The 72,089-nt window shown below is 38.9% G+C and overlaps 1 long non-coding RNA gene across 1 annotated transcript; it reads left to right on the top strand.

Annotated features, from left to right (window-relative positions):
* Positions 1 to 14,593: 14,593 nt before the first annotated feature.
* On the top strand, positions 14,594 to 30,305 carry LOC117674598 (uncharacterized). The gene is made up of 3 exons (XR_004593900.3): positions 14,594 to 14,916; positions 28,948 to 29,134; positions 29,858 to 30,305. It is a non-coding gene; the product is annotated as an uncharacterized LOC117674598 (long non-coding RNA).
* The last annotated feature ends 41,784 nt before the right edge of the window (positions 30,306 to 72,089 follow it).

Below are 72,089 nucleotides of genomic sequence, written 5' to 3'. Positions count from 1 at the left end.
TGCACATGCAACAATTAGCTGGCCTTTGTGCATGCTGCAGTGTTGGAAACCAGAAGAGCTGGTCTTCCATTTTACGGTGTAAGCATGCACGCCAGCTAGCTGATCAGTGTGTGTGCATTCGTGGCAGTAACTGGAAGACTTGCTGGCCAGCGGTACCTTATCTGGTGTGGTGTGTGCATGCCCCCTGAGCAGCTCCTCTTTCTTGTCACGGCTCTATGAGTGCGAGCATGCAAAATGCTCCCTCTTTGGCACTCAGTGCTGAAAAGGTTTGCCATCACTGGTGTAGGAGAACCTTTTCAGAACTGATTTAATCAAATATGGACAAACTACTAGAAGTTTTTGTGTTATCTTCTCTTCATCTCTGCTCGCTTTCCTTTAAAACAGAAGGGAAATATATATATTTCAAAAGTATTTAAAGTACTTAAAACTTAACAGAAAACTTCAGATATCTTCTAAAAGGTTTTCCATCTCTCCTTTTTCCTTTCATTGTTCTTTCATTATTAATAATATTAAGCAGTTGCAGGCATTTTGATATTTAACTGTTGATTGCATAGACTTTTTAAAATGACTCTCAAAACAGCTCAGATAAAATCAGTGTTTTCTCAAATCTCTAAGCCTTGGGAACATATCAACGATATGCCATGTAACTCTATGCATAGTAAATAATAGTGTGGGTAAATCCACACTATTATTACCCATCATTGGGTAAATCCACATCACTGTGGATTTACCCAGTGATGTTCCTGGCTTGAATTTGAGCTCCCTAAATTTCATCAGAGTTCCAGGGAACATAGACCTAAAGTAAAACAGCTAGCTCTTTATGGCAGGAAACTTTCAGGATTAGATCAATGTTATGTACTTCAGAAGATGTGATAGAAAACAAACTAAGGAATTCTTTTATACCCGTACAATTTTAGGAGATGAAAAGCACCAACAGGACAAAGAGACTGCTTGTACTACCTATAGCCAATCCCTCTCTGGCTGCTAAAATAAAAAAGCAAAACGTATGAAGTTTGGGAATTTTAATCTTTCTGAATTCAGAAATAATTGCAACTTGTTAGATAGGCCAATGTGCAGACTGCAATGAAGGATGTTCCAATGGATTTGTTAGCACAAAATGTATTCTCAAAGTACATTTAAGGATACTTATTTTGGAAGCAAGCATGTTCACAAGTACATAGTTTTGAAAGAAGATATATGCAAATTTTCCAAGTGATTATATTTTTTCAGCAGATCAACACAAGCAACAATGACACAGACTGGAAACAGACTGATTCACCCATCCCTTGAGTGATTTTCCTTATGTAATAGATCCCTAATACGCCCAACTTCTAGTAAGGTCCACGTGAGATGGTTTTGGGACCAATTTGGGTTTTTTTTGTTGGGGGCGGGGAGGGAAAGGGAAGAAAAGAAATTTAAATCTGCTTGGATGTTACAGTATTTTGACTCTGAAATCTGTCCTTGTAATTCCAGATGTATGGGGTGTAGTTAAGTTTAACGGAAATCCATGGGAGTTACTTCTAAGTAAATCTGTGCATTGTGAGTTGCCAGTTACCACAAAGGCTAAATATCTTGGCTTAAAAGAATTGTAAGCTAATACCATTGTATACCAAGATTGACACTCTTACCCGATTCCTCATTTGCTCCCTCTTGAAAGCTGATCAGTTTCACAAAATTCTCAACTTCAGTCTCTGTGAGAACATTTCCCACTGGTTCCATTTGACATTCCTATGGTTTTAACAACAGAGAACTTGTTTGATGCTGCTACCAGCAAATTAAAAAAAAAAAAAGGGGGGGGGGGTTAATCAAACTTCCCTTCCCTTGGACTAAATAGCACACCCTGCATTCCTTTTGCCAGTTCTCTCCCCCCAGAGATAACTATAGCTGGACTAAGCCCATTAGTATCATAAGATTGAAACAAACATTGGAGCATTTAGAGAAGCAAGCTCTGGTTTGGCATACCTTCTGTTTATAGGCAACGTGGTTCGTGGAGTTATTTTTCCTTTCCGATGGCATTCAGCGAAGATTTCCATCAGCTTCCCCAAATATCCTTGTGAATATAACGAGGTGGGCACCTCCATCTTAAATATTTTCAGCAAGTTTTTCCCCACTGCACAATTGAAGAACAATTCTGTAAATGTGTATATGAGAAGTGACTTTTCTGCATAGGCGTATTCTAGGGATGGCAAATTGCAGTTTCAAATCTCCCTTTGCCTAATATTAAAAATTCCTATGTAAAAGATTAGTTCAGACTTCTAGTGGGAGCTGTTCCCTCCGGGCAATTTGCTTCTTGGAGGAGACAGAAGAGAAGGACAGAACATAAGGACAGACGGGGTGGGGGGGAGATATCAATCAAGTAAGGGGTGACTCTATCCTGCTTCCTTCAGCTCTACCGACATGTATGCATCACTTTACAAAAAGAAACCTTGTTCCTGTTTTATTTATATGCCAAATGGCTTTTGGAAGAAAAAAAAAGTTTTGATAAATTGGTCAAATGAACAGAGGGTGAATGTCCCTGTGGTTGGTACCATCATTGGGCTAAAGTCTTCTCCTTCAATCTCACCCATCCATGAAGGCAGGGCGGGCAGAAATGATGGGAATAAAACCAAAACAAAATTTAAAAAATGTTGCAATGGGCGGAATATGCACATGGATAGGAGAAATCCCTGTATCTCTCTGGCTTTATGTTCTTAAATTTTTAACTTCTTTAAGAATTCCCCCATCTAGAACTATTCAGAGCAGCACGTGGGCTCTCCTCTGTCTTGCAGCTTCCTTCCAGAATGACTGTCTGAACCCACAACAGTGATCAGATAAATGAGCCTGTCAGCCCTGGAAGCCATCTTTTCTTTGGCTCTTCAGGGCTGCCACACTTAGTGCTATGGGAAACTGGGAGAGGGGATTGTATGGAGCTGAGGAGATATCTAGCCATAATAACGTTCTTTTCTCTGAGAGTCAAGGACATTCTTCCCTGCACCTAGACTGGCGTGACTGGGAGGCATCTCCAGTTGGGACGGTGCATTGGTTGGACCATGGGATAGACATGTGGATGCAGGGGAAGGGACTTGAACTTTCTTTTGGGTATGGAAAACCTGGAAGCTTTCAGATTCGGGTTTTCCGAGATGTGTCAATATGATAATAAAATGGAACTTTGAGGAACTTCTAGCCTCAGAATCTTCTTTCGATGGGGGTGTTACTTGGAAACCTGACAGGCTTCAAGAGGCACAAGGAGTTTTTAAATTCTGAGAAAACATCAGATCCTATGCCCTCTCATAAAGGATAAAGAATTGCATGACGGGAGCAGAATTCAGCCGAACATCAAAATGGAAGTCCTGTTTACAGAGGCAATATAGCTTTTCTTTCCCAAATGCATGGAACATAAAATAAGGGAGGCTTTGGTGCTTCCTACCTCAATTAATGGCATGTTTCGGAAAGAGGATGCTGACTAGACAACTATCTTGAATGAACAGAGATGCTGTTCTCATATCCTTATGTTATATTTTTATTTTAAGTCAACGCTAGTCCACTCCAGCTGATCTAGGAGATGATCCTGCTTAGCACTAGCAAGGGCCAACCCTGCTCAGCTTCTGAGACCAGTAAGATCAGTTCGATGCTGCCACCTGGTGAGGTGGGGATGAATATAAATCAACATCTAAGGCAGTTATTCAATCTGGTTAAAATTGGGCCTCTGCGACATTTCTCAGGGATGCTTTGCTTTGCTGAAGCAAATCTTCTCTTCAAAGCTGTTTGGTGATGTAACATAGCTCTCTTATTTCTGAAAGGGAGGAGGGAGGCTGGTTGATGCCAGGCTGCCCTGAAGTTTCTTCCATAGTCTTAAGTGGCAGTTCCAACAGCTGGAAGAGTACAGCGACTGAAAGTGCCGAAATAGCCTTCTGCGCATGTGCAGAAGCCTCTTCCAACTGTTGGAGCAAACACCTCACTGAGGCAAGATGAGAGCACCTCAGGCACCACCCCCACCCCCATTTAAGCCCAGACAGTCTGAATTCCACCCCTTCCCCTCACTGTGGGCCATTAATGGAAAAGTTGGCAAATGTTTGATTTTCCCAAGCGCTAGTGAATGTGGCTAATTAAAACTAACTTCATGACCTTGTACATTTGAGAACAAAGCCATACACACTCCAATTATTTTTTCCGTTTCCCATGCAGAGAAACAAGGGCACTTTATTATTCTTCAGAGGTAGGCTCTTCTGAATGGTGCCTTTGAAAAGACAGCCTTTGTTTTTCAGGCCCTGCCATGATTGCATAATAACCCCACCCAGTTCCAAAGTTCAGAAAGTTACATTTGAATAAAGAACAAGGTGCCTTACAATTTTTTATTTTTTTTTTGGACACACTACAACTGTCTGCACAGCACAGGGCAGTCTGTTGTTTAGAGAAAAGGAACAACTGCTTTGGCTGCAAGGGTTTGGAAAGCAGACCCCAGCTGCTACCTGGCCACTGGGAGTGTCTTCCCTGCATTCATGGCCAGAGGTCCTGAGGTGAAATTTGGCCCCAGTGTATGTGTCAGTTTTGCAAGCTAGTCCAGTTAAGCACACCCAGAATTATTACCTTTACTGTAAAGTTACCTTAACAGAATCTTGCAAGCCTGAAAGTACATCTCTCTCCCCTTCACTTTTACAATTCAAGAAATTAGGGAGATGTTCTTCTGAGATATTTGCCACACCCTTCTGTGACATTCCTTCTTTAGGCTCAGCTGGCTCTTATCTGACCATCGTCTAGTCTGCATTTCTTCCCTATTTCCCCATATACCATTACAGTACGTAATCCGTCAGGAACTCTACAATTAAATTAATTTTAACAATAGCATTAATAATGGTTCAATTTTCTCAGATTTGCACGAATGATAATATTTAAGCTCTGGAGAAATCTGCAAGGTAGGGAGGAATAAGAATGCTGTGATATGCAAAGGTTTTTTCGGGGTATGGTTAAAAAAATGTTAAGACGGCGGTTGTGATAGTGTAACTAAAGCTATGTCTGTCTTTTTTAAAAAATAGGATGTGCATAAAAAAATAGTGAAGCTTTAGTTCCACTATCACAGTTGCCATCGTGACACTTTTTACCACAATCTGGGATATGAAGGATTGAAGAAATATCAGCAATTATTTGTATTCCAAAATTTATGTCTGTTAGATCCATCCATCCATCCATCCATCCATCCATCCATCCATCCATCCATCATAACTTGTGATTTAGAAGACTAAGGCTGTGCTTTAGATTTGAAGGCAGAAAGGTGCTTTGGGGTGCAAAGAAAATAGTCAATTTTTGTTTCCTTTCATTATTTCAGTTCACTAATATTCACAGAAAAAAAAAATAACAAAATGTACATAAATATATTTTTTTGTTTCTCTATTAAAACAATCATTAAGTCCTGGCTTAGCTAATAATCCAATAATCTTTGTGAATTTTCAAAGGTTGTATGAAAAGTCCTTCTACAGAGCAATCTGAGTTGTGACATGGAAGGCAGCAAAAAGACAAAGTGTCCGTCCTTGAAGTTCTTCACTCCAATAGTTCTTTAAAACAACAATACAAACCAAAACCCTGAATGCATATTAATCTGCAGTTAGTTTGCCCTTCAAACTGTAATCATGAGCACATTATGTTGGAATAGAAATGCCAGAGGTTACAAATAAAGGAGGAATCTAAGTGGTTGATATTTTCTAGAGGCTTCAAATGTATAGTAGTTGAGGTGCAGACTTAATTTTATAGCAGGGCATTTTGTTGCCTAACAGGTGAATGGTAACAAGGAAGGGTCTTTCTATGCTTAGTGTCAGAGGTGGTATTCAGCAGGTTCTGACCAGTTCTGGAGAACCGGTAGCAGAAATTTGAGTAGTTCGGAGAACTGGTAAATACCACCTCTGACTAACCCCGCCCCATCTATTCTCTCCCAAGTCCCAGCTGATCGGGAGGAAATGGGAATTTTGCAGTAACCTTCCCCTGGAGTGGGGAGGGAATGGAGATTTTACAGTATCCTTCCCCTGCCATGCCCACCAAGCCATGCCACACCCACCAAGCCACGCCCACAGAACCAGTAGTAAAAAAATTTGAATCCCACCACTGATTAGTGTGCATATCTCTCAAATGTGTCCTGGTATCTGCTAAGGAATTGGAAAACTATGATTCTTTTCAGCATGTTTTATTTAATATCAGGCTTTTCAACTTTGTTATTTATATGTTCCTTTATTGGAATAAGGCTTTAACAATGCATATAGAATCAAGTAGATGATCACATTTTTTCCATATGGAAAATTACCGTAGAGATACCCAAAGAGTTCATCACGATGGCCACCAACTTTTCATTCCTAACTGTCATGATCATTTTGTCCTGACACAAAGAGTTCACAAAACATCTCCATCTTCTTCTTGCACCAGCCAGTATTTTACCAGCTAGTCAATGGAAGTAACTTCAAAACCATGAGGTCACCAGAGCCTCTTTCTGTTATTTCTTTTCATGTTACTAAATTAGCTTTTCTTGTTGAGGGGAGAAAAAGAAAACCAAGTGATTCCATTCAGTGGGGAAAGATTGATGAAGGAGAAGCCAAGGGGCTATAATTCCTTAGTTTCTGGAGGAAAGGGACTTTTGGAAGCAGGACAAAATGGAGGGGGAGGGTTTCCACCAAATGGAAGTTGCCACAGCTCTAAAGGAAGTGCTATTGAACTAACATCACTCTTTCCTGATTAGCATGCAGTATATTTAATTGCTTTCCAAGATATATGCAAGCTCTATAATATCAGGCATGTGCAAAGGCAGAGAACAGAATCTGTCTTTCATGTGGAAGGGATATGAGAACAGGTTTTGCTCCATACACACAAATCATCATAGTCGGAGAGAGAAAAGAGAGAGAAAATCAGAGGCCGGGGACAATAGCCAAAGAGTTCTCTTCTAGTACATGGAAATGCTCTTCCATAAAGCTGAAGCCAAATTGTGTCTCTCAGGCAGGAAGTTTGAGGAAGAGGGAAATGAACATGCCTTGAGGAATTTTTGGCTTTTCACTGGTTTCTCTTTTCTCTACAGCAACTTTTCACCTATGCCATATTTCAATTTCTTCTTGGTTTTTCCACCATTAATTCCCTAGTTGGTCAGCTTCTTCCAGTTCCAGACATAAGAACATCCTGGAAAATATTTTTGTAATGGAATTGCTTGCCTTTAATGCATATAAGAGCAGACTTGGTATCTAATTTAGAAATTAACCTTAAATTTAGCTGGGATTACTGTTGACATTTAGTTCAATTTTGTTGTTATTCAGTGGAAGATGGTTTATGATGCTCTCTAAGGTTGTTTGTTTGCTTGCAGATATTTCATAACCCAACTAGGTAGCATCATCAGTGCCAGAGACGGTTTATCCTAATACACAGTAAATATCTACTAAAGAAAAACAATTCTGACATTTATTTTTATTTTTAAATGAAAGCCTGAACTACATATTTCATATATGTAGCCCTAAATTAAAAGCAGATCTTATTTTTTGAATTCAGGAACCACACTTTTAAATTATTTTTGCAGCCTCCAACTGCTACAAAAGTTATGATAATAAAATACTGGGCCTTTTCTCAGAGAATTCAAAGCAGTATATTTGAGTTTATCCTCACCATAGCAACCTTTTGAGATAGGTTTTCCTATCTTAAGTCCCTTGTATTAAGCAGTTCAGAAGCGCCCTATTCACATATATTTATTCATTAAATGTATAAGTTATTTTATACATACATAAAATATTATAAATATTATTATAAATAATTATAAAATATTATAAATATTTTATACGTATAAAAAATAGTATAAACACACACACAATATATATATATATATATATATATATATATATATATATATATATATATATATATATATATATATATACATACATACATACATACATACATACATACATACATATATATATATATATATATATATATATTGTGTGTGTGTGTATATACACATACACATATACATACATACTGTATATTTGTTGTTAGTTGCAAAGTCGTGTCCAATCCATCACAACCCCATGGACAACGTTCCTCCAGGCCTTCCTGTCTACCATCCTCTGGAGTCCATTTAAGCTCATGCCTACTGCTTCAGTGACTCCATCCAGCCACCTCGTTCTCTGTCGCCCCCTTCTTCTTTTGCCCTCCATCTTCCTTTTCATTAGGAAAGGTGGTCAAAATACATATATATGGAATATGTTTTCCATACACACCCACACACACATATGTCAAAATATCAACTCTGGGACTAAGAGTGTTTGAACTTGATTCTTCTTAGCTTCAGACCAATACCTTAACTATTCTGTGATGTTGAAAGGTGCCACATTGCATAAAAGATAAGGAATTCAAAGCCCCGACAGAGCTGACCACAATGCTGCTGTTTTCTCTTGCTTTCCGCTCTTGATTTTTGTCAAGGGTTAAAAGTGGATGAGCCCTTTTTTTAGAGGAAGGAAGAACTCAAATCTAGTATCAACATTGTTATGAGGCAATGATGCAGAGGAAAATGGCTAAATGGTTCCTGGAATGAAATCCATCCAGAAATTCATACTGCTTCCACAACATTCACCTTCCATTTCTCCCAGAGCTTGGGATAGGATGGGGTTCAAGTCCCTTTGGTCTTCTAGTTGTATGTGCTCCTGAGTTTGGGGTTGTTTTTTTTTAAATATAAACTGCCCATAGTTGCTGAGAAGTTGGGTGTTCTTGAAATATAATCGATTAAATAAAATAAAATAAATATTTTTCTTCCTGCCCTGCTTAAGACCTTTTGGCTACATTTTTAAAATAGTAAGAGAAAGTTAATAATATTATTAATATATGTCCTGTTGTATTATTCTCCCATTCATTAAAGGAATGGAGAAAAGAGGCATCGTGTGCATCTTTCCCATTGCCTTCATCTCTATTGAGGTAGAAAGTCTGATATGGGATTATTTCCATATTTATCTCCATGTAGTTGGATTCTGCACTGTAGCTGTGCATTACAGTACCTGAATGCATGAAAGAAAATTCCTGCTTGGGGCTACAGTTCATCCTAATACATGTTTCTTTGATCAAGCAGATGTCTAGCTAGCCTAGCCAGTTCCTTAGAACAATTTAAACTCAGAAGAATTTGAGGAAAATAATTAGGCTGGGGAAAAAGTCAAGTAGTCAAGATAGAGCTGTAGTAGTGGGGAGAAGGAGAGCATGGGATGGAAGATTCCTGAAAATTGTGGGGACTTGAGCTCTAAGTGGATCATGGATTAAGGCTGTGGTAATGAGGATGGGAGAAGTACAGATGAAAATGAGAGAGAAACCAACTTGTGAATCTGTGGCAACATTTTTGAAGAAAGAAAAAGTGAAGATCCATGTCTTCAGGTTATCTGAGACTTGCTAACTGAATCTCTGTTATGTGCTTCATAAAAATATTCTAAAGAAAACCATTCCCTTTTGTAGAGAAAGAATGCTAGATTATAAAGCCTGGAAGACCAAGCAGAGACCATGTGGATCTTCAAGTCTATGTGAACCAAAGAGGGAACACCAGTCAATAAATAGGGCTCAGCAACTGTGAATCTGAACATCTGCAGAGTATGCTCTGCCCTCTTTATATGGAGCCCGGAGGCTCCAACAGGTCCAGAATGCGGCCGCGCGGGTGGTTATGGGCGCAACTCGTTGTGCCCACGTGACACCCCTCCTGCGCGAACTGCATCTTCTGGGTGCGATTCAAGGTGTTGGTTACCACCTTTAAAGCGCTCCATGGCATTGGACCTGGATACCTTCGAGACCGTCTTCTGCCACCAGTAGCCTCCCACCGGCCAGTTCGCTCCCACAGAGAGGGTCTCCTCAGGGTGCCATCAGCCAAATTATGTCAGCTGGAGACACCCAGGGGGAGGGCCTTCTCTGTGGGAGCCCCTGCCCTTTGGAATGAACTGCCCCCAGAAATTCGTAAAATCTCTGATCTCTGTGTATTTCACTGTGCCCTCAAAACCTTGTTGTTCCGCCAGGCTGGGCTATCAATGTAAAGATTTTAATTGGTTTTTAAATATGGGATTTTAAATTTGGGGTTTTATAATTGGGCCTATCATTTAATAATTTTAATTATTTTTAAATTTTGTCTGTCTTTGTGCTTTTAATCAGGTTGTACACCGCCCTGAGTCCTTCAGGAGAAGGGGGGTATAGAATAAAATTAATAAATAAATAATAAATAATATAAATATTGGAGACAATCTTGGGTTAAAGAAAGAAAGGATCTTGCCTGCCTACCCTTACTTTGATTCTGTTTTTGCCTTGTGAGCATTCTTTGAATTAGTTGCAAGTCATTCTTCAGAGTTCAACTCTTTCCTCAGGATATCTGTAAGTTATACACTTCTGACAGGAACACAGATCCATCTGGCTTCTGGTGCACACTAACAAACAGCACTGGGCAGTGGTGCACAATGTGCTGTTCTCGTGCTGGGGAGTTTTGTTATGACTGTTGGCAATAGCACCATGTTTTTATCTCTATTTTTAACTCCCAACTCTCCCCAGGCTTCTCCTACATTTTATTTGCATTTAGAGCAAGCCAGGATGACAGTTGGTTGCAGAATAAATGGTTGTGGCTACAAAGTAGAAACTTGGAGAAGACGGGCAGGTGGCATGGGAAGGGAAAAAGAGGAGTTGCAGGCTGACTTTGTGAGTGTATTTGAGGGGATGGTTGGCAGGGTGATTTTTACACCCTCAGGGTTGGTCTTATGAAGTAGTGGCATTAACAGTGGTATCCCAAGGAGGTGAGGCACAAAACAGCCACTGTCCATATTATGAAAATGCTTTGAAATTGTGCTGCTGCTAAAATGATGACCATCTGCAGACACCCATGGAATGTGTGTGCAATAACAACAACAACAACAACAACAACAACAACAACAATATGCCAAGAAGAATAGGGGGTAGAGGGCTCTTGCAAATCCATCAAACTGTAGAAGAATAAAAACTAAATTTGAATGATTATGTGAACCAAAGCACAGAAAGATTGCTGCAGGCTGTGAAAACGGAGAACATTATAAAAACAACAAAAACAAAGGGAGAATATAAAGAAAAACAGTTGGATGAAGATTAAATGTTGGAAAACCAAAGCTCTGCATGAACAACACTTGAAAAGCCTTGGTGGCGCAGCAGACTAAAGTGCTGTTAAGTAGCACCAGCTGTCTGCAATTACTGCAAGTTCAAATCTCACCAGGCTCAAGGTTGACTCAGCCTTCCATCCTTCTGAGGTAGGTAAAATGAGGACCCGGATTGTGGGGGCAATAAGCTGACTTTGTATAAAAAAGAACATCGCTTAGGGGGTCCGAAAGCCCTACTAAGCAGGTATATACAAAAGTATGAAGGCTATTGCTTAATGCATTGTAAGCCGCCCTGAGTCTCCGGAGCAGGGCGGCATATAAATCGAACCAATAAATAAATAAATAAATAAAAACATTGAAGGAAAATGTGATAACAACTTGACATGGGCATGGCTTAAGAGAGGAACCATCAAGAAAGAAACAGAAGGTTTAATACTTGCTTCTCAAGAACAAGCACTACAAACTAATGCCATGAAAGCGAAGATACAAAAATCCACTGACAATCCAAACTGCCGACTTTGCAATGACAAAGTTGAAATTGTTTCACACTTAATATGTGAGTGCAGCAAAATCACGCAAACGGATTACAAAGCTAGACATGATTGAGTTGCTAAATTAATCCATTGGTCATTATGTAAAAAATATGACATACCTTTATCCGAAAAATCATGGGAGCACAAAATGGAAAAAGTTACTGAAAATGAGATGGTGAAGATCATGTGGGACTTTCAAATACAGACGGATTGTCATTTGGAACACAACATGCCAGATATCTTGGTTGTCAAGGGCTGAAGCGTACAGTTTATTGATACCTCTGTACCAGGAGATGCCAGAGTTGAAGAAAAAGAACTGGAAAAAATTATGAAATATTGCAATCTGGCCATCGAAACTACATGGATATGGATGAAACATATAACAGTGATACCCATTGTCATCAGGGCACTTGGTACCATGTCCAAAAATTTTACAAAATGTATCAAGAAATTGCAGCTTCCTGCAATAACACCAGTGGAACTGCAAAAAAGTGCGCTACTCGGAACATCGTACATCTTAAGAAGATACTTGGTTGATACCTAAGATGCTGGCAGCAACCCGTATCAACCATTAGCACCAATCAGTGGTATTTGTGACACATTTGAAATGTTCAGTTGACTGAGTTTCATGTTTAATGAATAAAAGATAATAATAATAATATAATTACATAATTTAATTTTTAAATATGATTTTCATAATTTATATTATTTAATAATTTAAATAGGCACATTGCTATGAGTGTGTCCAAACTAGTGTGTAACAACCCTACCTAATTAACCACTTTTTAAGTGGGAAAACGTTTTTCCCTTATAATTTTTTGGTATTTTCCATTTTTCCTATCTTTTCCTATATTCTCACCTCTAAATTTACTAAGGAGGGAAGTTCCATAGGGCCTTTTAATCAGTAGAGCTAGATATGTTAAGGGGACTGTAAGAGGGTAAGTATAATCCATGGCTTTAGGATGCAACGTATTATTATTATTGTATTTATTATTATTGGTTCGATTTATATGCCGCCCTTTTCCGGAGACTCAGGGAGGCTTACAATGCGTTAAGCAATAGCCTTCATACTTTTGTATATACCTGCTTAGTAGGGCTTTGCCCCCCCCCCCCCCCCCCTTAGCAGTGTTCTTTTTTATACAAAGTCAGCTTATTGCCCCCACAAACCGGGTCCTCCTTTTACCTTCCTCGAAAGGATGGAAGGCTGAATCAATCTTGAGCCTGGTGAGATTTGAACTTGCAGTAATTGCAGGCAGCTGGTGTTACTTAACAGTGCTTTAGTCTGCTGCACCACCAAGGCTCTTGAAGTTTAGAAAGAAATATTAAAAATATACTTTTGTTTTCATTTCCAAAATATTGGAAGTATATATTTCTCTAGTGAGTTAAAATGGGATCCACCCTCTCTGTTTTCCAGAAATCTTTAAGGCCCTGCAAGAAGCTTAATCTGATTAAGCTTAATCTTAAAATTAATCAGACTACTTTTACAAGTGAGTAAGTGAAGAAGCTAATGGTAAGTCCATATAATGGAAACAATCAAAGAATGGCTGAACTATGAGATATTAGGGCTGTACGATGCAAACTGGACATACTGTTCAAAAGTGGTTTGAATTGATGCATTGAGTCATCTCAATCCTCTGAATCAATTAGCATTGTCCAGTTGGTTTGTTTTGGTGGTTTGGATTGATACCAGTCCGCACACCTCTAGCAGACACATCTTTTTAGGAATACTGATAGAGCTCTAATGGGAACTAAACAGCTTTTAATCAGTTTAGCTGAAACCATCTTCTTGCATTAGTTTCCTAGGAAGGAGTAGAGTGCAGTTGAGAGAAGCCTAAACCTTGACAGGTTCACTGCATGGAGGAAGAGCTCAGTGCAAAACAATAAGAAACAGATTGAAAAGATCTGGAAGCCATTACCCATAATGATTATATTAGGAGGGGGAGCTGGCACAAAGTCCTTTTCCTCTTTTCCCTTGCTCCCTAATGCTTTCAAGTAACAAAGAATCATTGGACCTCATTTTGACTTCTGTTCTGACTTCTGAGCTGTCAGAAAACGAGAAAGGAAAAAAATAATAATCCTTTTTTTCCCCCAGCTGTTCCTTGTCCATTTGTTATGGAAACATATGCCTGGATTTGAAATATCAACATAGTCTAGGAAGTTTACAATGCAACAGTTGGGGATTGAAAGACCCAGTTTTTTTAAAAAAAAACTGGGATAACCAAACCTCTGTCCCTTTTTTTATCCAAACCAAGGGAGTATGTTGGAAAGTCACTTACTTAGAAAGTAAACCTGTTTAGATAAAAGGAATCTCAGCGCTAGGCCCTCATATAAACCTCTGAGAAATGGTGGATGCCATTTTACAATGCAGAAAGAGGAAGATTCTCCCTCCCCCCCAAAAAAGTATAATGAGGAATGATCAGCAGAAAATGGCAGAGGGAAGTCAAATTTATGAGATCTTGAATCTGTGAATTAATGCCTAGACTCCAGTAATGCTTTGAAACACAGCTGGCACTTACATTCTGGTTATTATTGTCCTTTGAGTTTCTTGTTTTCCTGAAGTAATCTAGAAGGTGAAAACCTGTGCTCCAGTCACCACACTCCCATACTGAATTTGTCTTCAATGCTGAAACAATAAATTGTTTCTTTTCCACCCAATAAAATGGGGAAGATAAAATGTCTCCTGAATTGAACACAACTCCAAGAAGTCCATGTTGGGTCTTTGGCAGTAGTGCAGAAGTTGTTTGTCACTTTGAGCTTCCAAGTTGTTGTTGTTACTATTGTTGTTGTTGTTGTTGTTGTTTTACAATCTTTGAGACTGCATTGTAGTCCCCTACCTAAGTATACACTAGCTCAATCCTGCTCATCTTTTATTTTTACACCAACAAAGGAACCCATTTATTTGGAAACTCTGCAGTCTAATCTACTCTTTGTTACCAGATTATGATTGCAGCAGAACAGAGAATTCAGCAGTACTCTGAAGACTATGGAGTTTGACTGAGTCTGATTAAGCCAATGTGAAAGAAAGTCCATTTTAGGTTGATTCAATTGATAAAAGAAAGAAACAATTGAATTTTGGCCTTGGGACTAGTAAGACTTGTCTAAATTAAAGGAGAGGGGAGCAAGATTAATGCTTTACTAGGTTTCTCTCTCTCTCTCTTTTTCTTTTTCCAGCAGGCTGCAAACATTTGGCCAACTTGAGACATCAATGATTAATTTTTCTAGTTGCAGGGGGTAATCGAGTTAGCAGATGGAACTGAAGTATTACAAGGCATGCTCTCAGTTACAAGAACAGCTGCTTATACTGCCAGGTATGTGAAAAGTTTTGAACGGTATACGTAGTTAACAAAATACTGAAAATGGAAATGGCTGCAGGGGAATATTTGATGGTATTTTCATCAAACTATGTTGGAGCTTTTTGAGAAACCTAAACCTAACCTAAAAACACAAATTTTAAATAATTCACAGGTCTTGCCCCTAAGGAGTTAGGCTTGCTCTTTTGAATGTTGGAGAATTAGCAGGAAACGTGGAAGGACAAGCCAATTACTTACACCCGTGTGCAAATGTTGGACACCATAATCAATCTATTTAAAATTAAAGTGTGAGGACACTGTTTTTCAAAGGTTAGGCCAGAGCTAGGGATAACTCTCTTTCTAGAAAATAGAACAACCTCTTGGGCATTAATTTCATGACAAGCTGAACTTGTCCTAGGAATTCTCTCTTTATTGATTGATTGATTGATTGATTGATTGATTGATTCGATTTATATGCTGCCCTTTTCCGGAAACTCAGGGCAGCTTACAATGCATTAAGCAATAGCCTTCATACTTTTGTATATACCTGCTTAGTAGGGCTTTCGCCACCCCCCCCCGAAGCGGTGTTCTTTTCTATACAAAGTCAGTTTATTGCCCCCACAATCCGGGTCCTCATTTTACCTACCTCGAAAGGATGGAAGGTTGAGTCAACCTTGAGCCTGGTGAGATTTGAACTTGCAGTAATTGCAGGCAGCTCGTGTTACTTAACAGCACTTTAGTCTGCCACACCACCAAGGCACTTTTTACTTCCTGTCTCTTGGTTCTATCATTACTATGGAGTCACATAGTAGATATGCCATTTGTGATATGTTCATAAATTAATCCTCCACATATAGAAGGTGCTTAGAGTATACACAATATAGACTACCACCAAAATCTACAAGTAGGCTTCCTTTTTTTGCACACGTCCATGTAGAAGATACAAAAATATGCATTCTCCAAGTGTAAGGGTGAGCATAGAGACCATAAAACAGCAGGCTTTTTTTTCAAACTTGGAAACTTAAAATGTGTAGAATGCAACTCCCAGTATTCCCCAGCAAATGTATTGACTAGGGAATTTTTTGAGCTGAGGCCCACATATTTTAAAGTTGCCAAGTTTGAAAAACACTGTTGTGATACATGGCAGTAAGCTTTATTAACCAAATTGAATCAGCTAGCAATACGACCTTGCTGCTAGCACACTGCATGAATACATACAATACATTTTTTTGTATATTGCTATCTATACTTAGTCAGAAATGGTCTTGTCTAATTTATAAGGGGTGGGTGTTTTATATATGGGGTTTTATTTCTCTAAGCCACCCCGACTCACCATGAATGAGTTGGGTCACCATATAAATTTTCTAAATGCATACATACACACACACACACACACAGAGAGATGCATACATACATGACTTACATATGTACATATCAGTGGAGGGTTGCCCCCGGTTCGCATCGGTTCTATAGAACCGGTAGTAAAACTGGCGGGAGGCTCCACTCACTGACCCTGACATCATCAAAACGCTTCTGTGCTTGCGCAGAAGAGTGCGCGCACATGCAAGTGAAGCGAGGGCGCGCCCGTGGCCCTGTTGCAAACTGGTAGTAAAAGTAAGTAGAACCCACCCCTGGTATATATGCTCAAAGTGAAGCATCTTGTTATGGTCCGCTGATGGCCTGCGGAGCTGGCAGCAGAGTCGGACAGTGAGGAGGCTGGGGAAAACATGGGCCAATCCTGGAGTCTGGGGAAGGCTCATAAGAGGGCTCTGCATCAGAGGCAGAGATGTGGCCAGGGCCATCTGGGAGTTATGTGTGGACTCCAGAGCCTCCAGTCGGACATCAGCGAGGCAGAGGGACAGGGGGAGCCTGTTCCCAGTGCACGCATATGCAGAATTGCCAGAAGGCAAGAACAGTTAAAACAAAAGGGACAACTTGGGAGTAGGGCTTGGAGATGATTGGCTCCTCCCATAAGACATAAAGGAGGAGCAAAGGCATGTGGGCCTTTGCAGGAAGCAACTGTTGTTTGTCCTGGCCGGTTTGAAGACTGCAGCTCTGTGTTGACTCTGTATTCCGTGTGGCCTTGCAAAGTTAATTGCCAATTAGGTCTTGGCAGCAGGCCAATGGAGATAAAGGTAAGTGTTTATCAGCCTTATCCCGAAGAACTGTGGCAGACTTCTGTCAGACTCTTTACAATTATTTGGGACTCATCTGTGAATGAACAGATTGAGAATAGAATAGAATAGAATAGAATAGAATAGAATAGAATAGAATAGAATAGAATAGAATAGAATAGAATAGAATAGAATTCTTTATTGGCCAAGTGTGATTGGACACACAAGGAATTTGTCTTGGTGCATACGCTCTCAGTGCATATGCTCTCAGAACAGGCTCTGAACGAGCAGAATTCACAGCCGTTGAAAATAAAGAGGGTTTGGGGACTCATTGTGTGTTTTTACTGTATCAGGAAGCCTAGGTCAGAACATACCTTACCTTTTCATGTGGCCATACCTTATATTTCCATTTCCAGTGATACTGTCACTTCCCTAATTAGTAAGATAAAAGGAGGAATGAGCAGGTCTGAAATTATCCAGGAGTTTTCTGCCTGCCTGGCAACAGAATAACTTTCCCAAAACTAAACAGAATGGAACAACTTTTGGTATGGGCAGAAAAGCTGAAAAAGAAAGATCAAGCTTGAAAATGGGCTGTATTTTCAAAAATGCAACATTTTGTCTATGGGGAAGGTCAGTAGGTAGCAACTTAGAATGTTGATGACTGGTCCATTCTAAACCCCTTCCCTCCCAATCACATAATCCAGAGTGTGTGTGTGTGTGTGCGCGCACGCCCATACACACAAATACAACCCAAGGTAAAAGGTGCAAAGGCGCCGATACATAACACAAAAGGAAGATGCTGAAAAGAATTCCAGCAGAAACCATGCTCTGCAACTCGTTCATACATTCCTTCCAACCCAACAAACTGTAGGAAAGAAATTAGGGAAAGTGTGTGTCTGTTAACATTATAATATTCTAAAAATTGAATAGAATGGATCACATATGGTGGGTGGGGAAGAACAGCTGGCAAAAGAAAGGGTTTTAAAATGTGCCAGATTCCACTGTGGGGTACAGAGAATGTATCCTGGTGGGAGGGCCAGTGGGAAGCCACTCAAAATATTGCCGACTCCTCAGTGGTGGAATTCAGCCGGTTCGCACCACTTCGGGAGAACTGGTTGTTAACTTTCTGAACAGTTTGGTGAACTTGTTGTTGGAAGAAATCATTAGGGCAGAGAACCGGTTGTTAAATTATTTGAATCCCACCACTGCGACGCCTCCATTTTAAGACCACCTCCCTCCTGGTCACATGATATACAAAGGAGATAATAAGGTGTTGAAAAGAATTCCAGGAATTAGGCTCTACAGGGTTTTCCTCCTTTGTTGATTATGAAGATTTGTAAATATCCATCAAATTTCACCTCCTGCCCCCAAGTTTGGGTGCATTTCAAATTTCCATCTGAAACTCTCTTAATTGTCTTACATCCTCTGATTACCTTAATGAATATGACAAAATGTATAATAGAGGCTTGTTGATCTGGAGGCTCCTTAGTCCCATAGATTATACTGCTCCTTGACCAAAGACTCAGGTACAAAAGGACATAGTTATACTATTTTGGGAAGAGTATACTGCCTTCATTCATGACCAGATGAACTACCTTACAGAATCTTTCTCACCTACTGGATTTTAATATGTCCAGGTATCACAGGTGAATGAAGACACAAAATCTAGATGTTCAGTTCTCTGAAATCAGCTAAGTCACAGGGCAATGTGTCATTTCCAGTAAGAGGAAAAAAATAATTTCTGCTTGTTCTGACTTGAAACTAAACCAAGTGTAGTTTCCAAACATTTTCTAAACCAAAGAAAACGTTTTAAATACAAGGAAATGATTTTCCAAAATTTGCTACGATCAAAAGCATTTACCTGGTGGCATTATATTACATTTAATTAAACGATCACTCAGGCAATGATGGATGGAGCAGTTTCTATTATTCTACCCCATCAACATCATAGACATACAAGTCTAAGAAAAGACAGTATGCCAGTTTTCATTTCCTTCAATAAAGTGCACATGGAATGGCCAAGATATATCCCATACTACAATGACATGGGTCATGGGCAGGAATATTATTTGACCAATGCAAATATGTTTGTAGATGTCTCTAAGCCATGCAAATGTGTCTGTACATTTCAGCAGTCGTTTGAATGCAAACAGTTGTGACAAAGGAGTCTTTGGCCAAGGGTGTCTTCTGTTGCAGTTGCATCTAGACCAGGAAATGTGTCGCTGTGCTCATAAGAGAGGCAAAGTGATTCCTTCCATGCAACACAGTCCTATTGGCCATAATTTTTTTCAGTATGAGACCTGGAAGACTTGATGGTGGATTGTTTTGGTGCCAAGCTGGAAGTTTGATTTATTTTTACTCTAACATAACAGTGGAGGTGGTGGACTGTAAATTGAACCAGCAGTACTGGAAGAGATATTTAACTGTTGTGACTGTTTTCCTGAGATAAGTTGTGCAATTGATTGCAGGAATAGAAAGGGACGTGGGATTCATAGCTAATGCTATTTTTATATAAAAACCCAGATTAAATTCAGATGGAGTGGGAGTTTGTGACTCAACATGTTGTATGAACTCATCCATTGACTTACCATATTGTGTGAACCAGGTCATCAAGTCAAGCTGTTTGTGGTTTGTTTTGGCACAGCATGTTGTTTTTGTTCAAGTCTTAGCATGCTTTATACATTATAGATAGATAAGATTCAGTTCAAACTCTGGTTCCATGGCAGAGGTCACTTAGCTTCATTTCAAAATATTGGCTGTGTTCACCCAACACATTTAGCCTTTTGATTGAAAAGGTTAGATTTATTCTAGATTGGCAGAATACATTGAAACATAAACTAATGAAATTAACTGAATTCATACAACATATGAACACTACAAGGAAACAAAGTTAAAACTTACCAAATGTCATATAATGAACACAGAGACATTAAGGATTTAACTAACCCACTTGAGCACATTGTATGAACCCAGACTCTGAAGAATTAGAGAAGGAAAATGAATGAAGATACAAGTACAAACAGAGGATGCTTAATCTAGCTTGATAAATGGTATAGAAGCAAAGTTTCCAAGCTTTTAATATGGGCGTGGTATGGCCTACCCTTCTTCAGGGCTTCCAATTTAAATTGCCAGCTGTGTAACATCTACAAATTTAACTCTAAAATGTTTTAATCCATTTACACCCAGATTACACAACCTTTTCTTTTTAGTCAAGAGCAGGGGTGAAATCCAGCAGGTTCTGACAGGTTCTGGAGAACCGGTAGCGAAAATTTTGAGTAGTTCGGAGAACCGACAAATACCACCTCTGGCTGGCCCGAGAGTGGGGTGGGAATGGAGATTTTGCAGTATCCTTCCCCTGCCATGCCCACCAAGCCACTAAGCCACACCCACAGAACCAGTAGAAAAAAAATTGGATTTCACCACTGGTCAAGAGCTACATTAGGAGTTTTGAGTAACATTCCTATGTCCACAGGCTGAACTGTGAAAAAGTTGGTGAGGCCAGTGCAATAATTTAATTAAAAATGGCAGTTAACTTAAATACAGCTAGTATGGCTTTGAGAGCGTATCCACTGATCTAAATTCAAAGGGGAATAAGCAAGTTGGTGTATGCATGAGCACACATACCAACCTTTTAATCAAACGTGTCTTTTCTGGAGTTGCAGGAGAGCCCAGGAATAGACACTGCTTCTTTGAGGAGTTTCTAACAGGTGCAGTATGCATGCTAAACTGGCTCCATATCACCTTTTCCTATTCAAAACTTGATCTCTGCACAATTCTAACAGTTTATATCTCATGGATGGTTAACATTTTCCTTTTATCATTGTAAACATTACAATGCAGCTGTAACTTTTGGAGGGGATTTGGGATTCCAACTACCGTAGATGTTTCTAAAATAATAATTTTATTAAACATTACAATTTAAAAGATAGAAACTATATGGACCACAAAAAATAAAAATAGTGCAGAAACAAAAGAAATTATAGAAAGAAAAACAGAAATGAAAGAAAAGGTAGGAGTATAGTAAAGAAAAATAAAATAAATAAATGAGGAATTTATGCACAAGTGTAAACATTTTTAAAATCTTATCATCTTCTCTTATAATATAGCAAATGGTCTCTTCTTCCTATATCTCATCTCTTATGTATAACAAAATCCTTAAACTCTCATTGTTCAGCAAAAAGTCCACTAAGGGTTACCTGAAATAACGTATCTATTTTAATCTTGATCAAATAAACTGACTTTATGTTTCTTTACTCTTAACCATTTTCAATCTTTAACCTGTTGAAATAAAATCTTAGAGCTTGTTTTCTTTTCAATTTTTCTTTATCTCTTCTCACAGAATTCTTCAAAACTTTAAGAAGTCTCTTTTGTAAATCTAATATTAGAGAACTATTGAGTTCATTCTTTCGGTTTGCCATTTGTATATTCCTTCTAATTATTATTTGTTATAACATCAGTCACTTTCATTTGTATAGCCAGCAGCATCCTCTGTCATACCACTCATGTAGTTTGTCATTTTTAAATTACTTTCAAACCAAACTTAATCTTTTCTGATAAAAATACTTTCTATTCCTATCTTTTAAATGCTATTTATAATGATGGACTCTCTTAACATTAACTTCTGGGTCCATTGTTCACAAATATCCTTCAATATGTCCAACTTTAAAATATTTTGCTCCATTGTGTGTTAGTAAATCAAATGTAAGTGTTATTCTCCTTTAATTGTAATCTTTAATTCATTCTAAACATTTCCTTTAGTGTCCAACCTTCAAAGTTTCATCCTATCATATTTTTTAAAGAACTCAAAACAACAGCATTTTCCTAAGGGAAAGATGCTTATTATTAATTTCATAAACTTATTTCAAATTCATCTGGGATGCGTAGTCCATTTGTAACATTTCAAAATCAATGCTTTTATCAGCATTTTCCTGTTTATTTAAAAAAAAAAGAATTTTTAAACTTATCTTTAAAACTCCTTTTGCTAAAAATGAAAGGGAACTCACTCAGTGCTATATAGCCTGTCAATCCAAAGGTTCCTAATAGTTGAAAAGCAGTTAAGCAATTTCTGAAAGTGATTACGAAATGAGGCTCAGCAGCTACATTACAACTCTGAGCTTAATTGAAATCTCTCAACATACAAGTCAATTACCAAACCCTCACTTACTGCTCTGTACCCAGGAGGAGCAGCTATCCAGAGTATAAGTGGGCAATGCACGATCTCTTCTTTTCTGGAAAGACTCTGCCAGTCAGAATTCATTGTCCAGCAAATTTCTAGCAAAATATTTCTGCTGTAAAGCAGTGTCTGCTCCTTCAGGGATATCTAGTTTTGCCATGAATCCTCATTGGAAGTGGGCTAAACTAAGGCTTTGATATATCTCAGGTTGTACACTCTTGGTTTATATGCTTCCGCAGTAGGCAACCAGGATAGAAATTTAATTGAAGCAACAATTTAAGTCAAATTGTTATGTATGTTGCTAAATCACTCCTGTTTATCATAGACATGAGTACAAAAATAGCTCTGGAAAAAAATCACAGAATGCCTCGTTTAGAAACAGATTAGTTTAATTTTAAAATTACTTGAAATTCTACTGGATTTAGACCAAGGGTGAAATCCAGCAGGTTCTGACAGGTTCTGGAGAACCGGTAGCGGAAATTTTGACCAGTTCAGCAAACCGGTAGCGGAAATTTTGAGTAGTTCAGAGAACCGGCAAATACCACCTCTGGCTGGCCCCAGAGTGGGGTAGGAATGGAGAATTTGTAACATCCTTCCCCCAGAAGAGGCGTGGGAATGGGGATTTCATAGTATCCTTCCCCTGCCATGCCCACCAAGCCATGCCCACCAAGCCACACCATGCCCATAGAACCAGTAGTAAAAAAAAATTAGATTTCATCACTGATTTAGACTGCACATAGAATCAATGGAATAACGTTGCAACACCTCTACAGAGGATTCTGTAGCAATGCATGGAGGCTAAGGCCTCGTTTATGTTTAATATTGTACAGGTAGTCCTTGACTTACAACAGTTAGTTTAGTAACTTTTTGAAGTGGCAACAGCACTGAAAAAAGTGACTTATGACCATTTTTCACACATACAACCGTTGCAGCGTCCCCATGGTCAAAATCCAGATACTTGGCAACTGACTCATATTTATGACGGTTGCAGTATCCCGTGGCTCATGTGATCCCCTTTTCTGACCTTTTGACAAGCAAAGTCAATGGGAAAGCCCAATTCACTTAACAACTGTGTTACTAACTTAACAACTGCAGTATTTCACTTAACAACTATGGCAAGAAATGTCGTAAAATGGGGTGAAATTCCCTTAACAAATATCTCATTTAGCAACTGAAATTTTGGGCTCAATTGTGGTCATAACTCAAGGACTACCTGTAGTTCAGTTTACCTCCTGACATCAAAGTCTTGTACTTATGGAGGCCTACCTCTGGCTGATTATATAAGACTCCAGTCCCCAGGCTTGTCCAAGAAAAGTGAAGGAAGAGTAAAGCATGCCAGAAGAATCAACCATTTGATTTGGACAGGCCCAGTGGGAACAGAGGGAACAACAGCTTTATTTCAGATATTTCTGCTTGCTGAAGACCATTTCTCAAGCACCTACTTATCTTCCCAGGGGGAAAAAAAAACATATTTCCCATTGAAAAAAATGGGATGTGGCTACATAAACATGGAAAGGGAATTGTTGGTTTAAAACAGTAAGGCTTGCAGCTGCTGAGAAGCTTTGGTTAAAATTGAAACAGGGAATCGGCCAGGTGCCTGAAGTGTAGCTTTCTGTTAAGTGGAAGCTGTGGGGGGGGGGGTGTTAGTGGTCTTTATTTATTTATCTAAAGCTCTAAATCTGCTTTGGGAAGCTTGGCAGTTACCTGCACAATGGATCCAATCCTCGTCTGTTTCTTCTTTAGACAATTAGCGGTATCAGGACTGGTGCTTTCAAAGAGCAACTAAAAGCAAAAGAGCTGTTATAAAAGATCAATTTATAAGAGGAGCACATCAAAAAGAAAGGGCACAAAGGCCTGGACAACAAAATGGACAACTTACCTTTGAGTGAGGCAAAGTAAATGATCAAGCATGGAAGACCACTAATGGTCTATAAGGATGAAGGATAAAAATAAAAAAATCCACGATAAAAAATCCAAAGCAGAGGTGCACTCTTTGTAGAAAGAGGGTTGTATTAGTTCTTGGATTGATGTGCAATTAGTAGGAACAATAGTAACAGGGCAAGAATTTAATGATATTTGATATCATTTAACGAACAAATTTAGGTGATGTAATGAAAAAATATATAATTATGTCCCTTGCATTTAATCATTCTCCTGGTTCTTTCTTTCTTTCTTTTTAAAAAGTTTTTAAAAAATTACTGTGTCATTAAAAGCTATAATTTTTTGGCAACTATTGGAGGGAGCTCTATTTGCTATTGGCACTGCAAGCAACCCTAGGTCATCAGACTGATTAGTTCTGTAACAACAACTATGGATGGTGGGGAGATCAATAAGGCTGTGAAACCAGGAAATGGACAAATATAAATAACTGCAGGGACCTTGGTGCTCCCTGAGCTTGTTTACTTGAAGACATCAGTGCACCCCGTGTTTCAACCCTGAGCTACAAACGTTCTACTTTATTGACAAATAACTGCATTGAAAAGTGTTTGGAATTGTACAAGGTGTAAAATGCAGAGGTTAAGTTGTATTTCTTGCCTGTACAGAAAGATCTGCAATGGCCAAAAATGCAATTTAAGGTGCTGGCATTGACCATTAGAACGCTTAAAAAGTGTAGGCCCGATTGTCTGTGATGCTGCCTTTCCTGGTCTTACAGCAAGTTCTTACAAGGTCACAGTCATACAACCTGAGACAAGATTAATCTATTACCAGTACAAGAGAAAAGGTGGAAACTGTTTCTCAGGACCTAAAGAATGGGCAAAAGAAACAGGGACAAGAGTTTGAAGTAGCTTTTGAAATCCCTTGGAAACTGGCCTAACATTTAACACACAGCTGTAATTGGATGTATCTTTTCTTTTATGTACACCGAGAGCGTATGCACCAAGATAAATTCCTTGTGTGTCCAATCACACTTGGCCAATAAAGAATTCTATTCTATTCTATTCTATTCTAGTCTAGTCTAGTCTAGTCTAGTCTAGTCTAGTCTAGTCTAGTCTAGTCTAGTCTAGTCTAGTCTATTGATTTGATTATTTTTTCTTTTCTTTTATTTATTTATTTATGGTTGTAGCTTCATCAGCTTTGCTGCAACAATCTACTTATTGGGACTTTGATGTTTGTGGAGGTATTGCCCAGTGGGCCAAGAGAATATGAGCCTGTCCAGTTACTTAGAATAGCAGGCAAAGTCATCCTGAATGTGCCCAAACTCAACTATTATGTATATAGAAAAAGGCCTTCTCCAAGATTGTGGAATGTATCCTCTAAGGCAGCAGATGGGCTTGACTTCCAATGCTTAAAAAGATGGAATAAAACTCCAAGATTTTATTTTAATTGTTAATTTTGTTCTGTTTCATATTTTCCCATTTTTAATTATTGTAAGCCACTTCACACAGAAAGGTGTGGTAAATACAATAATAAATTATTTTCATGACAATATAATTTTCTACTGACCAAAAGATAGGTGAATAGGAGTTCAACTTAGCAAGGGACTAAAACCATAATCAGCTTTTCCTTTATTGTTGGTATCCTTCAACAACTTTTCTAACAGAAGAAAGGCTTGCTTAACTTGATTAGGATGAAACCAATGGTGTGCTGGAGCAGGCTCACAACAGCCAAGTGTTAAGTTTTCTGAAATTTTGCAAACTGGCTGAGAACGAAGCTGAGTCACAATGCCTACTGTGCTAATCAGCTCTTTGCCAGCTAGCAGGGGGTTATAGCAGTGGCAATGGCACTGGCAGAGCTGATTGTTAAACAGTTAGCAGCACACTACTGGTTGGTTGTTTCAATGAATGATCTCTCTCTCTCTCTCTCCCTCCCTCCCTCCCTCCCCCTCCCTCCCCCCTCTCTCTCCCTCTCTCTCTCTCTCAATGTGGAAAGTTTCAAACTATATTCTACATGTATTTTGGTGTTCTTTTCTTCAAAACATATGAATGGGTTTGTTAATAACAATCCCTCATATTACTGTAAGTGTATGTTATATTTATGAATACATGCAATTTTTCTGACTCACTTTTAACTATTGAACTACATTGCAGAATTTATAAATTTTGAATAGCTACTTTTAGATTTGACTATTACCATATTTTTCGGAGTATAAGATGCACCTTTTCCCCCCAAAAAAGAGGGTAAAAATCTGGATGCGTCGTATACTGGGAATGTAGCCCTGCACGGCTTCTTAAACGGAGGTTTCAGAGGCTGAAAAAAGCATCAGAAATGAAGCTTCAGAAAAGAAGCCCCCAAACAGAGCTTCAGAAAAAAAGCCCCCAAACAGAGCTTCAGAAACAAAGCCCCCAAACAAAGCTTCAGAGGCTTTTTTTCTGAAGCTTTTTTTCGGAGGCTTTCAGAGGCAGAAAAAAAAAAAAAGCAAAAAAAAAAAAAAAAGGCACAGAGCTCACAACCAAGGAACCTATTTCTAAAATTCACCTCTAGAAACAGCTGACTGGGGGTCAATCCACCTGCCAATCAGCTTTTTTCTTATTTTCCTCCCCAAAAACTAAGGTGTGTCTTATACTCCGGTGCGTCTTATACTCTGAAAAATACAGTAGTTCAAAAGTGTGCACTTAAGTAAGCTTGCATTCGAATGTGAAAAACCTTTCTCCCATCCCCAGTAGATGAAAAATAAAAGTGGAGCAGTAGAGATATTGCAGAGGTAGCTTTACCTCACAGCCATCATGTTTTTCTGGGCAGAAATCATTGTGTAACTATAAGCTAACAACAAGACATGATAAGGTTAAGCCATAGTCAGCACTGCTTAAATAAGAACTACCATTATTGGTTATTGCGATTAATGGATCTTTCACCTAACCACAAAGTAACTCTTTTCCCTGGTTTGGATGACATATTAAGCCAAACCACAATATGGCTGAGTGCTTTGTGCAAACATGGTCAATGTCAGGGAGTAGGAGAAGTTTCCTGAAATCCGTATGATTCAATATATTTAGCAAAGAAATAGATATCTAATTAGCATTGAACAATGGGTTCAGGACCAAGATAAAACTGCAGGTGCACACTTCACTTCTGACCATATGACATCCAGGGATGGTGAGTCTGTCATAATGTTTAGTTTTCACTCTTTTTCAAAAAGTGAAAGAAAGTTGGGTAGAAGGGGAAAAAAGTGGATGTTATATTTTACTAACTTGCAAAAGTGTGTTTCCACTTAAAGGCTAATTGACATCTCCCACATCAGACAGTCAGCACTATGTTGTCAAGTGGATTACTCCTGATCTGTGCTTTGTCTCAACTGTGGATTAAGCAGTGTAATGATATCCTATTTAATATTTTAACCGTATGGGCTGCAATTTCACAGACAATTATATAACAAGGAAAGCCTCCCACCAGCCAGTTGCAGCCCGGAGGACAGTTATTTTGTCACAGGAAGCTTTTAGAGATGTGATAGGCAGTCCTGCGCCCTTATTCTGCTGCTGCCACCATCTTCCACATTCTCTTACATACAGAAGTTCATGGCCTCATCCATCTGGATTCATCTGATATTGAATAGTGATTAGAAGTTGCCTCATTTTAAACTTTACTTTGCCCTCTGCCATCATACGTTTCACTTTCAGGCCCCTTCTGAATCTCAGAGTTCGAGTTCTGCTATAGATGAGAGTTGATTACTGGCAGTATTGGAAAACATAGATCTTTTGAAGCTAAGCTATTCTGTTTCCCAGAGACATGTTGCCTGAGTCAGAAGTGAACAGAATGATGAAGCTGAGAAGGATTTGCTTTGGTGTTTGGGATTTCCTAACGGCAGTTCTGAAGCTGTAAATTACTGATGCCTAAAAGTGGCAATGTTTATCTCCACTAAATAAATAATGGAAGACTAAAAAAAAAAAATATTGGAAGTGGAGCAATATTAACACAAAGGAGAATTCCCCTGAAAACCAATGCAGAGTTAGAACTCAAAATTAGGATTAAGGAGATCCTGGTTCAAAGTGATTCTCAAATGGCCTTCCCTGAAAGGGTCCTGGCAGGAGCATCGGTTTTTTTTTTCTTCAGATTATTCATAATTCTATTCCAGATTCATAATAATGTGACTTTTAAAAAAAAGATTACTTCAAAATTGTAATATGTAACTTTTTTTTCTTTCCACATTCATAATGATAGGGATTTTCTTTCAAAATATTTTTACATGTACATTTTTCTCTCACAAAAGATAGTGTTGCATTATGTAAAAATGAAGAGCAATCTGCAGACTTGCAGTCTACAAAGTCCAGCTAATCTCATATCTGTATTTATCAAGATTGAATTCTCCATGTCTCCTAAAGCCAGAACTAGTCTGCTATTAGGCAGAGGGAAGAAATTGCCTCAGGCCGCTCATTTTGAGTGTCATGAAAAAGTAGCAAATGGTTAGATAAGTACAAGCTCTGTTTCTACTTTCCAAAGGAGATATTTGTGGGATTTTCTCCCTCAAACGGCCAAAAAAAAAAAGAAAAGAAAAGGGGGGGGAGTCTTGGACATAGTGCAGTCTGAATGGAGGAAGCAAATGCCATTTCTATTCTACCTCAAGTAGCAAAATATCTTGGTTGGCCTCCTTTAAGCCCAAAATGAACTCTTGCATTCAATTTGCCAAACTTCAAATTGTTTCACTCTGGCAGATTGTGGTTTAGATTTGCCAAGTGCCAAGGTAATATCGGTTAGCTCTGGGTTACTAGGGTTGAGCCAAAATGGAAGGAGGTAGGGTAATGTGGTTATTTTCTTCCCCTGCAAAATGTGCCTCCCACTTTTTGGATGTTTTCCTCGAGGCTAATTTTGGAATTTGTTTTCCCGTAGGGATTGCTGCAGAGAAACGTTATGACACCACCCAAACCATTTAGGCAATGCATACATAAAGCTTTGTGGTGATCCCAGTTGGCTGCAGCTTCAGCAATTTTTTTCCTTTGAAAAATACCTCCTCTTAGTGTCAACAACATCATCCCAGAGCCAGTGAGAGGCCAAATGAAGTTACCTCAAAATAAAGGTAATCCAGAGCAGTGCCTTCATTCTGAATAAGATTTTATTATCCTCACTATTTCCATACAATCTACGAGATATGGCTATATGTTCTCCTAGCATCTTTGTAGAAACTATAGCTGTCTGACAGATTTTGGCACCAAAGCTATGGTTAGCCCAAGCTCCAAACAGTAGTACAGTATAGGTTTCAGACTTTATGGAAACCCTTTGGCCTGTCCAAATATTCCTTTATTGTGTTAGTTTTATATGCTATTTTTCCACCTTTTATCCATATCCAATGGAACATGCTCAAGTATAGTTCTGCAATAAATTCTGTATTTAAAGATCCAACATAAGAAATTCCATGTATTTGCAGTTGTAAATTCCTATTTACAACTGCAAATACATAAGAAGTGGGATTTTCCCCACTGAAATATCTTTTGTTTGATATATCTTCTAGAGCTCTGTATTGTTCTTGGATCTGACCCAATCAGGCAGGGATTTTTGGCCTGGATCTATTAAAGTGAATTAATACTCATCCTACCCTACTTAAATTAGAAAAGACTTGCAGCAGTATAAAGCCTAGGGACAAGAGGATCAGTACAATACAATATATTTTACTGTCTGTGTTAAAAAAAAAGTAGTGTTCCTGTCCATTAGGGATTTTTAGCAGTTATTATTTTTTTTTAAAAAAAAAAACAAGTTTTAAAAAGTTAAATTCACATGCACCTTTATTTTCAATTTTCCCTAGCGGACGTTTTAAAGCATGTGTGTACATGTACATGGAAATGCATGGCAGGAAGATAATAGAGAATGAGAGTGAACAACATGGGGAACTCGTGAGGAATGAGAGATTAGATCCGTGTTTCAACTTTGACAACTTTAAAAAGAGTGAACTTCAGCTTCTAGAGTTCCCTAGACAGAATGGAGGGGAGAATGAAAGAGGGTTACAATGCAGCAAGCCACAACATTTTGAGCCATTCTCCAACTGCTTCTGCTGTACCAATACCATAGAGAAACTTGAAGGGATTTTTTTTCTCCACGGCTCTCATCCTGATCTACGAAATTTAGTCCCATTCTGTTCTGGTTTTGGGAGTTATCTTTCTGCAAACAGAATTCCAAGTTTCTTGTATGTGCTCCATTCTGGATTCAGTATTTTGAATTGTTGCCCACCTCCTCTAATAAAGGGATGCATTGGAGGAAGTTTTTATTGTTTATTTTTTGCAGCCTCTGTCTGGCTCTGGTCCCTTTACAAAGGTCATTTTTCTTTTGCTGGCTTTTCTCCTGTACCAAATATGTCCTCTCTTATCAGAGAGTTATCTTACAGACAGACAGATAGACAAGGTCCCAGGTCCCTTTACATAATTTCTTTCTAACCATTTCTTGGGAAGAAAAAGTAATTCAATCAGAAAGAGAAAGTCAATCCATCCTCACCTCTAAGGACTGCAGGTCTTAAAACAATAAAACTCTCCTTAGCTTCCACTTTGTGCAAAAACAAATCAAAACCGAATACAGTGTACTGATTCTTTACTGTCTAATTTGAGCAGTTGCTCTATAGGGAAAGGTATGAAATCATCAAATCCTCTTTCTTTTATTGCACTTTTTGTCTCCTGCTAGCTGTAAAGAAAGTGTGCCAGCAATTCTGCAACAAGAGTTGCAGAACTTCCTTTTCTCAGTAACTAGAACTGTGCTACCTGTTGCTGGAGAAGAGGAACCATTTTTAAACCATGTCTAGAGGCAGATACCAGGAACACGGCATGGTGATTGCTTTTGGGGGAGGCACGGAAGAAATGACCCTGGAATAATCATAATCCCCTTTCACCTACCCCCCCTCCACACACACACAAGAGGAAGGAAAAAAATTGTCAGCATTTTCCAGAGCTGACAGAAAAAGAACAAGAAGCTATCAGAGAAAGAAAACAGAATCTGTTAATTTCATTCCAGATCTCTTTGTTTGGAGTTATACTACTCTATAAAGCCCTAGTAAGACCACACCTAGAGTACTGCATCCAGTTTTGGTCACCACACTATAAAAAAAGATGTTGGGACTCTAGAAAAAGTGCAGAGGAGAGCAACTAGGATGATTAGGGGACTGGAGACTAAAACATATGAAGAACGGTTACATGAACTGGGCATGGCTAGTCTAGTGAAGAGAAGGACCAGGGGAGACATGATAGCAGTGTTCCAATATCTGAGGGGCTGCCACAGAGAGGAGGGGGTCAACTTATTTTCCAAAGCACCTGAAGGCCAGACAGGGAATAATAGATGGAAACTGACCAAGGAGAGATTCAACCTAGAAATGAGGAGGAACTTTCTGACAGTGAGAATAATCAACCAATGGAACAGCTTGCCTTCGGAAGTTGTGGGAGCTTCATCACTTGAGACCTTCAAGAAAAAATTGGACTGCCATTTGTCAGAAATGGTGTAGGGTCTCCTGCTTGAGCAGGGGGTTGGACTAGATGACATAGAAGGTCCCTTCCAACTCTGTTAATCTGAGTTCTATGCTCAGAGAAGAGATAAAGTCTTTGTCATGCCTCAATTCTAACGGGGTAGAATCACTGTGATAATTCGATAAAGAGTAATGCCCTCTATATCTGAATTTATTCCTCCTGAATCCTAAGGGAGGTTTTTTTTATATATGGTTTAGTTTTTCCCTAGAGCATGTAGTTTGGATCTTTGAAATAATAATTCAGTGATTGATTGATTCTTTCATTTTCTGGAATTGATTCTTTGTGTACTGCTTCATCATAGTGATATAAAATTGCTAGCTGCTTGGAGGCTGGTCAAAGAAAGATTGTCTAAGGAACTCAGGAAATCATCCTTTGAGGAAGGATATAGTCCAATACTGACAGAGTACATGTTTGACATGAAGGAGAAGCAGGGACAATTTTCAACATTTTTGCTACATTTATCAGAATAGGAAAGATCTCTGAAATTCAGGAGAGCTACTGTCATTCATAATATTGCACAGAAAAGACAAGTGGTCTGATCTGTTATAAGGCCATATGTTATTATGGAAATCCATCTACCTCCAGTCATCCCTCCATTCATATTCATGCTCCTCTTAAATGAAATTGCCATGTCTGATTACTCTTTAAATATAATGCCATTCTCAAATTTTGTTCGATGGCTTTATTTTTGTGTTCCTTAATTTTACTCTGTTTGTATTTGTATCCATTAGGGGAGGAGTACAAATGTATTGATTTAAAATAGCAACAACAAATCAGTTTTCATCTTTATCTCTGCCTAGAATAGGCTTCTGTTAAAATCTGACTTTTTATATACCCATGTTTTCCCGAAAATAAGACCCTGTCTTATATTTTTTTGAACCCTGAAATAAACACTTGGCCTTACTGCCATGCACCCAAAAGCCCGATTGGGCTTATTATCAGGGGATGTCTTGTTTTGGGGAAAACAGGGTATACTTCCCAAAAGGCAATCCTGGCTGGAAACTGATGCTTTCTTCATGAAAAATGGGCCATCATATGCAAAGCCACACTCTCAACAATCAGTGGTTTAGAGCTGTTTGTTTTTCAAATACTTTAATTGCATGGTCTACCCATAAGTGATCAGTTTTGAAAATTATATCTCTATACTAACTACAACCAGATGGATGGAGGGAAAAATAAGCTATGTTTTAAAAGAACTAATTCTTTCCTCCATAAGAGTAAAAACAAACAAACAAACAAAGGAATACCAGTATATGCTTGCTCCTATTGTTTGCTTAGTTTTGGGTTAATTTTATAAACATTTCCCCTGCAGACAAATCAAACAAAATCCAGATTTATATTTCTGTATTGGGTTAGTGAGGGCTGAGAAGCCATTTTTTTGTAGACAATGTCCATAAATAGTCCAATATCATATAGGCTGCTAACCTGATATACAGGCAGCTACTTCTAGCTTCTTTGAGGAAATATAAAACCCAGATTAGGAGTGACAGGTTTTTTTAAATAGAATTGAGGCTGGTACTTGATTTTTTCATTAGCAACTGCACAAAACAAAAATGTCTCATATGTTCATTCTCAAAAGAATTCAATTACCTATATTTATAAATAAGAGGCTAATGCAGGAACATGTGGTCTCACAGAAGAAACAATTATTGTGGAAGATACATAGTGCCATGTACTGGTCCAAAGTGGAACAAAATTTAGGGGCATTAAGCTGACTTTAATACTTGGATGGGTTTTATCTGCCAATAGTATGTGATCTGTTATATTTATCTGGAAAATTACACTCAACTGCTGGTATGACTCATTCAGAATTTTGAGAATTCAAACCGAATATTTATCCTATATGAAATTGATAGTTCTACCCCACATTTTTTTAGAAAAGAAAAGACAATGTTTTTAAAAGTTTAGATTATGCCAATACAACTGAAATCAGAACTTCTGCCAAACTCAACAACTATTTCAGATATAGAGTTCAGATTTTTAGGAATTCTAGAAGAGGTAACAGCATTTCAGAGTAACTATTCTGAATTTTGTTTCAAAAGCTTATTCAACCTCTCTTTTGACTTTTTAAAGATAATATATCATAATATCATCTTACAGGTTTTTATGATAACAATAACCAGCCTCAAGAACTGATAAAGAATTACTTGAATCTGTGACATTCTGTGTTGTCCAGAATGATTGTCCAGTAGAGTATTCATATTTTAAGTGGAGGAAAGAGACCAACATGACAGTGGTCTAGTAATCTTTCTTACTGAGAGTGAAGGTTCATTCTCCAAATTCCAAGTTTGGAGAATGAACTTTCACCCTCATCCTACACCCGAGCTATAGATATTCGCCATTATTGCAATCTTTCTTACTGTCCATATGTGAGTGGGAAGAAAGTAGAAGAGCTATAAGAACAAAAAGTGTACTCCCTGTTCAGAAGGCTATCTTTTGTTTCCCTGGGATCATCAATAAGGAATAGCATTTGTCCTTGATTTGCTCTTCACTTGCATCTGGATTTTATTGTAGTCATTCAAACCTTGCTGACATTTTATGCAGATTATTGCTTAGCAATGTCATTGGATTTGCCCCTATTAAAAACCTATTCAGTATTTCTAATGAGTTGTACTCACATATATTTCAAAAAATGCATTTGATTCTTTCAAAGAATGAAAAGGCAGTGAGGTATCCAAGAGGGTATTATTTTCCCATCATAGCTTTGCATTATTTATTTACTTTATTTATATTATAGCAGTCACGATGCTTCAATGAGATCTTTGTGGTTCCAGAACAATAACAACAACAACAAAAGGCATGGCAATTTTCCTTAAAATGGTGCCCTCCAGACAGTTGGACTATCATCGTCATAATTTATAATCATGATAACTATTAATTGGAGAAGTCTGTACTTCTCTACTGAATCTACTGAAGACGTACTGAATATTGAAGATACATTGAAGAACAACCTAAAGAAACATCACCAATGCTTGTCTTGTACACAGAATGCTTGGCATATTTGTTAAATAATGAAGATCAAGATAATTAAAATAAGAATATAAAGTTAGTTTACTTCATCAAGGTTAAGATAGATATATTTTTATATCTAATAACCCTTAATGGATCAGGATTGAACTACAAGGCTTTAAAAATCTGTTTAAGAGATTTAATGGTAAGAGATGGGAAATGAGAAGAAGAGATCATTTGTTGTATTTTAAGAGAAAATGATAAGTTACTAAAATTGTTTTTACTTGTGATGAAGGAAGAAATTTTTTTATTTTAATTTCCTTTTTTTTTTAGTTTGTCATTTTTGTAATGTCAGTAATGTAAAATTTGTTTTGTTGTTGTTGTTATGTCTACTTGATATTGCTTTTGCTTCTAACATATAGTGTAAGATTATTTCCATGGATGATGAACATACTAACAGTATTGACATCTCAATGGATGGGATGACACTAATATCTAGGAGTGAACCAAGATAGAGTATGACTTGAAGTTTTGGGAAATTTACAGGGTACAGGTTCAGCTAGTCTTGGATCCAGTGTAGACAAATACATATTTTGGATGACAGAATGTTTTGGATGATGTCATGCCCAGCAAAGGGATAAAACTGGATTTAAGAAATAAAAAAGCAGGCTTCAGTTATCAACATGTAGTAAGATATCTGGGAATGGTTAATTAATTGATAATTGTTACACCCAACATGATCACAAAGCTGGTATAATGGAAACTCAAATGAGTAGTACTTCAATGTATTTCACAAAGAAACATGGAATCAAGAGTTCAAAGCCACTCTTGTGTTAAAGAATTTCCATCTTGGGAAACCCTCTAAAAATCTTGGCAGATTCCTTACAATCTTAGTGTACATGGTGCAATATTCATGACAATGTTTATTTCTCAGTAACTTATGCATATAAGGCAATGACACAGGCTGAAGCCAAGAATCCACAAATTGAATCATTTATGGAAGTGCATAAGCCAATAACCGCCGTTTGTATTTTTTTCAAAATTCTAAATGAGCATATCATTCATATTTAAAAGATGATCTAAGCTACCCAAAAAAATTGCCCATATCTAACAAGCGGAGAAATTTCATACCATAACCCCTTTCAAGCATGGTGAGACAATCTCTCCAGCTGAAGTTCAAACTATATTGACCTGATTGTGCAGTTCTTTTCTTTTACAGACAGGAAAATGTAACAAATAAAGCACAAAGTGACTTTTTATGAACTGGACTGAGAATTACAGCAAGAATGCTATCAAAATTTGAGAGCGCATACAAGCTATTTATGGCTGAAAAGGCTGTTTTTAGGAACCGAAAAGCAATGGATTACATCAAGTCTTTGAAATGGCATGCTATTTAAGATTCATGAAGACCCTAATTAGGGATTGAAAGATATGAAAGACAAACATAGGATAACATTCAAGATATTGCCAATATGATAGCATATGTCCATCATTTCAACCTTTATGCCTCTGTATCATCAAAGAGCTCACTAGAGAAGGAAATATGAGAGTATCAGTACCAGAACTTTTGGGTGGAATTTAAATGTTTATCTCACAATTATGGATTATTATTATTTTTATTCTGTCATATGTATAATACTATCAGCACTTCAGTGATTGTTGGCCTGAAGGCAATGTTTTCATAGCTTAGAATTCTTTAAACATTTATTGGTAATAATGGGCCCCAATGTTCTAGTCTAGAATTCAACCAGTTTGCCAGAGAGGAATTTTCACCATACCATGTCTAATCCAAATTGCCCTCAGGTCTTTTGGAAAAGCCAATCTGAAGTTAAAAGTATTGAGGAGAAAAATAAAACTGGTGGCAGATGTCTATATAAACACTATTAGTTGTACTGTACAACAGACAATGGCTGTTCCCCAAAGAATCTATTCCACCCTGTTCATAGTTTGATGAATTATTGAGAGGAAGGAAAAATCAAAGAATTCAAGCAGAAACAATCTTTTGACAGAGCTGCCAGAGCTGAAACCTGAGATCCTATTTGTCTGAAAGGGTTTTGCCCCAATTTCTGGGATCAGCAGAGAATTATTAAAACAAAATATCATTGCATAATTTTATTTGGTGCAGATGGACCAAGGAAAGCTCTGTTGGGATTAGGATGTTATATAAATGCCTAATGACTTTCAAGATGTTTCACAAGAAACTCAAGACTTCCCTGAAATACACCTTCAAGAGAACCCTATTGATGATAGGAATAAGGAAGTCCTTCTAGAAGATAAAGCTCCCTAAAAGAGATAGTATACCTGTAGGGAAATGATTAAGAATGGTCCACTATTATAGAATAAATGCTAATATTTTTGTCTCTACAGTTGCTGGTTGTGAAATATATTGTGAGATTGTTTTTTGTTTTTTTTTTAACAAGGAGAAGAAGGCATGGTTAGTATAATTTAGAGATGTTGCCAAGCTAGGAAGACTAAAATGGTTATGTGGAAATAGCAGCTCATCAGCATCAGTATTTTCTCCATAATCTTGCAAGTGGTCCATGATTGCTGGTTTTCTTTTGAAAGCTTATCTCTGGATATGCTGGGAGAAATCCAAGCTGTGGAAAAGGCACCAGAGACATTTTACTTAATCTGCATCCAAAGACACTGAAAGGATAACCTAGGATGAGGGTTGGATGAAGGGAAAGGACATTAATATCCTCTTGTGTGGGAACGTAAGCAAATGGCCTCTATCAGAAGCCCACTCTCCTGACTTTCCCTCAAGAGGGCAATTGCACAATAATCTTTTCTAGACCACCTGCCTTTTCTTCTGGCATCTTTTTTGCATCCACTTTAAAAGGCCTTGTGATCTTTCTAGGCTCTTTTGCTTCCTTTCAAGCAATTGTATCAGAGGTGGTATTCAGCAGGTTCTGACCAGTTCTGGAGAACTGGTAGTGAAAATTTTGAGTAGTTCGGAGAAACGGTAAATACCACCTCTGACTGGCCCCGCCCCCATCAATTCTCTGCCTCCCGAGTCCAAGCTGATCAGGAGGAAATGGGGATTTTGCAGTATCTTTCCCCTGGAGTGGGGTGGGAATGGAGATTTTACAGTATCCTTCCCCTGCCATGCCCACCAAGCCATGCCACGTCCATCAAGCCACACCCACAGAACCGGTAGTAAAAAATTTTGAAACCCACCACTGAATTGTATGAGTTATGTTTGTGAGTCTAGAGTTTGTAATCTAGAACCAATGCAGCGTCATATCCTTGGCGATGAATTACTAAGTACAATCAGGGCTTACTGGCCATCTAGGAGGTTGTATCGTCCTTCAGATCCAGGCCTAAATACACATGTCTTTCCTCTCTTCAGCAAAATGAAAGAGTACAATTGGCAGTTCCTTTTATATTTCTGTGCTTGCCTGTGCTTCAGGGCAAGCATGTACCAGTTCTTTACCTTGTCAGGGTAGCAAGTTGCTAGGATGAGATCAGGAGAGCTGGGAGGTCAGGCAAGCCAAGAATCCTTCCAATGAAAACTGGAAATTGCCTTCTCAAGCACCAGGCAGTGATTACACTGCCATTCCTGAAATGGCATTTACAGCTTTGAAACATCATTATCTACATAGGATTTATCTACAGATATGACTCTAAGAGATATATCCTCTATACAGGTAGTTCTCAATTTACGACCACAATTGAGCCCAAAATTTATGTTGCTAAGTGGGAAACTAGTGAGCTAAGTGAGTTTTGCCCCATTTTATGACTTTTCTTGTTAAGCGAATCACTGCAGTTGTTAATTTAGTAACACTGTTTTTAAGTGAATCTGGCTTTCCCATTGACTTTGCTTGCCAGAAGGTCACAAAAAGGGGTCCCATGATACCCCAAGACACTGCAATCATCATAAATATGAACCAATTGCCAAGCGTCCAAATTTTGATCACATAGCCATGGGGATGCTGCAGTGGTCATAAGTGTGAAAAAAAGCTACGACACTTTATTCAGTGTCTTTGTAACTTTGAATGGTCACTAAATGAACTACTGTAAGTCGAGGACTACCTGTATAGCATGGCAGTAGATAAAAATGGTTTGCAATTGAAACTCCTCAGTTACTACAATCCTCATGCAATAATGGGCCGATTTTGCCCTGCAGGTGAAACTGCCCATAAACAAAACACAAAAGAAAAGAAAAGAAAAGAAAAGAAAAGAAAAGAAAAGAAAAGAAAAGAAAAGAAAAGAAAAGAAAAGAAAAGAAAAGAAAAGAAAAGAAAAGAAAACAAAACAAAACAAAACAAAACAAAACAAAACCACAGTCCCTCCAATATTGCTCAGCAGTTCCTCCAGTGGTGGGTTGCTCCTGGTTCTGTCCGGTTCTATAGAACCGGTAGTAAAAGCGGCGGGAGGCTCCGCCCACCCGCCCGAACATCGTAATTGACTATCTGCACATGCTCCCATTGTGAACCGGTAGTAAAGGTAAGTAGAACCCACCCCTGAGTTCCTCCATATTATCTACCCAAGCTTTCATTTCCCTCCTTTTTGCCTTGCTAGCTGTAAAGTTCTATTTATCTTTGATAAGCAGGCAAGAATAATTCCTGAGCCCTGGTTGTTACTGACTTCATTTAAACATCTTCTCAAGGATGTTCCCCAAAGTGTGCAGCACAATAATAATATTGCTTGAACTAGGTCACAATTAAAATCATTGAATTAACATGCTGCCAAAAAAAAAACAAAAACCACATGAAATTATAGGAAGAAAGCAAAGAGCCAGATTACCTTCCAAAATTGGGGTGAACTGGTACAGGTGAGTATGTATGCATGCATAAGATAGAGAGATACTCAGTATTTCAAATGGTCTCCTTTCTGCTATCTTGATTTGAGTGTTTGGCTTGCTTGTTTTACAAGACCATGCTTCATCTCTCTCCATTGCTGCTAATTAAGCTGTGCAATATTTTCCATGTGAAGTCACCTGACTTGAAATAAACACATTTCCAGCATCAGCAACTTCTCAAGTGAAGAATCCAGCTGGATTTTAAGTGCTATTTCTATGATGGGAAGAAGCCAGTCCTTAGCAGGGCTGGCTTGGAGTAAGCTTTACACTGCGCCTACTTGAAAATGATTATAAATATGTGGATCTCTTTTGCTTTTTTTTTTTTTTCCCTTTCCCAGAAACTATGTTAGATTAAATTTACTGGTTTGAAAAGACATAAAATAGGCTGGCAATATTAAATCGGATGTTATTCTTGGTAGCTACATATATATTTTTTCTATTTTCTTTGGAAAAAATGCAACCATCGAAAGTGTAAGCTGCTCCTTTGAATGGTTGGGATGGTGCTTGGCAACTTTCCTTTCTCATATTATTATTGCAGAGCACAGATTTAGAGCTCTAACTGATTTTTTTTTTCCTAATAGATGGCAGAGGCAGAAAGATCGGACGAGAAAAATGAGGTTCAAGAAGAACTGGCAAACCTCAAGATAGATTAAACAAAGCCAACTTGGATAAAATAAGAAGGGACCAAAAATGAAGTGTAGTATTTAAAGATAATCAATCTGACACTAGGGGGGAATAACCCATATATGCCATGCACAAAGTCTGTCTTGTTTGCCTGCTTTTTAAAGGCTTGATTTAAGATCTTCTTCCCTATATTTCCAGGCTGGACTAATATGAACTCTGAACTCTGCTAAATTATCAAAAGCCACGACTTCTACTTTCTTTGCGATGGGACAGGAATGCAGGAAAACAAGAATAAATATTCTACAGAAGTCTTCCATAACCTAGTATCTGCACTATATGTTGAATTACATTTCCCATAAATTCATACCCGTTTTCCCCGAAAATAAGACCCTGTCTTATATTTTTTGAACCCCAAAATAAGTGCTTGGCCTTATTTTCGGGGATGTCTTGGTATTTTGGGGCGCATGGAGCAAGACCGGGCTCCTCTTACCATCTTACCTGATTTCCAGCTCTGTCTCCCTAACCCTAACTAGAGAAAATGGCGGGGACCATCTGTGCATGTGGTTAAATATTTTCAGGGAGGGTTTATTTTTGGGAGGGGGGCTTATTTTAGTGCATGCACTCAAAAGCCCGATTGGGCTTATTATCAGGGGATGTCTTATTTTAGGGGAAACAGGGTAATCAAGTGTGTTTATTGGACAATGGGGTTTAGAATGTAGAAAATTGAATCATAAGGCTGGAAGAGATCCTGGGTATCTTCTACTCTAGGGGTGGGCAATTGTGGCTCTTTTACAAGCCAAGCTGTCTCAGGAATTCTGGGAGTTGAAGTCCACAGGTTGTAAAAGAGCCACAATTGCCCACCCCTGTTTTAGTCCAACCCACTGCTCAAGGCAGGAGAACTTATACAATCCTGGTCAAATGGTTGTCCTATCTATTTTTGAAAATTCCAGTAATGAAGCATCTACAACTCTGGGATGCAAACTATTCCATTGATTAATTGTTCTCATTGTCAGAATTTTTACTTCTTGATTTTGGGTTTTGCCAATTAGGTAGTTTGTTGTTATAGAAAATGGTTAGTTAATATTAATATACAAAAGTAAAAAAGTTGAGGTTTGATGCTGTTCTCTTAGTCTACTGCACCAAAAGGAGTTGGAAATCAACACTTTTATTTCTTTTTTTCCTTTTTTCCTTACACCTTTTCTCCTTTTCCTGCCTTATTTTTCCATTATTTTCTTTTGTATTTTTGTATTTTATATTCTATTTGGATGAACTAATACAATTTTTGAATTGGAAAAAAAAATCTTCTTACTTCTAGGTTGAATCTCTCTTTAACAAGCTTTCACCCATTACTTCTTGTCCTGCCCTCTGGTGCTTTCGAGAATAAGTCAATCCCCTCTTCTCTGTGATAGTTACAGTCAAACAGACTTTCAAGTCTGGTACAGCTTTCACTGTGGTTCAGTGTGAAAGTTGGGATTGTCCAGTTTTCAAACAAGCTTTCTGAGAAAGTGTGATCGATTTGATTCCATTTGCAGTGATTTTAGCATGACACATTATGCATTGGAAACGTGGTGTCAATTCTTTACATGGATATGTATAGCTGTGACATTGCGTTTCTTAACTTTTGCGGTGCTAACAGGATCAAGCAAAATAAAATAATTTATAAAATAGAACAAAGCAAACTTTTATTTATATCATGAGCTCAAGTCAAACGTTAGAGAGAATAACCAGGTCCTCATGAACAGTCTGAATTTTTGGAAGATTGGTACCAAACCCAGATTCAGACAAATGTCACCATCTTTAAAACAAAAACAAGAATGACAAACCGGTGGCTGTAAGAAACATTGAAACGCTTAAACGCTTTAAGAAAGACAAATCATAATATCATGGTACTTCAAAAGTACTTTTGAAGTACTTTTGCTTCAATACATTTTAACATTAAGCAAATTGCCCTGAAGTTAATCCAACATTTCAAGTCATTTATAGGCCAGATGCATTTTTTAAACAAGTCAATGGGCTTCCAATCTTCTTCCCAAAAATTCAATTGATTCACCTTTTTTTTTTCTTCCAGCTTCCTCTGGAAGCTGACGGAGACATCTAGTGGCTGTGTAGCACACTGTAAATTTAAGAATGTAGAGCAGTCTTTTTTTTCTTTGGAAATTTCAGTATTTTGGGGTTTTCATTATTGCGCACATAAGTAATTCAACAGTAGACAATATCGCTTTCCTTTTTCTACTCTTCATCACTTAGTTTGAAGTATAGTTTTCAAAATCCTTTCACATAGAAAAGAGACATGTAGATCTTCAGTTTACAAGAACAGACAGATCAGAAATGGATGGAAAATAATTTAAGAAAAAGAGATCAAAGCCTAGACTGACGAAAATTCATTCTGGGACAGTTGGCTGATTCAAACAATGATCATGTGCATAATTTTAATGCTTCATAATAAAGCGATCCCATTGATTTAGAGGCCCATTTGTCTTGCATTCGGATGGCTATAAATAGCTGCCACATTGGAAAGGAAAGGATGTGCAGATTTAATTTGCTTTTCCAGATGAGATGACTACAGATATAATTTTGCTTGGCATGTCACTGGCAATACTTGCTGGTATTTTTCAGAGTTATTTTGGGAATGGCGATGAGAAGATGAATTGCCAATTGGTTATTTTGGCCTGCTTTATTTATTTATTTGGTTATATAGTAATACTTGGAACATGTAAGAAATGTTCCTGTATAATCAAAGCTTTACTTTAGTCTCATTATGCTAAAATAGGCCTCTGATAACCGCAATCACTGAGCATCTGCTGGAGTCCACAAACTAAGGAGGGACATCTCTTTCCCCACTTGAATGGATGAATTGCTGATGTCACCACAGCTTGAGGTAGTTGAACTCTTGTGCTCATATACAGGTGGGCTGCCAAGTTGGAAGCCTATAAAGCCCTAGGCTTTAGTTTGCCAGATTCTGCAGTAATCAATAGGTAGAGTTCAATACAATCATAAGAGATATATTAGCAGCTTTTCCCTTTGATTTGGAATCTGCTATTGTAGTTCTGCATCTGGTGCTCAATAGTTCTCATGAGAGAGAAAGGGCAGCTTCATGGAGTACTTTCTCTTTAAGGAACATATTATAGATAGATAAAATAGTCTTAGATCATAGTATTGTTACTCAGCCAATAAGGGAAAAGTCTGTTTGTTGTTAACATTTAGTCTTCAATTTGATTCACAGTCTGGGACTGGTAAAAAGTCAACAGCTCAAGTCCTAACCAAGGACCTAAGAGCTATTATGGTAGCGTCTGAGTATATAGGCAGTGCCGAGTAGAGTGGGTTTTGTTTTGTTTTGTTTTTTCCAAAGTCAGGATATTCAGATTTAATAAGTTCGAAATTTCCATGTATCTAGGCAACCGTTTGAGTATTGCTCCAAGGGCTTCTACTACTATTGGTACAGCCATTGATTTCTTCCTCTATAATTACTCAACTTCAATTTGCAAATCACAACATTTTAATATTTTTTTCTAGCTGTTTCTCCTCAATTCGTGCATCACCCGGAATTGCAATATCAATGAACCAGATCTTCTTCTTCTTCTTCTTCTTCTTCTTCTTCTTCTTCTTCTTCTTCTTCTTCTTCTTCTTCTTCTTCTTCTTCTTCTTCTTCTTCTTCTTCTTCTTCTTCTTCTTCTTCTTCTTCTTCTTCTTCTTCTTCTTCTTCTTCTTCTCCTCCTCCTCCTCCTCCTCCTCCTCCTCCTCCTCCTCCTCCTCCTCCTCCTCCTCCTCCTCCTCCTCCTTCTTCTTCTTCTTCTTCTTCTTCTTCTTCTTCTTCTTCTCCTTCTCCTTCTCCTTCTCCTTCTCCTTCTCCTTCTCCTATCCTGACTATTTAATATATAATTGAAGGTGGCAAACATACCTAATGACCCTGCTTCCTATTTTCTCCACAACAACACTGTGAGGTGGGCTGGGCTGAGAGGGAGTGAGTAGGCCAAAGTCACCCAGCTACTTTCATGCCTAAGGAAAGCATAGAATTGATTGTCTCCCAGTTTTTAGATCAACACCTTCAGTACTGCATCAAATTGGCTCTCCGGTTTACCAGGTTCAACAAATTCAATATGAAGAAAACCTTTTGAGAAGTAAAGGACAGAACATTTCAGGTATTTGAGGCAGGAATCCAAATTGAGATTGTTCCCAAGCATTCCATTTCTGCAAACCTGGGAGCCTTGCTAAGAATATTTAGTTTCATCATTTTTTTTTCTTCAATGGACTTACATGCCAAGCCCATAATCTTGTTCCTTGATTGTATTACCTGAGTGCCTCCACTGCCTAAAAATCCACTTGTAGTTTGAATTAAACACAACAATAATTGGAGCCGAACGGTCTGGAATCTTACAAAGTTTGCAGCCAAGGTCATCTCAGCTCTTTTCTCACACCCCTTTGGCCAGAATGTGTTTTTATCAAACTCCTTCATGACATCAGAGGTGGGATGATTGGCAAAGTAGGCTGAATTTTCAAGCAAATTTATCATAAAGGCAATTAAAAGGAAAACAAAACCAATTATGGGAAAGAATTTTTGACTGTCATTCCCACAGAGGAACATATGGGCTGTGCAGACCTTCTCATCCTTTTGCAGTAGCCTTGCAGATTTGAAAAAGAAATCTCAAAGGCCTGAGAAGAAACTAGAACTTTTAGAGTTAGGCAATATGATAGCCAGATTGAAACGGCCCTCACAGTTTGGTGTCATAGGCAAAGGAGGTGGGTATGGCAGAGAGAGATATGACAGAACAGAACAGAACAGAACAGAACAGAACAGAACAGAACAGAACAGAATAGAATAGAATAGAATAGAATAGAATAGAATAGAATAACAGAGTTGGAAGGGACCTTGGAAGTCTTCTAGTCCAGCCCCCTGCTTAGGCAGGAAACCCTACACCACTTCAAACAAATGGTTATCCAACATCTTCTTAAAAACGTCCAGTGTTGGAGCATTTACAACTTCTGGAGGCAAGTTGTTCCACTGATTAATTATTCTAACTGTCAGGAAATTTCTCCTTAGTTTTAAGTTGCTTCTCTCCTTGATTAGTTTCCACCCATTGCTTCTTGTCCTACCCTCAGGTGCTTTGGAGAATAGTTTGGCTCCCTCTTCTTTGTGGCAGTCCCTGAGATATTGGAACACTGCTATCATGTCTTCCCTAGTCCTTCTTTTCATTAAACTAGACATACCCAGTTCCTGCAACCGTTCTTCATATGCTTTAGCCTCTAGTCCCCTAATCATCTTTGTTGCTCTTCTCTGCACTCTTTCTAGAGTCTCCACATCTTTTTTACATCGTGGCGACCAAAACTGGATGCAGTATTCCAAGTGTGGCCTTACCAAGGCATTATAAAGTGGTATTAACACTTCACATGACTAGAAAGCCTCTGCAATGGCTACCAAATTCAATAATGAATCAGAACCTCCTGAATTTAAACTCTTCTCTTCGATTTGTCTACTGGGTAACTATGAAAAGATTCTTTTTCTCTCCTTTCGTATCTCCCTCAATTTCTAATCTGCAAGACTGACAGCATAGCGTTCTTGTATATTACAGACTTGTAAGAAACCGCTAAGAGGATGGCGGTAAAGCAGCACTAAAAGATGTTAGCAAGCATTTTTTTCCCCAAATTATTCTCGTTCAATTTGAAACAAAAAAGCAGCCCTTTTTTGTAGATAGTAAAATTTATGTGAAAATTATCTGTATAGGTGTGGGATCCTTGCACTTAACTTTGAATGAGTTTGTGTCAGGGGTGAAATTCAGCAGGTTCTGACAGGTTCTGGAGAACTGGAAGTGGAAATTTTGAGTAGTTCAGAGAACCGGCAAATACCACCTCTGACTGTCCCCAGAGTGGGGTGGGAATGGAGATTTTGCAGTATTCTTCCCCTGCCATGCCCATCAAGCCACGCCCACCAAGTCACACCATGCCCACCAAGCTACGCCCAGAACCGGTAGTAAAAAAAAATTGGATTTCACCACTGGTTTGTGTGTATGGGGAGAGAGGGGAGAGACAGAGATAATGTATTTGTTCTTTTATTGTATTTATCAAATACAATGCATTCTGAGTTGTGAAGGCGCTAGCAGACCTTCCAATTCATCTACTTCACTTGAAGCCATTGTAAACAAACACTTCCACTCCAGTTGGTTACTGTGCTCTCTGACAGAAATGTCTCTTCTCCTGTTGCTGAGCATTCCATTGTCCCAGTCCACGTCCTGCATCTTTAAGTCCAAAATGAACACATCAAGGCAAAGATGGCTTTAAAAGCTTTCTCCTGTGCAGAATGAGGATGCAGGGAAGTCTCCCTCAAAGCCTGCATAATATCCTAGTTTACAGCAAGATCTATTTTTTAATCTCCAAACAGCAAAACCCACAAACTCGAATCCACAAATTTGAATGTCGCAGTGTCATGTGCAGTGCTGTCCCCTTTTTCCCTTACATGGTTAAAACTCCTATAGCATGTACAAAAATAGATCTATGTGTTCATAGGTTAACCACAATTTTTCTTCATACAACTGTCACTTCAGCAATTCTTACATTCCACATGCTTAGCCTGGTAATGTTTTAGCAAAACCTGCCAGCCTCTGTTTTACTTTCTGCTGCATGCCTTGTCCCAAAGTATCTTTGGGAATTACACAAAAGAAAGACAGGTTGGGTCCTGCATAATACAGTATTTTAATATTAAGGAACTTGAATTCACCTTTTTAATCAGGGGTACTTCAGGTAATGAGAGATTGAGAGATGGATCAAAAACCTAAATCCAAACCTTCTCCCTCACTCCCCACCCCATCCTCATACACTGGTTCTATTTTATATTTTCAATATTGTTAACTGAAAAGCAACTTTCCTCCTCAGGAGCAAATGGGAAAATATGGTAGTCTTTATCTATACCACCCACCATGCCATTACATTATACTATGGGCCTATACCGTTATCTTATTCTGTGGCGCTTTTAAATTTGAATTATCTGCTGTTCAGAATACAGGTTTAAAGTTTTCCATTCCACTTTTCTTTTTAAAGCTGTTTTAATGTATTACAGTATCTCATGGAATGGTACTTTATGGCATAGTTTTTCATATTTTGAGTAGCTTTCAGAACCTAAAGAAAGGAGAATTACTGAGCACCTGCTAACTGGAGGAATTAGGCAAATAAAAGTGGAAGCAAACAAAAGCGATCTAAATGTGTTGACAGAGAACAAATAAATGGTGAAGTTAGTCAAAACCAACCAGACATTCTTCTAAGTGGTAGCTTAATATAAGAGTGCAACTTGCTCCATGCAGAAAAGTTGAAGGTTCACAGTTTATTGACTCTGTTGCACTGTGTTCACAAGTTAAACTTTCTTAAATGTGTTTTTTTTCCCCCTCACTGGAGCCCTCCCCCTCACAATCTTGTGGTAGATGGATAAGAGCAAACAGATGAAACCAGAGCCCAGAAGTGATAGCTGAGTGGTAAATCCACAATACATAGGATGGATTTGCTATCATTTACTCGATTTGGTTGGTTTTTTCCTATCTAAAGTAGCCATGCATTCTTTTAGGCCTGACTTTGTTTTTCAGGGAACAAGTAGTAATTATGACTGTGAATGAATTTTATATTTTGTATTTGTTGTGCAGGCTCCAACCTTTCTGGGTTTAGTTACAATGTTAACCCATCCCTTAGTAACCCTTGAAGGTTCAATACTGAGATGAAGAGACAGAAACTTTAATATATGCCATGTTACATATGCTGCCAAGATTTAATGAACATACGGTGGTATGTACATATTTAACTCAATTTGTGATAGTTTTAATAGTTTACCCTTAAATTAGGACATGCCTACTTCCTTTCTCTAGCAGTCCCCAGGTCAACTGTATTCTGCAGATCAAAACTTGTTTCATTTATCTTGAGTACAAGAGATCATTTTCAGTTCTAGGCTGCATTAACAGAGATTTTGAGCCATTTGGAGAACTGGTAGCAGAAATTTTGAGTAATTCAGAGAACCGGCAAATACCACCTCCGGCGGGCCCCAGAGTGGGGTGGGAATGGAGATTTTCCAATATCCTTCCCCCAGGAGTGGGGAAGGAATGGGGATTTTGCAGTATCCTTCCCCTGGAGTGGGGTGGGAATGGAGATTTTGCAGTATCCTTCCCATCAAGCCACGCCCACCAAGCCACACCACGCCCACCAAGACACGTCCACAGAACTGGTAGTAAAAAAATTTGGATTTCACCACTGAGTCAGGTGGAAGAGATCCCATTTCCCCCCTTCTGTATTTGCTAGAGAGGTAATTTCTCCATGCCTGGTAAGAAAGGGCAGGGGAAGAGGTAGGTGGGCTGGAGGAGAAAGCAAGAGAGAAGGCAGCAGTATTGGTGACAAATATATTACTTGCAAGAACTTGTTATTCCTGCCTGGGCTTAAACAGAAAAAAAAAGAGTTTTTGCTTCTTGGGGAAGTGCTATTCTCTATGGCAATCAAAGCACAAACAATCACAGAGGCCCAGAAACCTATGGCCGAACAGAAGACATTGCGGTGTCCTATTCCATGCAAATGAAAATGCTCACCTAAGAGGCTGTGTTTTCTGGTGGAAAATGCCTCTTTGATCTGTGGCAGGCTGGCACCAAGATGGAGGGTCTGTTGCAAAGGATCTTCAATCAATTATTAGCAAGCCATTTTGGTGCTAGGGCAAGGAGGGTCGTCAACGAGGCCTATGACTTTTATTTTTGGTGACCATATCTTCCATACCATTATGGAGAATATCAGGAATGCGATGAAAAGAGCTTTCAGGGCGGCAAGGAGGATAATGTTCCAAACAAGAAAAGCATTAAAGAATAAATAATGGGTGAAATAATCCAATGTTGTATTAATAGAAGGTAAAGCTGTAAACAACTTAGATACATAGGGTTGTTTTTTTTTTTTTAAGTAGACATTTCAAACAAAATGCAGCCACAGAATTTGGCCTTGGAAACTTCCACATAACTAGGTCTATGCTAGATGTGGTTGTTTTTAATTCTTCTTTAGAAGATAAGTATGTGAAAGACTGCATTTTCTGTGTGCAATGTTCTTTTCTCTTCAGGGAGCACAAGCCTAATTAAAAAAAAGAAGGACCATCCTTTATTTATGGAATACTTGGATAGATTAGCCCAACTCAATGTAATTCAGTGGTTTGATCAACTGATGACAACCATGTTAAACTACAGTCCATCTGGCAGATTCAACACTTGGTGGATTTTTCTTTGCCTGTTGGTGTACTTCTGGGTGCATTTATTGCAATATTGTGAAATCAGCAATACTCAAAAGGTTAGGAGAAGCCAAATTCTCTCCCCGTTATTAAAGTCATGTTGCTCTTTGGTTCTCCTACCTGAAGAGGAAAACAAGAAAAAATTGACACAGAGTTTCAAATCCATAGAATGAATGGGAAATATAAACATTAGACGATCCCAGCCCCCAATCAAACAATAGCTTAATCAATGTTCTTAAAATAGCTATGCAGGTGGGTTACTGCCTATTTTATAATGCATTTCAGCAAATAAACAAGTGCGGAGGTGTCAAACTGGTGACCCACAGGCAGATGCATCACGTGAAGGCCACGCCCACCCCGGCTCCGCAAAGGCAAAAAAACATTGCCATACGTCACGTGCTGTCATGTGACGTGATTGAGTTTAACACCTGTGATGTAGAGCTTCTTTCAGATGCCTTAAAACTGCTTGTATTGCCTTATACAAGTGGAGGATTTGGAAGCAGTACTATAACATTGCAGCCAGGCTGCTCAGAGCTGAAAGGGACCTCAAAGGATAAACCTCATTTATTTGTTTGTTTATTGAGATGACAAATGCCACAGCTCCCTGATGGCTAGAGGGAGTTTGTCATTCTTGAAAACTACATCAAAGGACTTATACAGTATTTACATTTTTTCATGTTTACCACCTCAAGATCATGCCTTCTCCCTCCCTCTCTCTCTCCCTCTCTCTCTCTCTCTCTCTCTCTCTCTCGTGTGTACACAGACATAGAGAATAAAAGAATATACAGTATAAGGTAACATTATGTAGTAGAACATGGAGAAGTTTAGAGGATGGCCATGTTTTAAAATAAAGTTTGAACAAAGAACCAAATTAACATGTATTATATAACTTATAATATAGAGAACCAGCATCAGGTTAGAAACTGGGAGACTGTCTTAACTTCCACTTCATATTTCATATTTCATCTCCATGTTTTATTATCTATCCATTGATAAAACAAGTCCCATATCAATTCTTTTTTTTTTTTTCTATGAAAAATAAGCTTTGGTCAGATATTGATATTTTGAAGATGGGATTGAGCACAAAAGGATGTTAACTGATCGATACACTATCTGTAATTGTTTGGAATGATTATGGTTTTATGTTTTGTTTTTGTTTTAAAATAAAAAAATGTTTTTAAAAAAAAAGAAACTGAAAGACTGTGAGTTATAATCCTCACCTTGGGCATGAAGCCAGCTGATTGACTTTAGGCAAGTCATTTTCTCTCAGCTCTAGGAAGGAGGCAATGACAAACTACTTCTGAAAAACTTTATCAAGAAAACTGCAGGGACTAGGCAGTCTGTGAGAATTCTTTGCTTAAGAATTCCTTGAGCAAAAGGAAATGTCTAATCTATCTATCTATCTATCTATCTATCTATCTATCTATCTATCTATCTATCTATCTATCTATCTATCTATCTATCTATCATCTATCATCTATCATCTATCTATCCCCTTAAGGTTTCAATTTAGATAAACCTCTTTGGAATATTTTCTTAACTCTCACACAAGATGTCTCCTAGTAACTGATCCTGTACGAAGTGTATGTGGATAATTAATTTTTGTCTTCCTATGCAGTAAATAAAACTCTACTCCAAAGTTTATCACTCTGATACCTGGAGGATTTGCTTGGGCCAGGACCTCTAATCTCTTAGAACTATCCTTCTCACTGCATCCCCCAAATATGTCCCTCCCTTTTCTTGCAATAATTTAAACTAAGAGTTGGTGCCCAATATTGCCATTCCTAAAATCATAATTCTAATCCCAATCATCACACTCTTTCCTCCCTTTTCCAAGTCATGATTCACAATAGGATGATATGTCTAAGCTTTGAAAGTGGCTTTTTACAACCTGCCAATATTGAACATCGATCAGGGTCCTCAAAGGATATGGTTATTCAATATTATTTGGAGTCAGGCCAATGGAAGCACTGATAGCTTTATATTTGTCAGAATATAGCTTCACTTCATTGTGAGGTTGCATGAGATAGTTTTATTGAAAAACAAAGAGAGTAAAAGAGATCACACAGGAGATTCAGAGAGGTCCTCAGGCAGTTAACTTCAAACAGTTCAAGAAATTATTCCACTCCTCCTAAAAAAGGCAAGGGAGGGAAATATTTATTTTGCAATGAGCAATAATGTAGTGCAGTGTCTCTATATTTGTCAACCATTTTAACCTGCTCCATAGGCTAAAAACAAGGAAAGCAGGTCATTCTGCTTAATTCAGCATGATTTGTTAGTACATCGTTGGCTAGGTCAGATGATACTTAAAGTAGATGGAGAAGGCAGAAGATCCATTTCAAATATGGCTATTACGAGAGACAGAAGAAAGGTTGTAAGATAGGAAATAAAAATACAGTATTTTTCGGAGTATAAGATGCACCGGAGTATAAGACACAGCTTAGTTTTTGGGGAGGAAACTAAGAAAAAAAAATCTGCCTACCAGGTATTCATTTGGCTAGCATCCTTAGTCTGGCCAGCTTCAGCACATTAGTTTGCTGGTTTTTTTATCCCCTGCTTGGGATAAGAGGAAGCAGCAATGAGAAAAGCAGGCAAAGCAGGGGCGGGGAGATTGTTTCACTCAGCTAGCGCCTAGTTAGGGCTGAAAAAAACCTTCTAAAGAACAACTGAGAGTCGGAGCAAAGCATGGACATCACTTCACTTGCTAGCGCCTCGTTAAAGCACAGCGGAGAGTTGAGGGAGCAGGCTAGTGCCTCATTAGCGCCTTGTTAGGGCTGAAAAAAGCTTCGAAAAAGCTACATTCGGAGTATAAGACGCACCCAAATTTTCAGCCTTTTTTAGAGGGGAAAAGGTGTGTCTTATACTCCTAAAAATATGGTAATAGTCATGTACATCAGTTGTTCTTTGGACATGCTTGAGCTGTCTGCGAAGCTGGGGACAGAAGGTTTTTGTAGTTCATTATGTTCAGTGTTCAGCCAAAACAGTCTCCTTGAGTTGAACCTCTGGCAACACATACTCTAAGCAAGTACTTTGATACAGGAACTGATGGAGTGGAAAAACAGCAGAGATTTCTTTGTCTTAGGCTCAAGCAGGGTTCAACTAGTTAAGAAAAGATGTCTTCTTGTTGTCTATTTTTCACACAGTTGCTTTTCATGGGAGGCGAGATATCCTTTGTTTCACAATGTATCCTCTCCATGACCCTGTTGGTAGGTTGGGTGAACAAAGAGAACAAGATACCTTAAGAGGTTTGTTTTTTTTTCCTGTTTCCCTTGGACCACCCAAAAACACATCTAGGAAGCTGGATAGGAACATGATTTCTTACTTTCTTTTCCTCTTGCCCTGCCAGGAAACTCAGTAAGTACCAAATCTTTTTTCCCCACCCCCAGAACCACATCAGTAAGCTTGCCTCCTCCATCACCTCCTCCCACTTCCAGTCCGCCCCCCCCCAACCCCTTTATTCTTAGTGACACACGAAAGGGTAGGTTTTTTCCCAAAGAAGGAGGTACAAACACTTTTATCTCCTTATAGACTTTATTTGGGGGGGGGACAATAAGGGGGTAGTGCATCAGCAAAGGTTCTCATGATCTCATCATTTCAAATGCAAATTCTGAGTCATAGCCTTTCTACGGCTGATCAGCGGAAGTCATTAGTCAGCTTCATTGCCTTTACCTCTAAGCAAAAAAAAAAACAGGGGGGGGATCTATAAAATTTGGTGACACTCCCAGTTCAAGATGAAAGACTTCTCTTAAAAAAAAAAGTATCCTTGATGCAAACACGATTTTAATCAGCCCAGTCTAGCTGTCTCAAAAATCAGGGAGAATTTCAATGAGCGAGTGCTAAATGAAGGAGCTCAGTTTTGACTGAATGATTTTAGCCTTTTGATTTGAACACAGTGTTCATCTGGAATGAAGCCAATGAAGGAAGTAAGAAAGAATGAACATGTACTGCATCTGCATAGCCTTTTTCACCTACGTTGCTATGTCACCCAAAGCAGAGCCTTCTACAGAATGGGTGAATATCTAAAATCTGCCCACAGATGGCAAAAACTAGATTTTTGTGTATTTTGAGGGAAGAGCTGTGAGGAAAGTCCCAGACACATGCAATTTTTGAGATCATTGGTATTTACTAAATAGCTTTATTGAAAATATAGTGTGTATGGGAAGGAAATGGAATGGAATAGAATGGAATGGAATGGGGGGAAGAGAAGGGAAGGGAAGGGAAGGGAAGGGAAGGGAAGGGAAGGGAAGGGAAGGGAGGAACATTTTACATGCTATCATTCTTTACCACAGGAGAGGTAACTCAATAATATCTAGAGAACCACAGTTCTCTTATCTCTGTATGACAGGCTCCAGGACAATTTCACTTTTTTTTGTGGGCAAGTATTTAATTTAATAGCACAGTGGTTAGAATGCTGTATTGCACACTAATTCTGCTGACTGCCAGGGGTTCAATCCTTACCGGCTCAAGGTTGACTCAGCCTTCCATCCTTCCGAGCTTGGTAAATTGAGGACCCAGACTGCTGGGGGCAATATGCTGACTCTGCAAACCACTTAGAGAGGACTGTAAAGCACTGTGAGGCAGTATATAAGTCTAAGTGCTATTGTTATTAATTCACAATAGAGCTGTAAGAGACCTTGGAAGTCTTCTAGTCCAACCCCCTGCCTAAGCAGGAGACCTATACTATTTCAGACAAGTGACTGTCCAATCTCTTCTTAAAAACCTCCAGTGATGAAGCACCCACAACTTTTGAAGGCAAGCCATTCCACTGCAAGGAAATTTCTCCTTAATTTTAGGTTGCTTCTCTCCTTGATTAGTTTCCATCCATTGTTTCTTGTCCTGCCCTCTGGTGCTTTGGAAAATAGGTTGACTCCCTCTTTTTCATGACAGCCTCTCAAATACTGAAATACTATATCATGTCACCCCTAGTCCTTTTTTTTTTCTAGACTAGCCATTATTATTCATATATACAGTAGTATTATTACTTTGCAATCCTACAGCCTGCTAAAGAATCACAGTAGTTTCAAAGACAGATTTCCATATGGGGCCTGAATGTGAATAAGTTTCATAAAGAAAAATGATGGGATGGGGAAAGAATCTGGAATGAACCAGGTTGACTCAAAAGAATCTTTTCACAGTGATGGAGAAATTCAGACCTAACCCATATGCCTCTTCTGCGTTTTCTGTAATTTACTGGACACATGGTGGAAATATATCTGACAGAGTATAAAACATTTTGGTTAAACAAAAAAAAAAAAAAAACCCTCCCTGAAAGTGAATAAATGAAAAGAAGAATGAAAAGAAAAGAATTGGCCCATTGTTCTGCTGTTTAAATTATGAGACACCACAGCATAGACTTTAAAATTAATAGAATAGGCAGAAAATATATTATGTGTCATTCTTTATAATATATTTGAAAGAGCATGGCGGAGGCCCTGGACTATAATGTATTCCAGCTATATTCTAGATGCTGGTGTAATATATTTTTTTTGCAGCATGTGGCATACCAATTATATATGCACACAGACAGAGAGATAGGAAGAGAGAACCACACAATGGAAAAATCTCTCTAATGCACCCGGCTGATTATGATAAAGAAGGCTGTGAGTAAAACCACCACAATAAATGTTGCAAGCTTGCAATGCTTTTCATTTGTGTGTACACAAACCCATATGGAGAAATGGATTATGGAAATCGTTCTGAGGCTAACTTGCTGAGGATATATGAGTATGCTGGAATCAGCTAGAATTCAGACAGACTAATTTTTTGTGCTGATGTAGCCCCAAATTTTGCAATAAAGTATGCAAATCAAGATATGTTTAGATTTCACCCGAATGCCAGTTTGTAACCTTCTGTTACAAAGGGGAGACAGGTGGGTGACTTGTTAATTATGCATTCTCAGGAAAGGATGTGTATATTGCCGTGATGGTGAACCAATGGCACGCCATGTCGCCCGGCATGCATGGCCTTGTCTGTTTGTCTTCTCGGTTTCTGGCATGCATTCCCACAACGATCTGCTGTCCTTTGCACGTGCGGCAGTGCCAAAAACCGGCCAACTGATTGTCGGGTGCACACGCGTGCCAGAACCCAGAAGTTTGGCTTTTCTGGAGTGTGATCCCTTTGCACGTGGGGCAGTGCCGAAAACTGGCCTGCGCATGCACACTGATCATCGGGTGTGCATGCACGCTAGAACACGGAACTTTGGCTTTTCCAGAGCGCGGCCCCAACAAGTGTGCGTGTGCGTGCCTGAATATATCTAGGCCTGAATATATGAAAGGTAGAACCAAATACATTGATTTTGTTTTACTTCTTTCCTGCCATCTTTATAATGGACACAGTTTTACACTGTATTCATTATATTTTATTATCGCTTTAATAATTTTTATTTTAAACTGTTTCAGGATATGACTTTGTCCAAAGTAATGACTCTATTAAATAAAGCAATAAAGATTTAACTTTCTTGTAGATTTTGTCCCAATATGAACAAAATAAAAAATAAGTAAAGTACAGTGAGACGTTTATGGTTTCCCATACTAGATAATGAGTATAATCTGTTTTTTCCAGATTCATGACCAGAATTGGAACCAATTGGGACTGACCACTTCTTTGACTGATCCTAAATGAAGTTGGTTAGACATCAAACTGAATGGGCAATGTTTGCATAGCGCTGTCTTAATACCCAATTGTCTATGCTGAGTAATGATGATTGTAATCTATTTGGAGAACAAGAGATTGACAAAGACTACCAAAAGCACATCTTTAAAAAAGGAAGGACCTGTTGGGCCACTTTACTAGATATTCTTGTATTTTGCCTTTCAGTGAATTTTAATTGTCCCATCAGACATTCCTCTAATGATATAAACAACATTTAGGATAATTTTTCCCACTGAAATCATTTACAACCCCAAACAATTACATTCCCACTTATTTTTATTTCACACCATTGAAATTGCATTAATGAAGACAAGGGAGAATGCTATTAACTCATATGGGTGTTTTTCTTAATTATACATGCACACACACAGCACAGAGACATATAGATACAAGGCAGGAGCTTTTTAACATTGTCCTGTTTCTTTTTATATGTAATATTGGTCAGAATCCAAAGAAAAATGAAATTCATTAAATGAATTAGAAGTGGGAGGGGGGAGGAGGCTAAAGGTTGTTGATTTTTTTTGTACAAACATCAAAGCTCTTTATTGCATAGCAAATTAATTTTGGAAATGATGAGAGGTTCAAACTGTTCAAAGAACCCAAACTCCAGTGAACTAATCAAGTTCCTTTTAGGATCTTAACCAGCTCTTCGGTTCCAGATACATCAAAAAGAATGAGTTCATCTTTTGACTTCAGCCTTTTGGGGATGGTTTCTATTGGCTTTATTGTTTATCTATGCTCATTCTGAAACAATGTTAACTATTTTTCTTTTTTAAGGGAAAAAAAAAAAACCCTGCTTGGTACAATGGAGAATAATGGCTTTAGATCATCAGATGGAATATTGATGCAACACAAACAAACAACTGATCTCTGCAAACATTTATCTATGGAAAGTCAATTTTGCTCTTCTAAGGACAGGATACAATAAAGCCAGGGAGTATATTGCAGAGTGAGGTAAAAATAGAAAACAACATAGGGAATTGATAGTGGATTATCCTTCTTGTTGTTCAGTCATTAAATTATGTCCAACTCTTCACAACCCCATGGACCATAGCATATCAGGCTCCCATGTCCTTCACTGTCTCCTGGAGTTTGCCTAAATTCTTGTTCACTGCATTGATGACACTATTTAATTATCTTTTGATTATGAGCCACAGTGGCGCAGTGGCTCATAATGGCGCAGTGGCTCATAATGGCGCAGTGGCGCAGAGTGCAGTACTGCAGGCTACTTCTGCTGACTGCCGGCTGCCTGCAATTTGGCAGTTCAAATCTCACCAGGCTCAATGTTGACTCAGCCTTCCATCCTTCCGAGGTGGGTAAAATGAGGACCCAAATTGTTGAGGGCAATATGCTGACTCTGTAAACCCCTTAGAGAGGGCTGTAAAGCAAAGCACTGTAAAGTGGCATACTGTATAAATCTACGTGCTATTGCTAAGTGCTATCTCATCCTTTGCAGTCCCTTTCTCCTTTTGCTTTCAATCCTTTCCAACATCAGGATCTTCTCCAATGAGTCCTCTCTTCTCATTAGATGGCCAAATTATTTAAGCTTCAATATCTGTCCCTTCAGAGAATAGTCCGGGCTGATTTCCTTTAGGATTGACCAATTTGATCTGCTTGCAGTCCAAGAGACTTAAGAATCTTCTCCAGCACCACAGTTTGAAAGCAGGATTGTCCTTACCTTACAGATTCATGAAGTGTTGGATGGACTATAAAGACTCACACTCTAAATAATTTCCAGGTGCATCTCTTGGCAGCCAAATCCACAATGCCTCCTGGGCAGATCAGATCACTTTCCCAGGAGCCTTGGAAAAAGGGAGACCATAGCAGTGATCCTTAAGCCTCATCTCTCTTCTTACTGCCAGGCTCAAACAATCAAAGCCAAATTATGATGCTCACAATGAAATAACTATACTCCACCTGGTTTACAGGCACGTGGCAATTCATAAAATTTAATATGAATCTGAATAGCCTAGAAAACCTGGGAGGGGAATTGGGAGACGTATCCAAGGAGTATTAATAAAACAGAGCCACAGTCTTTAGTTGCAGGGATGATATGACTAAAGCTGATACAGAGACATGTCATATTTTCTCTCTATTTCTCAGGCTCCAGCCAATGCTGTATTCAGCAGAATTTAAGGAAATGCGAGGAGGCCAGATTAGGTTCACCAATATTATTATTGTGATACGCCAAAGTAAAAGCTGCTGAATTTATGTAGGAACTTGGATATAAAAGATCCACATTATTCAGAGCATTGAATTTAGTTAAAATGTCATTGGTAGGAGAAAATGTACACACACACACATACACACACACACACCATATTAAGAGAACGTTAAGCAAAAAAGCAGATAATTTCCTATGGGAATGGTAAATGCAAGAAGGGGAGGAAATATATCTATAACATTTAATTCAATAAGAGAATGGGGCACGGCAATAGATGCAAAGTTAAACCAATGTTTTCTTCTGAATTAGTCAACTGTGCAGCTAAACAGAACTTATACTTTAAAAGTTAAAAAAACATGACAAAAATACAATTAATTGATTGATTCAACACCAGCATTTGTTCAATGGTGCTTCCAAGTGGTTTTGCTCCCAAGACATATCTCACGGATTAAGCATTGAGTTTCCCTTCTGCTGTCAACCTCATTCAATGATTTCTTATTCCACATGTGTGGCTGTCAACTATCAAGTCAGAACATTACTGGTGGCAATAGACAATCTTTTTCCTGCCTTTCTCCATTGCAGCCGGTGGTTAAGGCATCTGGCTAGAAACCAGGAGACTGAAGAGACGGGTTTCTAATCCCTCCCCCCAGGCATGAAAGCCAGCTGGGTGACTTTGGGCCAAAAACTCTCTCTCAGCGCAACCTATTTCATAAGGTTGTTGTTGTGGGGAAAATAGGAATAGTGTATGTGTTTGATGTCTTGAGTTATTTATAAAATTAGTAAAGGTGGGATACAAAAATCTAAAAAAAAAAAGTTAAACAAGATAAATTTGAGAGGTTGTCACACAGAACAAGGGTCCCCAATGCCCGGTCTGTGGACTGGCACTGGGCCACGGCATGCCAGAAACCGGGTCCCACAAACGAAGCCCCATCTGTGGAATGCAGGCAGTACATGAAACCACACCTCCTCCGGTCCACAGAACTAGTCCCTGGTGCCCAAAAGATTGGGGGTTGCTGACACAGAAGAGGGTTTTGATCCATTCTCCAAAGAACTTGAGAATAGGACAAGAAATAACAGATGGAAACTTATCAAGGAGAGATCCAACCTAGAAGTATGGAGAAATTTCCTGACAGTGAGAACAATTAATCAATGGAAGAGCTTGCCTCCAGAAGTTGTGTATGCTCCATTGCTGGGATTTTGACAAAGAAATTGGACAACCATTTGTCTGAAATGCTATAGAGTCTTCTGTTGAAGCAGGACTAGAAGTTCCAACTCTGCTCTTCTGTTAATTCTGTTATTGCCTTTTATTAAATCAGATATTTTATTTATATAACATGAAAAACCTGATTTAACCATGTGGAAAAAAAGTCTGCTCCTGTATTAGAAGAGAATACAGGAACCTGACAGTGAAAGACAGGGTCTTTTTATTGGCATCTAACTTCTCTACAATCCAACATACTGTCCTTTCTCATCTGCTGATAAAGGGGCTTGCGAAATAATTCTGCTCACGAGGCCCAGGCTTTAAATACTCCTCTATTTTTGTATCCAACAGTCAGTTCCCAGGTGGTTTTGCGTTTCTAAAATTAGAAGTGATTAAACTAATAAAAGTAGAGACGGGGATAGACTGAGACAAAATAGGGTTGTGTGATCCATCCCAAACAAAAGAAGAGATAGTGCAGATGACAATTTGCTTCACTTTGAAATGAGAACATGATGTCCTCTAAAAGCAAAGGAATCAAAAGTTTACGTCTCAATATCAGGGTGGCTATCTGCTGCTGAAGAAGCACATTTTCGCTTTTGAAGAGCAGACAGTGCTGTTACTGTCTTGCCTCCCAAACAGCCTGTTTATATTTCCTCCTCGTTTACTCTTCCAAATCAAAAGATGTTACTGCATATCAAGTGCTTTAAGATCCAGGCGTTCTGATCTTTTTTAACTCCATCTGGACAAAACCAATGCATCAGTGGTGGGTTGTCCCCGGTTTGTACCGGTTTGCAAGAACCGGTAGTAAAACCGGCGGGAGGCTCTGCCCACTGACCCGGATGTTATCATAGGTGATCTGTGCATGCGCAGAAGCATGCACATGTTCCCGATGCGAATCAGTAGTAAAGGTAAGTAGAACCCACCCCTGCAATGCATCATATCTACAATCATGCTGAACTCTTAAAATTCTGGAAAATGAAGGAGGAAGAAGACCCAATTTTTGAAGTTTCTCCTTTGAATGCAAACCTCAGGTGCTAGAATTTTTAAAAAGTCAGCCTGTAAATGTTCTTTGTCACAACAATGTCTTCAGCACTGTCCAGTAGCTAATTCTAAATGTTATGCTAGACAGTACATTTCAAAATACTGATATTAATAAAAAATATTAATACAAATCACAGCAAAAATAAATTACAATTGGAATACTAGAAAATAAAATAAATACCGGAATAGAAGTGTTTCCTTGACAGCAGATATCTGAAACATGTGCAACAAATGCCATACAATCTTGCATTTGTTATGCTCTTATTGTATCATTCAGGGGTAAAATACACTTCTGGTTTTTCAATGGTTCTATGAGGCTCCAATATGTTGTTTGGAGGGGGACGCACTCAGAACATACTTGCAACATGGATCTTCTTCCTGCCCTATGGCCTACTAACTAGAAATCAGTCTCATCCCATGATTGCAATTTTTTGATTCATGAAAGATAGGTTTCTATTTCAAATCTGAAATTCCAGCTGCATGCGTGTTTGCTGCCATGAACAAAGATGCACCACTCGTTTACATTTTACCGCACAAAGTTTAGCCTCAAGCGAAATGCAAACTTTACTTAACATTCTGTAGCTCTATGATTAATCTGAACTCAAAATCAAGATGTTGTTGTAGAAATAAAATTGGGGGTAAACTCTTAGGGAAGCCTCCCTAACAGTACATTGTAAATGTAACTACAGTAAGAGACAACAGCAGCTAACAATTTGTTGTTCCTTTCCCCTTACATTCCATCTTTGTTACAAACATTATATTCATGACCTACTCTTTGTTTTCCTGAACCACTGATGTCAGATTACTTTGCAAACACATATGCAGTAAATAGATATTTATAGTAAATGGAAAAACTGGTACAGTACATCTAAGAAGGCTGATAATAATTATATACTTTACATTATATACATGATACCTATATTATATATTTTACTGTAAATGAGTAAAGTACAGTAAGGGGAAAGCCCTTACAGAGAGAGAGAGAGAGAGAGAGAGAGAGAGAGAGAGAGAGAGAGAGAGAGAGAGAGAGAGAGAGAGAGAATCTTTCTTTCAGTTCTTGTTTTCACAACAGAAAAATATTAGAGGGGGGGTGAAAGAGAGAGCTATTTGCATATTTTATTTATTTATTGAATTTATATTGCCGCCTATTCGCCCATGGCAATATATTATGAATCTTAAAATTCTCTTAACTTCACTGGCTCACACTGTTTTGGGGAGCTATGTCTTTTATTATTACAGTGTTCCACCCTTCCACCAGCTGTCCCTTCTCCTGTTTATGCACAAGGAACTCTGGGATCGGTAGCTCTTGAGAGAATATATCACATAAGAAAACTTCTATTTCTGTGTCCCTCCAACTGTTAGATTTATTGCTCATTTGCTGTCCAAAAGAAGAGCCTGGCTGTGTAACCTGCTGCTCAGAATGTGACTTCTTCTGTTGCAATACTGCTTGCGACTGACTCCAACAAATCTCATAAAACGTAGACAACGTGGACATAAACACAAGGAAGCAACTTTCAGTAAACATCCCCAAACACTATTTAGTATTTGGCTTCAATTTTTCCCTCATGGTAATAAAATTACAGGCCAGAGCATCTCCCTGCCATCTCTGTTTGCTTCTAAGATCTGCTTAGGCCATAGAAATATGTGCTTCCATATCACACTTTTCCAATTCCAATTCTTTTTAGTCTGGGGGTAGACAACAAGACCTAATGAAAACTTAATATGGCCTTAAGAGTGCTTGTGTTACTAGGAGTGGTTTTCTTGCTATAAGCTTGAGTAGATAATTGACAATTGAAGTTCTGATGCTTTTCTTAGCTTGGCTCTTACATTGATAGGTGGTGACATTTTGGAATTCCCCATCTTGCTGTCCAACTGGCAAACATTTAATAGAACTTGGAGTGGCTGACTCTGCCGAGGACAGAAGCAGGTGAAGCAATGGACAGATTTATTTGAGCCTTGGCAGTAAAACCCGAGGCGACCTATCTTCTATTCTTCTCTGAACTCCCCCACCCAATCCCCCCACCATGAAACTCACAAAGTACTTGATTGCTAATTGCTTAACGAACTGGTAAAACAGAGGAGGAGCTGCTTGAGAACAATTGAAGAATTGTAGTCAATTAAAATCAACTGAAAAAACAGGAGAGGAAAAGAGTGTGATTCATTTGGAAGACGTTAAAGGTATATGAGCATCCAGGGTTAATCAGGGTGGGAAGTCCTTGTGGTAATTGCTATTATTTCTGATTATTCTATATAGGTAGTCCTCGATTTACAGCACTTCATTTAGTGACCGTTCAAAGTTATAATTGGGGCTGTTGATCTCACCACTGCGATCTTGTGAGGTCCAGCCATGAGCGGTGTGTATGGGTTTTTAACGTCTCTTATTGTATATTGTTCATATTGTCTTTGTTGTGAGCCGCCCAGAGTCCTCGGAGAGTTGGGCAGCATAGAAATACAAATAATAAATAAATAATAAATAAATAATGACACTGAAAAAAGTGACCGTATTTCACAAATTTACAACTGCTGCAGCATCCCCATGGTCACATGATCAAAATTGGGATGGTTGGCAACTGGTTCATACTTATGACGTTTGCAATATCCTAGGGTCATGTAATCAATTTTTGTGACCTTTTGACAAGCAAAATCAACGGGGAAGCCAGATTCACTTAACAACTGTGCTACTAACTTAACAACTGCAGTGATGGGCTTAACAACTGTGGCAAGAAAGGTTGTGAAATGGGGCAAAATTCACTTAAACCTCTCATTTAGTAACAGAAATTTTGGGCTTAATTGTGGTCGTAGGTCCAGGACTACCTGTAGTTATGAACTACCATTCTCAATTAATTTATCTGGAACATAGATACAAATCTTCTTGATATGATACCTAATTTCCAGAGATCTCTCATATTTCCATAAATACAGAGGCCTCTCAGATCTCTTGCTTGTTAATTGGGGGAAATTATTATGTGTGTTGTATGCATTGTATAAATTTTATTTTCTATTAAATATAAATGAAACAAAAGGTCTTTTTGTTTTGATCGCACCCACTACTTTGATGAATGTGGCCCCTATAGAGTTAAGGGTGTCCTTGGACCCAGAAAACATTGTACATTGTGCCAGAATGACTAAAGCTGTGTTATTATGTTGCTGATGGTAATAAATTAATAACAACAAAAAATGACAGGGGAAGGATGTGGTTTACTGATGTTTCAAAAGAATAAGTTTTATTCCAGAAAATAAACAAATTATTTTTGACTGAACTATAATTTATTTTTCACTCCTTTAATACCCGCATGAGTTCACTCATCGTCCAAACTCTCACAGCCTTTATTTGGACCAAGCTTAGTGAGACAATTCTGAAATGATGTTTTGTTGTCTCAGCTGTTCTGATGAAGTGAGCAAAGCCAAGGTCTCTTAGTTTGTCTTTCCACAGTTAACCTGTTCAGTGACGGTTTAAATGCATTGGTTCTCCATAATGTAAATTATGTATCCATGAAAATGAAGAAGCAGGAAGGGCCAAAAAAAGAAACCTTACATAGCTGTGGATACAGCTGTTGAAGGGGCTGGGGGTGGGGGGCACCGTTCTGCGGTGGTTCTCCTCCTACCTCTCTGACCGGTCGCAATCTGTGTTGACAGGGGGGCAGCGTCGACCCCGAGGCGCCTTCCTTGTGGGGTGCCACAAGGGTCGGTCCTCTCGCCCCTTCTGTTCAACATTTATGTAAAGCCGCTGGGTGAAATCATCCGTGGCTTTGAAGTGGAGTTCCATCAGTACGCTGACGTTACTCAGCTGTACATCTCCACCCCAGGCCACCCCAACGATGCCCTTGAAGTGATGTCCCAGTGCCTGGAGGCCGTGCGGGCCTGGATGGGGAGAAACAGGCTCCGACTCAACCCTTCCAAGACCAAGTGGCTGTGGCTTCTGGCATCCCGATAGAGCCAGCTGGTGCCATCGCTGGCTATTGGGGGCGAATCACTGGCCCCCATGGAGAGGGCTCACAACTTAGGCTTCCTCCTGGATGCACGGCTGTCTTTAGAAGAGCACATGACGGCCGTGGCCAGGGGGGCTTTTTATCAGGTTCGCCTGATACGCCAGTTGCGCCCCTTTCTGGATCGGGACTCCCTACGCACGGTCACTCAAGCACTCGTCACTTCCCGCCTGGACTACTGCAATGCTCTCTACATGGGGCTCCCCTTGGGGTGCACCTGGAGGCTACAGTTAGTCCAGAATGCGGCCGTGTGGGGAATTATGGGAGCGACGGGGCGCTCACATATGACACCTCTCCTGCGTGAGCTGCACTGGCTTCCTGTGGTCTTCCGGGTGCGCTTCAAGGTGTTGGTGACTACCTTTAAAGCGCTCCATGGCTTAGGGCCGGGGTATCTGCGAGACCGCCTTCTGCCGCCAATAGCCTCCCACCAACCGGTTCGCTCGCACAGAGAGGGCCTCCTCAGGGTGCCATCGGCCAGACAGTGTCGGCTGGCGATCCCCAGGGGGAGAGCCTTCTCTGTGGCAGCACCTGCCGTCTGGAATGACCTACCCCCTGAGATACGCATGATATCAGACCTCCGGACTTTTCGTCAGGCCCTGAAAACACACCTATTCCATCTAGCCGGGCTGGCTTGATCCCATCCTCTCAGTTTTAATTGAATTCGGTTTTAATTGGGTTGTTTTTAATATCTTGGGCCGAAATTATTTAATTGTTTTTTAAATTGTTTTTAAATTTTATATGCAATGTTTTATCTTGGCTGTACACCGCCCTGAGTCCCGCAGGAGAAGGGCGGTATAGAAATAAAATAAAATAAATAAAAATAAATAAATAAATACAGCAAACATTTCATTCTCATAATCCTGATTTTTGATTTCTTTTAACCCCATTGTATGGACAATAAATACCAAAGCCCTATAGAGATGCTTAGCCTACTCTGGTCAGCTATCAACAGCTTTAGTGAAATAAGTGGACACATACTTGCTTATCCTAAGAGACTACTCAGAGACTACTACTTTTGCATGGACTGTAGACTTTTCCAGTAAAAAGCTCTCAATAACTCTCATCCTCTCATATGATATCAGATTTTCTCTCTGGCATCATTACAAATAGTGCCTTCAGCATCTTCAGCTTGATTGCTTCTCAGAATACTAGACCTCTCACAATACTAGACAACACAGTATCAACAGTAGAGACCTTCAAATTTCTAGGTTCTACCATATTGCAAGATCTAAAATGAACAGCTAACATCAAAAATGTCATCAAAAAAGCACAACAAAGGATGTTCTTTCTGCGCCAACTCAGAAAGCTCAAACTGCCCAAGGAGCTGCTGATCCAGTTCTACAGAGGAATTATTGAGTCTGTCATCTGCACCTCTATAACTGTCTTGTTTGGTTCTGCAACCCAACAAGACAGACACAGATTTCAGAGGATAATTAGAACTGCAGAAAAAATAATTGCTACCAATCTGCCTTCCATTGAGGACCTGTATACTGCACAAATCAAAAAGAAGGCTGCAAAAATATTTACAGACCCTTCACATCCTGGACATAAACTGTTTCAACTCCTACCCTCAAAACGATGCTATAGAGCACTGCACATCAGAACAATTAGACACAAGAACAATTTTTTCCCGAATGCCACACTCTGCTAAACAAATAATTCTCTCAACATTGTCAAACTATTTACTAAATCTGCACTACTATTAATCTTCTCATTGTTCCTATCATCCATCTCCTCCCACTTATGACTGTATGACTGTAACTTTGTTGCTTGTATCCTTACGATTTATATTAATATTGTTTCCTGATTGGTTATTTGTTCCCTATGACTATTATTAAGTGTTGTACCTTATATGTACAGTATCTTTTCTGTTATGTACACTGAGGGCGTATGCACTAAGACAAATTCCTTGTGTGTTCAATCACACTTGGCCAACAAAGAATTCTATTCTATTCTATTCTATTCTATTCTATTCTATTCTATTCTATTCTATTCTATTCTATTCTATTCTATTCTATTCTATTCTATTCTATTCTATTCTATTCTAAAATATGGCTTTCACTTTTCATGGAATCAGAAAGATGTAAGTTACTTATCTGTGAGGTCCTCTAGTTGAAACTTCTGTTCAATGCAGGCTTCACTAAAACAACTCTGATAGATGGCCATCAGGTTTCTGTTTGAACACCTCCAAGGAAGGATATAGCACTGCTTTGTATGGCAGTCTGTTCCACTGACTGATAGTTCCTACACCAGTATGGAAAGACTTGTCTGAAGGGAAGGGAACGTGATATGTCATCCATGTGCCTGGAGCTTTCATAAAAAAGAAAACAAACCATGGTATATTAAAAATGATTCCTTAGTGAAAGCCTTTGGCATATCGCTGTTCATCTACATCCAAGGAAGAGTAACGTCATGCGAAAAAGGGTAACGTCATGTGAACAATGTCACAAGTGCTCCGGTGGTGAACTGGTTACTCTTTGTTAATTTGTCCTGTTTGTGAAAATGAAAGTTCAGGAGGAGAGTAGTTAAAAAAAAAAAAAAAAGAATAGCAGGTAAATTATCATCAGAATTTGAAGAGGTTGTTGCAGTAGATGCCATGTTGCCTTGTTTCTTTTTTCTTTTTTTAACTTGAGCTTTAACACATTGGCACATTTGTTTACAACAATATGGAGTCCATTATCAATATTTTCCCAAGAAAATCTGACTGGCGGGGGAGAAAAAGATAAGGCAATCTTTACAGAATTTGAGGAGACGTAATAAGATGCCAGTGTCTATTTTCTGAGTTTCTGGTGTTTATTTTTTGTCACATCAGTTTGCAACAATGGCCAATAAAAGAAAAATCTGAAGTCCTGGAACAGTTTTGTTCTATCTTTCTGGAGAAGTTATTATAGACTCATAGAAACTAGAATAGCTTTTATTATTATTACCTTATATTGCTGCCATTAATTGAATTGTAACATTAAATTTCCTTGAATCTATTACAATTCAATTTAATTAATTCATGGATTTTCTAAATTTCCTTGAGTCTATATCAACCTGTGATGGTAAATAAATTTCATAAACAAAGAAACCTCTATTAGCACTTCACTCTTCACCAGTGCCACTAAACATTACAAACCTAGGAATCTTGTTTAATAAACAGACTTACTATTAAAGTAAGGATGAAAAAAAGAAGCAGCAACAAGAGGCAGAATTGATGTGCCATATGGCCTATTCCAGTGTTGGTGAACCTTTTCGGCTACGAGTGCCAAAATGGGAGCATGTGTCGGAAGCCAAAAAAGCAGCCGCCCAGTGCACGTGCCATGTGCGGGAAGATGATCTTCCGGTTTCCAGCGCATGCATGCACACCAACCACCTGGTCTTCTGGTTTCTGGTGCACATGCGCGCTGAAGACCAGGTGTCCGGCGCGCCATCCAGCTGGTCTTCACACATGTGGGAGTGCCGGAAACCGGAAGATCATCTTCGCAGCTCGAGCATGAGCACTGGGCAGCTCCTCTTCCGGTTTCTAGCACGCGCACAGGAGGCCGTCATGGCTGAAAATGGAGCCTGGGACAGCCGTGTGCGGTCCTTCTAAGCTCCATTTTAGCTGGCAGAGGCACTGTAGGCCAGTCCTTCATTGTTTCCAGGGCAGCCTTGCGGGCCAGATCTAAGCACCCAGATTCGGCCTGCAGGCCTTGAGTTTGACACCCGTGCCCTAAACAAACCTATCGTTTCCAGAGAGGGAGGATGATATTCCATTATCAATGTTGATAGAAGATTTAGCAGAGTTTAGGTTTGGTTGCCATAATGAAAGAAGCTTTAATTTTCAAACATGGACAAGCTGGAGATGCCATTTTGTTTTTTGTTTTATGTCCGGCAATTTCATTTTTTTCCTATTGATTAGACTTTTATCCCGCCTTTATAAGTAACTCAAGTTGGTGAACAGGTCTAATACTCCTTCTGCCTTCTATTTTGCCCACAACAACATCTCTGAGAGGTGAGTAGGGATGAGAGAGAGTGACTGTTCCAAAGTTACCCAGTCAGCTTTCACCCCTAAGGCAGGGCTAGAATTCAGTCTCCTGGTTTCTAGATCAGCATCTTAACCACTAAACCAAAGTGGCTAAAAGTCTGGACCATTTCACTGCTAGTCAGTTGGTTTTTTGGAGGACATCAAAGCTGGTTAACTGACATAAATGCTTACTTGCAACAACAATCCTGTCAGTGCAAATACCCCAAATCACAACCCTGTCAGTGCAGAGACCTTCTGGGCTGCACTGAGGAAGAGTTACAACCTCCCCCATCCATGTGCCTTCCTTTTGCTCTGGGAATGAAGGAGACATTCTTCCACAGATAATAAAATCTAAGGACTGCAGTGTTAACAGTTCCACACCCGTCTGACATGCTCTTTACAAATAAATTATTGTTACCAAGAGGAGAATAGGCCTCACAGGACACCATACAGATTCTCCACCAATAAAGGACAATCATTTCCTTATTCCCTCTGATCTGACCATCCTCCACCTATCCCCCCTTTCACATACTTATAACCTTGCTAAGCCCTGAGATAATCGCCCTTACTCAGATTAATGATCCGCTAGGGCTTGTAGACCCGGGTTCAAACAATGAAGTCTTTGAGCACCGCACCCCTTGCCTTTTTTCTCCTTGGGTACAGTAGCCTTTTGGTCCATTTTTTCCCCCAGTTGAAAGTCTCACTTATTCTAAAGCTGAAGTTGGCAGCTAGCCCAGAGCCAGATGGAAATTAACTGCTCTCTAAGAAAAAAAAATGTGAGCAAGGGAATTAGAGCTGTAATTTCTTCACTGGGGCATTAATTTCCTTCCATCCTTGCTTGCTTCCCCCATCCCATCCCTGATTTTGCTCTCATCTGGAATTGCTAGGAACCTAACAAGCAAACCACTCCCAAAACAATTTACAAATAATGTTAGTTGTGTTTAATGTTGTGGAGGGAGGCATAACTGGGCTGAAAAAACAAATTACCTGAAATGGGGTGATGGCATAAGAAGAAAGCATGCAGTAATCCATCATGCTGAAATACTGTTGCTAAAATATTCGTTCTTGAATTCAGGAGTGGCCAGTTTGACCCAGTCACTGGGGTGCCCATGCTGGGAGGTTGTGCACTTGGACTAATCTTTGAGTGAACGGAATTGCCAACAATATTTTGACGAAGGAAAAGTAGAACTTAATTTAGAATCTTATGGAGACGAAATAGGTAAATAATCCGGAGGGAAAATAAAATATTGTAAATGTTAGTAGGGGAAGGATGTTTCCATCCTTACATTTTCACTGGATTTGGCCCAAAGTGAAATTAGAGAATAATTCTTCCAAATGAAACATCCGGGGAATTTTGAGGGCAGCCCAAAGATTTTTATAAGGCATCATTTCTCAGAATGTGGTTTTGCACCAAAGTAGGAATTTTCTTCCCCACATAAAGATCCACAGTTTAAGCATGTATTTTGGTAGATAATATAAGTCTTTGACTTGAAACAGAAGCATCACTTTCCTCTTAATACCAGTGATAGCCAGGAAGTGGCTAGATAGCACTACCCCCATTGTGTTGGGTTTTAGGGCAGAGCGTAATTTTTATTCTTCTTAAATCACTGAAAGGTGATAGGACACCTGTCCAGGTTTACTACATTTTCCTTTGTCACCAGATAAGTTGTTTTTATCCTTTGAATTATACTTCAGACCTAAGGTTGTGGGGAAAAATCATTTCTTGAAGGTTTTTCAGTTGGTAGAATAGTTTGGACTGTTTAACTTTATACACATGGAAGCTTAAATCCGAGATACATACCATGTGCATCTTGGAAAAACTCATGCAGAAACATGCACACGTGGAGAGTATGTAAATAAGGCACATGTTGGAGCAGACTATACAAAGGAAAACATTTTTCTGCAGGAAAATGTGCTGGCAAACAATGTACCCAGTAGAACAAAATGCTTCCTGAAGAGGATAACAAATGCACATTTGTGCAATTTTCCCTGCCAAATTTCTGAACGGTTCGATGAAAAATTCAGGAAAACCAAAGTCAATTAAACCCTTTGTAAGAAATAAGAGACTTGTGGGCTGTTGACTCAGGTGCCATTGCCTGTACCACCAGCACCTGCTAAGACCTTTTGATAAAGGCAAGAATTCTCACTCTACCAGTACGATGGATGAAATCCAGCACTTTCCACTCACCAGCCAGCCAGCCTACTTTGATTTTACATCTCTGTCTGTGTTGGGGACAGGGTGGAGTAGGGGTGAGGGTTAGTGGAAAGATTATTTTCAAGAAACTCAGCACACAAAGCTGTATCTTGAATAGCTGTTGGGTGTGGGATTGATGTGACAATATTTGTAGTGCATATGTGTATGCTAGCTTTCCCATTTATCCCCAGTCCTTGTGCTAGTGGCACTTTCAGGCCATGCTAGTACAAGGGTCACTTAGAGTTAAAGTTCTAAATGACACTATGTACATAAGGGGCTGCTTGCGTGCATTTATCAACCTTATCAGGTAAAATCATTGCATGGGTCACTATTTCCACTGCAACATGTCCTGTTGGTAGGACTGCACAGACTTTCAAATTGCTGGGAAAGCTCCCACAGAAACTGGTAATTAATATCAGTCTAGTCCAGGGCTCTCTAACCTTGGCAACTTTAAGACTTGTGGACTTCAACTCCCACTTTAAGACTTGTGGACTTCAACCAGCAAGCTGGCTGAGGAATTCTGGGAGTTGAAGTCCACAAGTCTTAAAGTTGCCAAGGTTGGAGACCCTTGGACTAGTCTGAGTTTTTGCATCCTCCTTATAAGAGATTATAAACGAATATAATTCTTCCTGGAATTGATTACCTAATCCAATCCATGGCTCATTGTATTAAACTTGCTGACAAATTCACCAATATTTAGTATTTAGTTAAGTTAGCTTGTTGTTTGCTCTGAAAATATCATACCATGCAGTGTTTCTCCACCATAGCAATTTCCAGATATGTAGATGTAAAATCCCAGCATTCCACAGTCAGCATGGCCATTGATAAGAATCCTGGGATTTGAAGTTCACACACCTGAAAGTTACAAAGGCTGGGAAGTACCAATATAGCAGATTAATTTGTTTCTAAAGCTGCTGCAGAAATATTCTGAACAAGGCCGAATTTCAGTGGTTGAAATCAAAGGTTGTCAGGTATGTAAAAGAAAAAAAAAATCTCTAACTTCAGAATGAAAGAAGAGATTCGGGTGGAGAAATGAACATTTGGGCATACATCATTAAATAAAGAATGAATAGTTCAGGGTGTCTAGATACAAATTAATCTTATTCTATGCAGTGGAGCTTTAATGTCATCAATGAAGTACTTTCATCAAGGAAGTACATACATTTATTTGGTGAATTTGAAAGCACAAATGCAGATTATTACTTTTTTAATACAAAAAAATAGCAAATTCAAAGTAGGTCATTGGCTTTCCCCCCCTGTAAGTCTTGCTTCCCCCTGTATCCCCACTACCATTTTGATCTTCTTGATATGTCTCTAGGATTTATTCTCAGGATGCTATAGAATGTTTCTGTATCTTATTTTTAATATCTGGAGAAAGGTCATTCTTGGAAATCTGAGAAGGACATGTTCAGGAAGGCAACGGTATGTAATTTAGAGCTCAGGTGGATTACAGTGTGCCTATTTATATATTTCAAACTCGCTACAATTGCCTTAGGAATAGTTTATCCGATTCAGTAATGTGACACACTCTCCCTTGTTTTGACAGTTGCTTCCAACTGATTGTTTCAGTTCAGCGTATTTTGGAAACTGTTGCACCAAGGATGATGCTCTGATTCACAAGATTGACCCCCTGGGGTGGGGTGGGGGGAATGTTGTAGGTTTCACATGCTCCAGTTTCCAAAATAGCAGATAAATATTGTGGATTTCT

The sequence above is a fragment of the Pantherophis guttatus genome, chromosome 1, assembly GCF_059756535.1.
Source record: "Pantherophis guttatus breed Tessera chromosome 1, ASM5975653v1, whole genome shotgun sequence".
NCBI lineage: Eukaryota > Metazoa > Chordata > Lepidosauria > Squamata > Colubridae > Pantherophis > Pantherophis guttatus.
This window is presented reverse-complemented; position numbering and strand designations above follow the sequence as displayed.